Source organism: Paroedura picta, chromosome 6 (assembly GCF_049243985.1).
Source record: "Paroedura picta isolate Pp20150507F chromosome 6, Ppicta_v3.0, whole genome shotgun sequence".
Lineage (NCBI taxonomy): Eukaryota > Metazoa > Chordata > Lepidosauria > Squamata > Gekkonidae > Paroedura > Paroedura picta.
In genome coordinates, this window is record NC_135374.1 from 19,369,097 (window position 1) to 19,439,949 (window position 70,853).

The 70,853-nt window shown below is 44.1% G+C and overlaps 3 protein-coding genes across 5 annotated transcripts in view; 2 read left to right on the plus strand and 1 right to left on the minus strand.

The window, feature by feature from the left end:
• Window positions 1–478: 478 nt before the first annotated feature.
• Window positions 479–38,673, plus strand: CUL5 (cullin 5). Its single transcript, XM_077341589.1, has 19 exons — window positions 479–901; window positions 9,956–10,065; window positions 11,911–12,010; window positions 16,243–16,419; window positions 17,363–17,504; window positions 18,733–18,878; window positions 18,963–19,043; window positions 19,600–19,693; window positions 21,960–22,090; window positions 23,927–24,034; window positions 26,102–26,166; window positions 27,132–27,264; window positions 28,785–28,916; window positions 30,277–30,400; window positions 30,560–30,735; window positions 30,863–31,024; window positions 31,723–31,841; window positions 32,511–32,634; window positions 36,276–38,673. The coding sequence occupies exons 1-19, from the start codon at window positions 878–880 to the stop codon at window positions 36,468–36,470; spliced, it is 2,343 nt and encodes a 780-aa protein (XP_077197704.1). The 5' UTR covers window positions 479–877; the 3' UTR covers window positions 36,471–38,673.
• Window positions 38,674–44,747: 6,074 nt separating this feature from the next.
• On the plus strand, window positions 44,748–57,372 carry ACAT1 (acetyl-CoA acetyltransferase 1). The gene is made up of 12 exons (XM_077341595.1): window positions 44,748–44,956; window positions 46,481–46,528; window positions 47,182–47,299; window positions 47,712–47,807; window positions 48,201–48,301; window positions 49,082–49,225; window positions 50,264–50,414; window positions 51,390–51,485; window positions 52,561–52,674; window positions 53,063–53,127; window positions 55,215–55,372; window positions 57,039–57,372. The coding sequence occupies exons 1-12, from the start codon at window positions 44,921–44,923 to the stop codon at window positions 57,157–57,159; spliced, it is 1,248 nt and encodes a 415-aa protein (XP_077197710.1). The 5' UTR covers window positions 44,748–44,920; the 3' UTR covers window positions 57,160–57,372.
• Window positions 57,373–58,995: 1,623 nt separating this feature from the next.
• NPAT (nuclear protein, coactivator of histone transcription) overlaps window positions 58,996–70,853 on the minus strand; it is a 23,984-nt gene continuing 12,126 nt past the window's right edge. For 2 of the 3 annotated variants that reach the window (XM_077341594.1, XM_077341592.1), the window contains exons 12-18: window positions 70,351–70,479; window positions 66,857–68,476; window positions 65,251–65,366; window positions 65,061–65,163; window positions 64,435–64,498; window positions 62,422–63,544; window positions 58,996–59,673 (exon numbers count right to left, since the gene is read on the minus strand). In XM_077341594.1, the coding sequence (XP_077197709.1) occupies window positions 59,596–59,673; window positions 62,422–63,544; window positions 64,435–64,498; window positions 65,061–65,163; window positions 65,251–65,366; window positions 66,857–68,476; window positions 70,351–70,479 (3,233 nt within the window). In that variant the 3' untranslated portion in view covers window positions 58,996–59,595. The remainder of the gene's footprint in view (window positions 59,674–62,421; window positions 63,545–64,434; window positions 64,499–65,060; window positions 65,164–65,250; window positions 65,367–66,856; window positions 68,477–70,350; window positions 70,480–70,853) is intronic. The other variant, XM_077341593.1, reaches the window with a different exon arrangement.

Here is a 70,853-nt window from a genome sequence, read left to right on the forward strand (position 1 = left end):
ATGGGCAAATTTTGCACCCAGTTGTGAGTTCCCCTCTCTTAGTTCTTTCCTTTGTAGCTTTTGTCCTGTGCTTCGGTCACCCTAATTACATGGGAACATATTCAGATGAGTCCAAATCAAAACGAGCAGGAGAAAAAGTCTTGAGTTCTTCAAAACCAGGCGACAGAGAAAACGGCTGCTTGGGAGGGTGGCCTCCATAGATTATACTCCGCCGAGGTCTCTCCCCACCCCAAATCCCGCCCACTCCCGGCTCCACCCCCCAAACCTCCAGGTATTTCCCAACCCAGAGCTGGCAACCCCCAGGGCTTCCCAAAAGAATCCTGGGAAGCGTAGTTCGCTGACGGGGCTGATCCGAGGCCCCTCCCTTTCTACCGTCGCTCCTTCAAACTACAAATCCCAGACCGCACGAAAGAAGACCGCGTTCTTTGGCTCGCCGCGGCCGACCACTTCTGAGGGAAATCTCCCCGGCGTCGAAAGGCAAGGCGCGACTCGGCGGCCTCCGCTCGGCAGGGGGCGCGGTGGGCCAAGCCAGCGCCGCCGCTTCCCTTCGGCGGCGCATCCGGCTCCTGAGCGCCGCATCATGTGGGCTCGACCAGCCCCCCGCGCGGAGCCGGGCCGCCGCCGCCGCCGCCAGTGCCCGGACTCTCCGCCCGCCCGCCTGCCCGGTCCCGCCATGAGGCGCTGAAAGCGGCGGCAGCCGAGCGGGCCCAAGGCGCTCGAGCGAGCCTCGTCCCTGCGCGCCGCGTCCGGCCGCCCGTCCGTCCCGTGCGGGGACCATGTAAAGCGAGGGCGCCGGAGACCGGCAGACCCGACCCCACCGCCCGCCCGCCGCAAGGCCCCGCCGTGCCCGCCTGCCCGCCCGCACCCGGAGAGGAACATGGCGACGTCGAATCTGTTAAAGGTGAGCGAGGGAGGGGGGGACGGGCCAGGCGGAGGCGGCCTGAGGGACCCGCCGGACGGGGCGGGGGGGGGAGGGCATGTGGGGCGGAGGAGGGGACTGGCTGGCTGGCTGGGGGGCGGGCGCAGTGCGTGCCCTGGACAGGCTGCTGTGGGTCCGGGTTGGAAGAGGCGAGGCGGGCCTCTTCCGAAAAAAGGACCCCCCAACCCCTCAATTCTTCTGCTTTTCCTCTCTGTGTGTTTTCTGTGCGCTTCCTGTTTGCTGCAGCCCCCTTGTCCTCCCCAGGCGCCCAGGCCACGAAGAGGAAGGAGCCGTGGCGGGGGGAAGGAATCGTCGGGGCGGCCTCGGGCCGGTGGAACTGTGGTCTCTTCCCTCCCTCGCCTCCTCCGCAGAGGAGGCCGGTTGCCCCTGAAAGCCCGGCCACGTCCGCACCGTCGTGGGGATTGTGCTCTCGGCGGTTATTCGCAACTGGATTTTTCTAACGTGGGCGAGGAGGTCCAGTTGGGAATGACGGCTGTCCCACAGTGGGAATGCAATGCCCGGCCTGGGGTAGATGCAGTCGCCCCTGATGCTTTGGAAGATGCTCTGCGTGTAGCCTGCCAGGGTGGGGTGGGCAGGTGAGAAAGAATCTCAAAATACAGGAGATCGGAGAGGAGGACTTGAGAGCAGAGCGCTGGCCCAAGGAATCTTGGCTGTGCCTTTGTACCTCTGCGGGGCTGTTTGGTCCTCTCAGTCACTGGTGTTTTGAACCCCCTACTGTTTATGTGGCAGCGACTCTCCAAGGTCTCCGAATCTCAGAAGCAAGGTGTAGAAGAGTTCCACAGGGGGTTCCAAACTTTTCTTTAGTGAGAACTACTGCTGAGTAGCAAAATAAATATTTGGAGCTATTCTGCACCCCCCCCCCCCATGTGTTACCACATTTCATTCCGTCCTACAAACAGAATATCGACTAGGAAGAGCAATACAAATGGAGCTATGAGCTAATTGGGACAGGGAAAAATCCTGTAAAGTGAAAGTTTTTAAAACAAGCCCATAGCAGAGCATGTTAAAGGCTTCCCCAACCCGAGACTTTAGGGGCCACAGAAACCGCAGCAATGCAGCTTACATGCTACCTGTGATGGAACCCTAATAGAGGATGTAGTGGTACAGTACAAGGTTTAAAGGTCTGGAACTGGAGAAGCATTCAGATGACAGTGTTTTTTAGGAAATGATGATCAGAAATATTGTTTCCCGGATGCAAAGTGTGGCAATAAGAGATCAAGAACTGGCAAGGAAAGGTTATTGAAGGGCCGTAACTATTATTTTTTTCATTTATTTATTTTTATAGTCCACTTTTGTCACTGGTACCCAAGGCAGACTATAAGGAGTTTTTAAAAAACTCAGTTAATCAGCAGTAAGATTACAACATTTTGTAATATTGGGCAACCATTTAGTATATTACCAAATAATATTTGAATCTAACAGCAAAGATTCCTAGTAAGACAAAAGAGTGTAGCAGGTCTGAGAATGGGGGACGGGGAATACCAGAACAACTCCTGCAAATATGCTTCTTTAATGCAACAAGGCAATTGGTGTAAAGGAACAATTTTTTCAATTAAGAAGTCATCTCCTGGGCTGAGCCATTAGACTTCCGCTTTGTTCCTTCTACAAGAATGTCCTCCTGAACAGCTAGGAGGAGCTGCCTTCTCCAGGGGTAGATCAGGGGTAGATCAGTGTGTGCGAGAGGAACGGGTGTGTAGAAATGTATTCACAGAAGATAAAACTCGAAAAGTCCCCAGTTGACAAATTTGATGTTTGTGCATGGAAATGCAGGAACCGTTTTTCCAACCTGGTCCTATAATCCAATGCTAGTTTTGAAAAATCTCTAGGGCCAAAATGTAAAAGTATGAAATATTTTATCATCTTACAGAAACATTGTAACATAGCTGCATTTAATTCAGTATACTTGGGTATTAAGTACAGTGGTTTGGCAACTAGTTTTGCTTGCATTACCATCCTTTGGGTTTCCTTTGCTCCAAGTATTTTACCGTTGTGTTATATCAATGTAAATCAGATACACTTTTCATGTCTGGCCTTAACAGTGGAAATCGAAATGTCCAGAACATGCTCCTAAACAGAACAGTGTGTTTTTAGAAAATGTACAACAGCTAGATCTTTTTAAAAATCCTTTGCTGTGAGTACTCCTGTACCCATAAAAGGTATCAATCCCAGATACTGACATTTTACAATTTGTGTTAAGTTGCTTGTTAACTAACTCTTTTGGTTCTAACTATGTTGTGGTCCAGTGATATGCAGGTTGATGACAATGAACATTTTCCATCTCCATAAAACTTGATGTTTTAAAGCAGTTCAGTGTTCCCTTAATAGTAAATATGCTCTTGCCAAAGCTGACCTGTGCCTTTTCTTTGTGCCATGCAGTTGAATTGATTGAAGCATTCATAACATTTCAGTAAATAGGTGCCGTTAACTGAAGATCAAAGCATCTGGATCGAAATCAGATAGTTTAGTGATCCCTATAACCCCAAATGGGATTTCTTTTGTACTTTCCAGTTAGCTTGTTACCTTTTCCTCACTACATTATCTTTGTTTGAAAACTGGGGTGAGATTGACTTGGAGTAGTTAGGGAGGGAAAAGACAAAACTTTAGTTTTCAGTGTTCTGTATTGTTATACTCTGCATATTCCTCACCATTAATGACTTGTTCTGTAGGTGTTCCATTCAAAGCATGACTCTTGTAATTTTTTTGTCAATTGTTCTTTGATAGCATTGTGGCAATTTGCACTACGATTTCATTGAAAAGGGAGCTGCATGCAGGGAAAAATTGAGAAGTATATTTTCTCCTTGGTGTCTCTGCTGCTGTTCAGTTCTTTTAGGGCATAATAAAGAGTTGATTTTTTTTCTTGGCATGTTTTATGCAACCTCCAACATTTCTGTTTCTGCGACTTATCTTGAGGTCTCTTTGACCCCAGTGTGGAATAGTGGTTAAGAGCAGCAGCCTCTAATCTGGAGAACTGGGGTTGATTCTTCGGTCCTCCACATGCAGCCAGCTGACTGACCTTGGGTCAGTCACAGTTGTCTGAGAGCTCTCTCAATCTTACCCACCTCACAGGGGGAAGGAAGAGTAGCCAATCGTAAGCCACTTTGAAATGCCTTCAGATAGTAAAAAGTGAAGTAAAAAACCCCAACTCTTCTAGCCCATTCTGCACATATTGGATAATGCATTTTCAGTGTGCTTTTCCAGCTTGATTTTCCTGTGCAAAACAGGATAATCTGCTTCTGAAGTGCATGAAAAGTACGTTATCCAATGTGTGCAGAATGAGGTGAATTTGGGCACAGTTTCTAAAAATGTAAGTGAAGTTTTACTTTGTGAGGTTTTACTTCATGGTATCAGCTGTAGATGCTTGTAACCAATGTGGTAAATTGTATTCTTTGTGAAATCATAACTTGAAAACATTTCTGACCTTAAAAGCATATGTTGAGCAGGGCCTGTTCTGCACACAATAGATAGTATACTTTCAATGCACTTTAGAAGTAGATTTTCCTGTTCTGCATAGGAAAATCCAGCTGCCAAAGCACATTGAAAGTGCATTATCCTATGTGGTGCGGAATGGGCCCAGGTATCAAGCAGACTGAAATGGATCTGAAGCTTTAAAAAAATAATTAGCACAGTACAAATCATGAAGAGAAAATATGAGATTGGATTGTGAAAAGAAACATCAACTAAAGGAGCATATTGAGAAGTCCTATGTTGAGTTATTCCCATCGAAACCCATCAAAATTGGTGGGCTTGGGTTGGAGTAATTATAAATAGTATTGCTTACTAAGCGTGATCTGATGCAGGTGATTAACTATGTTGGCAAGACTCACTAACATGGTGAATAAGAAACCACCGGAAGATTATGACGAACAGTGGAGCGATTACCTGGACTTTCTTAAGAAAGACAGTAGTAAATGCTAGGCTAGGACTAATATGCAATGGGAACTGACTACATGTTTCTTGAGATAATATCAGACTATACTATGTAAGGTATATCTGTATAGATGATGTATAGACTAGGATATAATAACTACCTATCAGCTGGTCGCTTTCTTTTTTTCTTCTTTTTCTATCTTCTGTATTTTACATTTAATAATAATAAACAACAAAAAATTAAAAAAAAACTATGTTGGTTTGTAGCAATAGAACAAAGTGTGAGTCCAGTGGCACCTTTTGAGACCAACAAAGTTTAATTCTGGGTACAAGCTGGGTGATGAAGCATGCATGTGCTTGGAAGCTTGTACCCAGAATTAAACTTTTGTTGGTCTGAAAGGTGGACTGGACTCAAACTTTTGTTCTAAGCATGAACTGGTAACTAATGCATCCTCTGTAGTATCTTTATCTGGCCCCTGCTGACCTTCACAAACGTCACTCAAAATGTTTTGCTATCCATTGTATATTCCATATATATTTGATTGGTATCTCATGCACATTCATGGGAGGGAAAGGACCAGCTGATCCACCTCATAAGAGAATGTCTCAGGAACCTTATTTGTTCCTTGGTAAGCTCAGTGGTGCAGCAATGGAACACATGCACTGTGTGATGCCAGATTTTTAAAAGGCCTGATTGTGTGTGCAAGGCTTGCACATTTCTGGCTCTCAGGATAATGTTAGAGGCTGGAGCAGTCCGTGAGAATTGGCCATCCCTGCTCAAGAGCATTGCTATTTAGGAAAGGCAGTTGATAACAAAGTAGTTTGAAGGTTTGGGGCTGGAGGAGCTGATAACTAGAATAACTTGATTCCAGATCTGCTAGTGTCCCAATCATGGCCCTTGGAATAGAATTCCCCATGCATGCACACAAGGCATCCATGAGTTTCCTGTTCGGGACAGTGGGCAAAGGGGAAGAGGTATAGCCATAGTTGTGCTGCAGCTCAACGGCTGCCTGTTGAGAAACAGCATTCCAGGGGCTTACCAGAACTTGAGTGTCTGCCTTGATTTGTGTGTAGGCTTTTGATTCCTTGCCTGTCAGCTAGAACAAGGAAATAGTAAAGTGCACCCTTGGTATAAGCACTCAAAGTGTCTGGGATAATTCTAAATTAAATAATACCAAGCAACTTTGAAACAGAATGAGTTATAAAACTAGTTAAGTAGTATAGTAATGATGTTCCACAGGCAGCAAACACCCACAGGCCTAAATGGAACACACCGAATAAAACCTTTGGTTGTCTAAGAGCTATAGCCTGCATAGTTCATGTGCATCTTACACTGTTGCTTGCATCAGTATTATACAGTCAGTCCTGCTGCATTATTCATTTGGTTTTCACATGCTATATGATTGCCTTTTCCTTTTCTGTCTTATTCTCTCTGTAATCCACCTTGAGTCTCAGTGAGAAAGGCGGGCTTTAAATAAGCTACATAAGTGGAAATTGGAAACGTCCTTCTGAGTAAACATGGGTAGGATCATGTTACTACTTTCCTAACCTCTCATTGCTTGTCACTATCAGGGCATATGTTCCTCCACAGCCCACTGCGAATATGTTGTGCACTGTGTCTTCTGTGCATCTCCCAGACATGGTTGAGCAAGCTTAGGCTGATCACTCCTACCTGTCCAATGGGACTTACCAGAAATTGTTTCAGCCAACTGGATCTAGTAGCTGTGATTGACTAGCTTGATTTTGCTATTACTACTATATACCTCTTGTCACCCTGATAGCCAGATAACAGATACTTTCAAGCCACTTCTAGACATTTTTAAAGAATATTCTACTTTTATAAGTTCAGTTCTGTGGTTCGTGCCCTTTTCTTCCTGTTGTATCAGAGAAGACATTCCAGAGTTTACCAGCAAGTTACTCAGAACTGAGGAAAACATTGTATTCATAGAGTTGCTTTATGACTAACACTTATTCTTCCAGTGTTTTTAATTAAAGTCCCACTCTCTGCTTTTTTCCTAGCTGCCATGCAGCTGCATTAGGACCACAGCAGTCAAAGAGCCATTAATGGGCTGTACTGCATAGGATCAGATTTCATAAATGATACGAAGTGCGTGTATATAGCTAGATTCAAGAAGTCTTTGGGCTTGACACTCTTGTTACCTACCTGTGATCCCAGCTCCTAGAATACCATGTTACAGAAATGACGTGAAACTTAACAAGAAGTGTAGCATACACGAGTCAGTGTTTTAATTGACTGCTTCCTGAATACTATGAATGGCTCCTGAAGATAATCAAAGCACAACTGTATTGGGAACACAGCATGATATTTTCAGAATCCTTTAATTCAGGGATTCCCAATTGGGTCCGTGGACCCTGCAGGGGGTGTGGCCAGCTAACACACCCTCTTAGGGGCTCCTCTTAGTTTAAGAAATTATTTCAGGGGCTTCCCCATGGTTTTGTGATGCACCTGGAAGGGTTTCCCACGTGGGTAGGGGTTAATTGATTATATATATTTTTTAATTTGTTAAACATTTATTGAGTGACATGACCATCTGGTAATATTGACCTGTGTGCCCCTCCCCCAATGGCCAATGATGGGCCAGGAGTGAGTGAGAAGGAGAGGGTTTCTGGCTAGGTGTATACACATCTGTGCTTCCCAACCATATTCTGCCACTTCTGGGTTTTCTCAAAGCTGAAGAATGTTTGAAGGGTTTCTCAATGGTAGAAAAAGTTGAGAAAGCCTGATCTATGCTGACATGCCGTAGGAGATGGTCCCAGATCTACCAGTCAGCAGCTAAAATGAGAATATGAAGTTTTAAAATGGTAGCAGGGTCACGAGAAAATGATTTCTCAGAATTTCATGGAGATGATAAGGGGTATAAACGAAACCAGGTCGTATCTCTTTATTTCTTAAAATGCTCCATTCAAATAAGGAATTATGAGAGCTAGATTGAGCAAATCAGTGATGTGTAGAGGGTGCCGTTGGGCTCTGTTGTGGTTATACCTGTGTAAATGAATCAAGGTATAGCTGTGGAGAACCACAAGGTTATTATCAAGCAACGGGGATTGGTGAGAATCCTTAATTTGCATGGGTAAATGATTAGCATGATAAGTAGTCAGAGATCTCCTCATACACTTTTTTCTAGTTCTGAGTCACCTGTGAAGCCCTTGAGCCAATAGCTGTTGCCGAGATGAGCAGCTTTGGGCTGGTGTAAGCTTCTGGCAGCTGCTGTGTCCTTCCTCCCCCGGTTGATGCAATAATTCTGTTCGTTCCAGGAATTTATCTTTACGCTGCCACGTGCAACTCCGGTTGCTTTACCTGGAAAAGCTGCAAATTGTCCTTGAGGCCTTCGGCCTTGGCCAGCTTAGAGGAAGATGTAGCAGGGGTGGGAGTGGTGAGTCGTACTCTGAGGTTCTAAAACATTTCACATGAGTTGCACCAGGCCAGAATTGAGGTAGGAGGCTCACAGGAATTCTTCCTTATTGCCTCTTTGTGAAATGAAGCACTGACTCTGGATAGTTCCTTATGTTATTGAGAGATCCTGGATGGAAGGAGAAGCAGTGGTGGTCAGAAGCTTTACAGCCCGTTCTCTGTCAACAGCCCGCTCTTCAGTGACATGTTTGATGGGGTTTGTATTTCAAAGCATTCTTTAGGTTAGGGGTAGTCAAACTGCGGCCCTCCAGATGTCCATGGACTACAATTCCCAGGAGCCCCTGCCAGCATTCGCTGGCAGGGGCTCCTGGGAATTGTAGTCCATGAACATCTGGAGGGCCACAGTTTGACTACCCCTGCTTTAGGTTGTCTAAGTTTTGCATCTATATTTTTCATTGTTTAAGACTTTCACTAGTATAGCAACGTATTCCAGTATTGGTCAACTGGGATGTTTACCCTTTTCCACCATATATTTGAATCAAGGAATGCCTAGATTGGTGCAGATGTGCAGTTTTCATCTATGTGAGTTGCTCTTCGTGCAAACTGAAAGAATCAGAGGCAGGTCTGGGTCCAATACCTGCCTCAGTCTGCATATACAGCCCCAGTCATATCAGGCTGTGCCTTATCTCATAGCTACTGCCGAAAGGAAAATAAGTATGTGTGTTTCAGCTTCAACTGTTACTTAATTCTTAAAAGCAGGAGTATAAGAGAATGTAAATTGGTGCCTGTGCAGGCATATCTTAGAGACAAGTTTCTTCTGCCCCCACTGTGGCTTTTAGCAAAAGAAAACAGCCGTGTTAGGGCCAACGCAGAACTGCCTCGAGTCATTTTTAAATGTTTCCAGAACATCTTTTGTCAGTAGTCATTGGAGAGGGAACTTAGTGGCCCACATTAATTGCTCAGTGTGCATAATTCACCAGAGCTCTGGTTTATTGCTGCACATATCTGGAGAGGTTTGTACTTAATACTGGTTTCTGAGAATAATACGTACCATAATAAGTGGCCCACAGTGCTGGAGGTTGTAGTGTCTGGTTATGAGGGCTGTAATTGTGCTCAAAAAACAGCAGTGGGGGGTCCCATTCAGCCACCAGAAGGGCTGCGTTGGGACCTGCGTGGCCAAAGGCCATGTGAAACAGGGACTGTTAATAAGGTGTGGAGTTGGATGAGATTGAACAAAAAAGCAGGCCGGATCCAACCCAGACATAATAATTAAATGTCTCATTTGGCTCTTTTATAAACGTTCTACATTATTTGTGTCTTGGTAATGGCATAGTTTTCTTCCTAGTTAAATTCAGGTTCTGGCCCATTATTTAATAATAGCAATTTTCACTAGCTGCTACCAATTGAGCAATTTTTACTGGGGAATGGGGAACTTGACTTATTATTAAGGCCTTTGAAAGGGTTATTGATGCATCATTCTGGACCCCTCCAGCTGGGTAAAAGCCAGGACATGTGTTATGGTACATGCTAATGTATATTCTCCCCAAGACTGCAAATACTGTTCTGTGATCATGAACTTCACAAAGTATCCTTCAGTGAATTAATAGAAGGCAGCAGACATCCAACAGATCTGCTTGACTAAGGCTGCAATTCTTTTCACACTGGGAAGTAAAACCTTGTACAGGGTTTGGTATACTTGTTTTTAGAAAAGTGTGCGGTTTATATTTGACCTGCATTAAAATTATGCTTGTTTCTTTTTCTTTTTTTCTTGGAAGAATAAAGGTGCACTTCAGTTTGAAGACAAATGGGATTTCATGCGACCTATTGTTCTGAAGCTTTTACGCCAGGAATCTGTCACAAAGCAGCAGTGGTTTGATCTATTTTCGTAAGTAATTTTTGCAACTTGCAGTTCTTAAGTGCTGTAATAGAAACACAACTGTGGCATTTTGTTCTAGGAAAGATCCAGTTGGAAACATCTCAGTTACAGTAATAGAAGGTTTTTGTGTGTGTCTGTTTTGTGATTGCTAACATCCATCCTTGAAAATTTAAAAAGCGATTCAGCTTCAGGGATTTATTTGGACTTCCTGTGCGCTTTTTTTTTTAAGGGCCACAAGTGGATGAACTGTTTTCTCATTCAGATAACTTGAGTTAGATGGCAAAATCTTTTATACAGTGCTGACTGTTGCTGCCCCTTAGACCGTACACAAGCAGCAAAACATAACATGGTTTCAAGGGGTATTCTTTTTGATTCCCTAAGGGGAGAGGCTAAGAACATATAAGAACTGGGGGGAGGGGAGGGGAGAAGAGCTGAGTGAATGAAACACAAGACCTTCCCAACCCAAAGCGGCTTTGCTCTTAGAAAAGTTTGCAGTCTTCTCTGTGCTTGCTGATGCCTGTTTGGAGGGCAAGTTGCTTTGTGTTCCTCAGTATTCCACTCTAGTAAGTGTAATGAAAAGGGCATAAGAATATTGAGACGGGTGGGCGAGTTTGGAGTAAGTCTTTCTTGTTTTTTTTTTAATTTGCTTTTCCTTTCCCAAGGCAAAAGGAACCATCTAAATCCAGTTGTGCTGTAAAGTTTGCCCTAAAGGGATTCTGTTACAGTTTTGGTGCCAGGTTGGAAGTTGACAGGTGCCTAAAGCCAGATTTAGGAACCTGATCTGTGTAGTCCAGCCTTTTTGAATCTTTAGCCTGTGAAGGAGCCCCTGAACTAATTTTTCAGGCTTTGAGGAGCCCTGGAAGTGATGCTAGCTGGCCATGCCTCCCCACCACACTCCCTGGAAGTGGCATCTAGCCCATTGTTTCTTGTTCTAAATAAATAAAATGTAGCCATACATAAAATAAGCCATCACCTCCATAATTATTCTTGAAAACTTGTTCCATTTGGATGTGTTTTACAAGCAGGCTATTTATAAATCTCTGTCATATTTGTAGCAAGTTGGTGGGCAAACCAGCCATTGACAGGCGACGTCTGTTCTATGCTAATGGTGAGCAGCTCACTGAGGTCTTATGATCTAGTCCAGCCTTTCTCAACTTTTTGACCATTGAGAAACCGCTGAAACATTCCTCAAGCTCTTAGAAACCCTCTGAGAAACCCCAGATGTGGTGCCAGCATGCGGAATATGGTCGGGAAGCATAGCTGTGTACGTGTCCACCTGGGGCCCCTCCCCACCCCCTCCAGGCCCATCCTGGGAGAGGGGGGGGGCACAGGTTGACATGACCATATATGATATCACCTGATAAATGTTTTACAAATTTAAATGTGTATAAAAATTAATTAACTCCCACCTGTTTGGAAAACCCTTCCAGGGCCGTCAAGAAACCCTGGTTGAGAAAGCCTGATCTAGTCTGTTAGACCAGCTACAAATACTTCTGTACCTGGTGATACTAGGCATAGAATCATAGAGTTGGAAGAGGCCACACAGGCCATCTAAGCTAGGGCATGCTGCAGGTGAAAAATGCATCACAGGCTAGTATCATTGGTTTATTTAAATTTTCTTCAAATAGATTGATTTCCTCAGACTCTGATTTTATTCTGCTTCTTCAGATGTTGCCATTTTGAAGTGATTTATTGGAAATAACTATGTGGCTCTTCCCTCCTCCCCTCCATGGAATTTCATATGATACTTTATTTGGCAGATTGTTCAAGGTGCCCGTTTGTTTCCGGACCTTACTGGTGTTTAAAGGTTCCACATTTTAATTTTTGTACTGACCAAATGTCTGTGTTTTCTAGGGATGTGCATGCAGTTTGTTTATGGGATGATAAAGGCCCTGCGAAAATACACCAGGCTTTAAAAGAAGACATCCTTGATTTTATTAAACAAGCACAAGCAGTAAGTGTTAAGCAAATGCTTTTCTTCCTCTGCTGTATCAAGGTATAAATGGTTTCCTTTAGCAGTTGCTTTGCATAAATTCAGGTAGCTTAATGTGGCATATTAGACTGCATGAAATTTAAGACCTGGAACAGATGCTATGGATCATCTCCCTCAAGCACCTTACTTAATAGAGGCAGTCCTATCCAAGGGCTGTGTGGATTGTATTCTGGAAAGAGTTCAGGATTCTTGATATATCAAGTATACTAACAGGTTTTTTACTATTCTGCGTAGGCTTGATAAGCATAGTAAAGCATGTGCCTACTATGCTTGGGGAAGTAAGTGTCAATGAGTTCAGTAGAATTAATTCCTAGGTAAGTATGTGCAAGAACATAAACTCACCATGCAATCCTATGCAGAGTTACTCCAGTCTAAGCCTGTTGAAATGAATGAGTTTAGACTGGACTAACTCTTTTGAACTCTGGTGCTGGAGAAGACTCTTGCAAGTCCCTTGGACTGCAAGGCGAACAAACCGGTCAGTCCTAGAGGAGATCAGCCTGGTCTGCTCCTTAGAAAGCCAGATTCTGAAGATGAACTGAAATACTTTGGCCACCTCATGAGAAAGAAGGACTCCCTGGAGAAGAGCCTAATGCTGGGAACGATTGAGGGCAAAAGAAGAAGGGGACAACAGAGAATGAGGTGGCTGGATGGAGTCACTGAAGCAGTCGGTGCAAATTTAAATGGTCTTCGATTAATGATAAAGGACAGGAAGGCCTGGAGGATCATTGTCCATGGGGTCGCGATGGGTCGGACACGACTTCGCAACTAACAACAACAAATTCTCCCTGAGATTGGACTGTTAGCTGTTTACTGTAGGTGTCCTGAAAGGGAAATACCTTTTAAATCCCCCCTCCAAGTTCTTCTTCAAAGACTCCAGACATGTTTCCTATAGGAAAGTCCTGGTAAAGTCTGGCATTTCACTAGAAACGTGCAGATATCAAAGCTCCTAACATGCCTGTGGGGAACAGGCTCCTGCAGGAGACCCAGGAGCAGCATTGTGAGGAGGGATATTTGGGGCTGCTGTGGGAAGGGGAATTAGGAAACATCACATTGCACTCATATTCTAGATGGGATCCAGACCATAGTATGTAGATGAGTGAGCTTGCCAAATATGCCACTTTTTTTTTTACTTTAAAGTATTAATAGCAATACCCCCAAAGAGTACCCTGGTGTTAAAGTTTTCAGGCAGGATCGTCAAGAGACTCACAAAGATTTACAGTAAAGCATTGTAACACACAGGTTTCTGTACAGGCTTCTATACAGAATGTGTTTGCAGCCCAATTCCGAGTGTGTTTAGGGCTGACACAGATATAAGTGTGTCACATTTCATCCATGGGGGACTGGCCACCATATGCCAGCTACTGATCCCTGGGAAGAACTTCCTCCCAAAGTGCTGCAGGGCTCTGATTCTGGTCAGGATTGTGGGCTAACTGGAGGAGGGGCTGCTGCCTCTGTGCTGCATTTGCTGACCTGAAACAGTGCCAGGGAGGTGCTGTTTGCCCACAGATGTTTGCACATGCAGCTGCCCAAGGGGACAGATAACACTTTTGAAGATCCAGAGCCAGCTTGGTGTAGTGGTTTAAGAGCGGCATCTCTCAGAACTCTCTCAGCCCCACCTACCTCACAGGGTACCTGTTGTGGAGAGAGGAATGGGAAGGCGACTGTGAGCCACTTTGAGACTCCTTCGGGTAGAGAAAAGCAGCATATAAGAACCAACTCTTCTTCTTCAGTAATATCAAGGCTCTCTCAGCCTCACCTGCCTCACAGGGTGTCTGTTGTGGGGAGAGGAAAGGGAAGGCGACTGTAAGCCACTTTGAGACTCCTTCGGGTAGAGAAAAGTGGCATATAAGAACCAACTCTTCTTCTTCAGTAATATCAAGGCTCTCTCAGCCTCACCTGCCTCACAGGGTGTCTGTTGTGGGGAGAGGAAAGGGAAGGAGACTGTAAGCCACTTTGAGACTCCTTCGGGTAGAGAAAAGTGGCATATAAGAACCAACTCTTCTTTTTCAGTAATATCAGGGCTCTCTCAGCCTCACCTACCTCACAGGGTGTCTGTTGTGGGGAGAGGAAAGGGAAGGAGACTGTAAGCCACTTTGAGACTCCTTCGGGTAGAGAAAAGTGGCATATCAGAACCAGCTCTTCTTCTTCAGTAATATCAAGGCTCTCTCAGCCTCACCCACCTCACAGGGTGTCTGTTGTGGGGAGAGGAAAGGGAAGGAGACTGTAAGCCACTTTGAGACTCCTTCGGGTAGAGAAAAGTGGCATATAAGAACCAACTCTTCTTCAGTAATATCAGGGCTCTCTCAGCCTCACCCACCTCATAGGAATTCTGTTGTGGGAAGGAGAAGGGAAGGTGATTGTAAGCTGCTTTGAGACTCCTTCGGAGAGTGAAAAGCAGGCTATCAAAAAACCTTTTTCTTCTTCTGTTTGTTCCTTAGAGTTTGAAATACGAGGCAATAATGAGATCTACCTATAAAGTCACATCTAATTGTCCTTCCACAAGTGCACACTAAGTATTCAGCTCTTAATTCTTAAGCACTTACCCATCAAACGCATAAACGAGAAGTCAAAATGATAGTTGTTCTGCTGATTTATGTACTTCTCGGAAATCTGTAGCTCATTCTACTCAGAAACGGACTTGTAAGCTGCATTCAGCCAATGCAGAAAAAGAGCGTTTTGTTCTCTTCCTCTCTCTTCCTGAAAGTATCTATAAAGATTGCTTTGATTCTGAACTTTGCCTCGAGTTGCTGTTCCAGCACTATGCTTTCATTTATAAAATAAGAGGCAAGTGCATAATGATTTGTAGATATGCCAGTGACTGATCTGTAAGCCCAGTTTGTTTTTCCCTGCTGCCTGGAAAGGAAGCACCACTGTAACATGTTCTTAGGCCAAGATAAACACTTACAGTAAAAGGAAGTGGTTAGTGGGAATGTACACTGAAATGATGACGACTAAGAACAGAATACGGCCGTACAAATAATTGTGAGCACTTATTGGTACTGGACCAATTTGCTCAGAGGCTCATGAGAGGGGGGGGGGAGGGGGAGAGAGAGAGAGTGTGTCCTTGCATGATCCTAAGGACATCCCCAAACTCCCCCAGGTCTGTTATGTAATTAGAGAATTCCTATGTTTTTAACATAATTATTGTTTTGATGATGTTGTACCCGCCCTGAGCTCTATTGGAAGGGCGGGCTAGAAAAAAAATATATTTTTTAATAAACTGATCTGTCAGAAGCCAAGATAGGAAAAGGGGCAGGTGTGCTTCGCCCAGGGTGGGTTCTCATGCTTGGGAAGGGGCTTAAAAGAGGTGTCAACCTGGGGCTAGTCTGTAGCACAACTTGAAGCACTAGAAAGGTAATGCACACCTACTGCTGGAAGCGAGGTGTGTATCCATGCCCAAGTGGCCAGTCCCAGCAGGGTGGCAGATCTTATCCAGGTCACAGCAACCATAAGTGCAAGATGTGACGCGTGGCTTCTTGGCAATCGCCGCTTGGTTTCATTTTTGGAAAAGCACTTTTTGTCTTTGGCAGCTGTGAAGTTATGCTTGGAAAGTGTGAGTGGAGGATGCCAGGGGAAAGTAGTTGATGCCGGAGGGATTGCTGAGTAAGCGCTCCAGAGGGAAAGGGCTTCTGTGCTGCCCCTTCACCTGACTGTTTTGAATCTCTTGCGTTCAGTGGCTTCCTAATTTTCAGAGTTCATTCATAACGTCTTGATGCTTTCATAGAGTAGGCAGAGGGATCCCTCCTTTAATTCCAGGGTGAACGTCCAACAGTTTTAGTTCTGAAGGTTTCTCACAGAAACTGAGCAATGTTGCAGATTATGTCTGGCCCTAGTTGCCATAGCCTGGACAGCCCAAGCTAGCCTGATCTCATCGGATCTCAGAAGGCAAACAGGGTCGATCCTGGCTCGTATTTGGGTGGGAGGCCAGCCAGGAACCCCCAGGTCACTATGCAGAGGCAGGCAATGGCAAACCACCTCTGAATGTCTCTTGCCTTGACAACCCCACAGAGTTGCCATAAGTTGGCTGTGACTTGATGCCCCCCCCCAAAAAAAAGGAAGAAGAAGTTGCTTTAAAAAATTTCACACTTCCAAAGTTGAGTGGCAAGAGGCGTTATCTCTGAAACAGGAAAGCTGATTTGAAACGGGAAGACTTCAGACGTGTCTTTATATTTGGACCTGCCTCTTCCTTACAGAGAGTGCTGAGCCACCAAGATGACACCGCCTTACTGAAAGCCTATATTGTGGAGTGGCGGAAATTCTTCACGCAATGCGATATCTTGCCCAAGCCCTTTTGCCAGCTGGAGATCACTCTGATGGGCAAACAGGGCAGCAGTAAGAAGTCCAACGTAGAAGACAGTATCGTTCGGAAGGTAGGTGGTGTGTTGGATCAGCTATGGTATTTCCAAATGTATGGAGATAATTCATATTGAGTTCAACCAGCTCAGTATCGTCTGCCCTGACTGTCGGTGGTGCTCCAGCATCTTGGATAGATCATGGTCTTCCCCAGCCCTATGACCTGAGGTCTTTTAGCTAGAGTTGCTAGAGTTGTTAACTGCACAAGTTTTGCATGCAATCCCTGCAGCCCATCTCCCTGGCCTGTTGATACACTAAGGGTCATGCTATCCGCAGAGCTGCTGATTGACACAGTGGAATTGGATTCTCTTGCATCCCAAATGACACAGGCAATGTACATGCAGCATATCTATCTGGGTGCAGAGTATACAGGCACAACATACACAGAGGACAATGAAATCAGAATCCAGTAGCACTAAGACCAACAAAGATTTATTCAAGGTGTGAGCTTTCGAGTGCAAGCACTCTTCCTCAGACCATGAACTCAAAAGCTCATGCCCTGAATAAATCTTTGTTGGTCTTAAAGGTGCTACTGGACTCTGATTTTTATTGTGCTACTTTAGACCAACACAGCTACTCATTTGAATCTATACACAGAGGAGACAGGGATGTAGGAGCGAGCCTACTTTCATGAGTTAAGTTTAGACAGAATAACACTATTTGCTACTTTGTTAGCATATCTGGTCATAGGGGTGAAAATACACCTTCAGTGTAGGCCAAATAGGATTGTGTAAAAAAAAAAATCAGTTCCTATGAAAGATAGTGGTTATCTCAACACCATGCATCATTGGCCCTTGTGTGGATGGTCCATGCTGCTCTAAGAAGGAAGTCTACTGCAGTTCCGAAATTCACATTTGGTCGCCCAATCAAAAGCAAGAGCAATATCTCAATGTTTTGCCTTTTGAAAATCACGATGCAGCTTTTAAACTTTTCCCCTCCTCCCGCTTATTGTATTTGTAGCTCATGTTAGATACATGGAACGAGTCCATATTTTCAAATATAAAGACTCGCCTTCAGGACAGCGCCATGAAGCTGGTTCATGCTGAGCGGCTGGGGGAAGCATTTGACTCTCAACTGGTCATTGGTGTTAGAGAATCTTACGGTATGTCTTGTTTTGTGTGGCATAACTGCAGCCTCCCTTTTAATATGCAAACCCCTACAGGTTGCCTCTAGTTTGAAGGTACTTCGACACAATAGGATGGTAACTGTTCAGAACAGCTGGCCCAGTTTTAAATGGTGTTCGACAGCAATACATTTCCAAAGGAAGTTGTGGTTTTGACAGTGATAGGGGCAAGTTTAGAGCCTCTTGTGGCGCAGAGTGGTAAGGCAGCCGTCTGACAGCTTTGCCCATGAGGCTGGGAGTTCAATCCCAGCAGCCGGCTCAAGGTTGACTCAGCCTTCCATCCTTCCGAGGTCGGTAAAATGAGTACCCAGCTTGCTGGGGGGTAAACGGTAATGACTGGGGAAGGCACTGGCAAACCACCCCGTATTGAGTCTGCCAAGAAAACGCTAGAGGGCGTCACCCCAAGGGTCAGACATGACTCGGTGCTTGCACAGGGGATACCTTTACCTTTACCTTTAGGGGCAAGTTCAGTAAACTGTCCCACCTCCCCCAAACCAGTGGGAAAATTTGTAATCCTAAATTTGATTTAAACTCCTTGTAAATGATGGGATGTTCTTGAAATTGGTCCTTTCACTAGCTAGCTAAAAAGGGGTTGCATTATGTTGTTTAATATTTGTGAGTTAGATTCAAAGTGCTAGAAGCAGAGCTCTGCAGATGGACAAGACATTCCTGCCTTCCATCTCTTGACATAGCCCACTGAACTCCGTAGAATGCTCCTCACAGGGGCTCTTGGGGACAACATGGGGGGCAAAGGGAGAACAGGAGGAGGAGGAGGAGACACCAGGTGACAATACCTGCTGTTTTTTCTGGGTGATATTCCTTCCCTCCCTGGAAATAGTCCTTCAGGTCCAAACCCATGGCAGTAGCAAGCAGATGTCCTGAGATAAGTTTAGGCATGGGAGAACCCTTGGAATTACTCTGCTCAGAATCTTGAGACAAGAATCATATTACACCAGCTGACTTTAAAGAACTTCTGAACTCCCTCTTCCCCCCCCCCCCAGTACATTTATGTTAATTCAGAAATTTCTTGTTAGGCAAATTTCTAAGGACTGGTAACTGATTCTCTGCTCATTCATCTTTCAAGTCAATATAGAAGGCTAGACCATGTCTCTGTGCATGTGCCTGTATTGCTATGTTGATTGGAGATATGTTTCTTCTTTAAATGAAAAAAAGAACAAAATATCTAATTTTGCCTTTCTTTCTGTAGTTAATTTGTGTTCTAATCCTGAAGATAAGCTCCAGATTTATCGGGATAACTTTGAGAAAGCTTATCTGGATTCAACAGAGAGATTTTACAGGACTCAAGCCCCTTCGTATTTGCAGCAGAACGGTGTACAGAACTATATGAAATATGTAAGTGGAAAGGAGTTAACATGACGACTGCTGGTTTGGCTACTGGTAGGACTTTTCAGTGACGGTGGTTCTGTTTCCGCACAGGCAGATGCTAAATTAAAGGAAGAGGAAAAAAGAGCACTACGATACTTAGAAACCAGACGTGAATGTAACTCTGTAGAAGCAGTAAGTACACCTTGAATATTGACAAGGATTCTCATCTTAAAGATTCATTAATTGCAGCCCTTTTCCTACAGTAAGGAATGCTGTATCTTTGTATTGTGTCCAGCTATGTACATTAGAGCCTCTTGTGGCGCAGAGTGGTAAGGCAGCAGTCATGCAGTCTGAAAGATCTGCCCATGAGGCTGGGAGTTCAATCCCAGCAGCCGGCTCAAGGTTGACTCAGCCTTCCATCCTTCCGAGGTTGGTAAAATGAGTACCCAGCTTGCTGGGGGGTAAACGGTAATGACTGGGGAAGGCACTGGCAAACCACCCCGCATTGAGTCTGCCATGAAAACGCTAGAGGGCGTCACCCCAAGGGTCAGACATGACCCAGTGCTTGCACAGGGGATACTTTTACCTTATGTACATTAGGGCTGAGTGCAGTTGAAGTAGATCTAATGCCTGAGCAATTAAAAGCTGAAATACTGTGCATGAAAGTCTCCTATTCACAAAGATTGTGCATCGCAGGATCTACAACAGCACTATCTGAAGTGTACTAATAGTTTTTCCTGCTTTTCAGCTTATGGAGTGTTGTGTGAATGCTCTGGTGACATCTTTCAAAGAGACTATTCTAGCTGAATGCCAGGGCATGATCAAACGGAATGAAACAGAAAGTAAGTGGAACTTAAAATACTTTATTCCATTTAGATTTTGCACAGAGTAGAATACACTTGAAAATACACACTGCTGTTTGGTAACCGCAGCAGACTAGAAAGACTATGTGCTGTAAGCCAGGGGTAGTCAACCTGTGGTCCTCCAGATGTCCATGGACTACAATTCCCATGAGGCCTGCCAGCCCCTGGCAGGGGGTCATGGGAATTGTAGTCCATGGACATTTGGAGGACCACAGGTTGACTACCCCTGCTGTAAGTTACAGCTGAGCAGTTTTATTGCCTTACAAAAAAATTTGTATTCATTCAGTGGAACAGGTTGCCTAAATAGCTTTAATGGACTTGAAGTGATGCTGATCCAGTTACGTTTGGAAAAGTATGTCTCCACTCTTCTTTTGTGCATTTTTGCTTCGTTTTTTTTAATCAGTGCATGGTTTTTGCATCACTTAATCTATCATGAGGGAGTTTCAGAATCACATAGTTATTGTCACATTGAAACTGAGATACACAAGTATACTGTATGCCCTCCCCCCCCCCAATTCAGGATAGAGCATTGTGTATGGCCTCTTCGGGTTCCATCTGCCCCCCTCTTCCCCTCCTCCTTTTATGAGATTGCTAGTGGGGGGGGATGGATTGATTGTTGGAATTGTTTTTTTTCCCCACCGTATCTTATCTTGATTTGTGATTGGATTTCTCTGTTTATGTCCGGGGTTTTAAGGGGAGTTTTTTGGCGGATTTTATTCAGACTATTGTAACCTGCCACAAGCCACTTGCTAGGGGCAGGTAATAAATTGAAATAATAATAATAACAACAACAACAATAATAACAACAACAATAATAATAATACAGTTCTGCTCTGGGAATCCATGAACTTTTACATTTTGTTGGCAAATGTTTCTGTTGAAGATGAGGGATGTTCAGTTATGAGCTCAGTCTGGGACTTGGAAGGAGCCAGTAGGAAGAACCAAAACATTATCTGTCAGTGTTCTGCCTCACTATGTGGAAAAGTTACATAATTATTCCATAAGATTATAGGCGAGAAACTATTAACGATTTGAACAGTTGGCTGTTAAAGAGGTTTCCGGCTTTCAGAGTGGAAAGTTGTGGTCTTGAGCTTGGGAATTCAGAAGGCAATCTGACCTTAAAACTATGCCTGACTCCTTGTTCTGACAGCACTTGCTTGGATCTGGTCCAGTGCTGAATATAGCAAGATACCAAACCACGTGCAAGGATGACTATCATCTCTCAAGGGGAAATTGCTACTATAGAAACATGAATTACTGACCATGGGAAACTGTGGGAAAGTTCGGTGAAATGGACTTTGTACATAAATCCCAGTTTCTCTCCCATTGTTTTATCAACAATTAGCTTATATAATCTAATAAATAGACCAGTGGAGAAAGCTGGGGCATTATATTTTTGTCTTCTGCGGCACATACTGCTCTTTTTCCTCTGCGGCTTTCTCAATGAATGCTTGGTGAGGTAGTTAAGAGCAGTGGCCTCTAATCTGGAGAGCCACAATTGATTCCCCACTCCTCCACGGTTGCACTGTAGAAAATCACTGTTTGTAGAACCCCCCCCTCCCCAGCTTGCAGTATGCACATTTGTGTTGCACATAGAACATTACTGTGAAATAAATATGTACTTTATACAGAGAGTGTTTGCAATGTGACATTTTCTGCCAGATGATGTAGTGATGGTTGTGGGAATTAAACAGCTTTAAAAGGAGATGAGATCCATCGAGGATAAGTCTTTCAATGGCTACTAGCCATGGTGACTTGAGGGGAACCTCCGCATTCAGAGGCACTAAGCCTCTGAATCCCAAAGCCGGGATGCAACATTAGCTTCTATGCCAACGGTTCTGAACCGCTGTAACACTGCGACCCCAACTGCGGCGGTGGTAGCAGCGCACAAGCTCACAACGATCTGGAGGCAGCCAGTGCCATGGCTCCGCTGCCGCCGGCCGCAGCTAGCTGTAGCCGGCCACTGCTGCCGCCACCAACCTGTCCTGGCAGCCCTACGGAAGGGGCCGGGCAACCCCACTTGGTGCCGGGACCCCAAGGTTGAGAACCACTGTTCTATGCCCTCTTGTTAGCCATCCAGAAGAACTGGTTGGTCACTGTGTGAGACAGGATGCTGAATTAGATGGTCTGTTGGTCTGATCCAGCAGGGCTCTTCATATGTAAATGCTGCTGTTCATATAATCCCTCCAGACTGCTTGCACTGTACAGATTGATGTATTGTTTCTTGAACTTTTTGTATCTTCAGAGTTGCATTTAATGTTTTCATTGATGGATAAAGTTCCGAATGGAATAGAGCCTATGTTAAAAGACCTGGAAGAGCATATTGTCAGTGCCGGATTAGCAGATATGGTAGCAGCTGCCGAAACTATTACTACTGTAAGTGGGTGTTTTCTTGTCCTTTTCCCTACCCCTTTTTAGAGGCCAATATCCCAAAATCATCAAATGCTTTGCTAGGCCACTAATTGCTGTAATTAATAATATGTGAATGCAGACTTTTAAAAAAATCAACTTGTTACTAAACATAGAAAGAAAATACCGTGTTCCTTAAAATTAGTGTATTTAGAAATCTATTTCTGTAAAGACCAGCAATGACATGATTGAAACAATTAGGTCTCCTGAGAATCCAGATGTGGTATTATGTCATTTGAGAAGGCTAAAATTTAAGTCAGTTTCCTGGGTCTTGGGAAAGTAAGACTTGCCACTGTGCATGCATTAAACTAGGGGTAGCGAATGCTGGCAGGGGCTCATGGGAATTGTAGTCCATGGACATCTGGAGTGCCGCAGTTTGACTACCCCTGCGTTATAGTCTCCCTTCACCGGTATGCTGCCATGAGAGTTTTCTCACAATAATAGGAATTGCAATTGAAGTTGGTTACTCAGAAAGGAAGGGACTCAACCGTCTGAAGATCTTCTGCAGAATACGTTTCAGTGGGTACATTTCTCTAGTCAGTAAAGAGAGTGGATCAAGATGATAGCAGCCAGGCTATCCGGTTTGATTTGCTAATCACTGCAAAAGGGAGCTCCTCCACCAGGCATTTGCCTGAGACTGACCACAGGTCCCCCCTCAGATAATCCCCTCCATGGCCTGAACCAGTCTGGCCTTAGCCAAGTTCCTGTTCCTGCTATATTGTTGTTTAAGATCACTGAAATTGTATTATTTAGAACCACTGTTAGATTATTGTTGTTTTATTTGTTAGTTTTATATTAATTTGTTCCATGTATCCCCCCAATGATGTTGTATGTAAACCACTCTGAGCCATATGGAAGGGCAACATAGAAATCAATCAAATAATTAGATAGACAGACAGATAAATTAAACAGAAGCATTTATTTATTTAAATGCTTCTGTTTAATTTGGAATTTGAAGCTGTTTGTAAACCCTAGTGTAAGCAGAACTCTAGAAAGAAATAGAAACATAGAGCTGGAAGGGACATCATCATATAGTCTGGCTCCCTGCACAATGTATGAAATTCACAGCCCCACTCTCCTAGGCACCCCTTTTCTATGCCCAAAGGAAGGCAAAAAAACCCTCCAGGATCCCTAGACCATTGTGACTCGGAGGAAAATTCCGTCCTGATCCCAAAGTGGCCATGACATTAAGTCATAGTTATTGCTAGTACAAATGCAGTGAACCAGAATTACAGCTGACAAACGAACGGAGAGAATTTGCTGAAGTGGAAAGAAAGTACACAACACAAGTAAATGTCTCTGAAGCTTATTCCTGTGCAAGTGAAGATTTATGGAGAACCTGTAGCATGTGCACATGCCTGTCCATAGGTAGGGCTCCCAGTGTGTTTGTTTGTTTATTTATTTATTTATAGCTGTATTTATTGACTGCCATTCCCAGACCCCGCAGGCTCATGCTAATTTACAGAACATTAAAACCATATAAAATACAATTCTATTCTACTGTAACAGAATATAAGGGAGACTTGCCCTTTGAGGGGGAAGAGGGGTACATAATTCAGACAAATCTGTAATGAGTAATACAATTTCTACTTGGAATTGATGACATGCTTCAGAACACGTATAGTGAAGTATCAGTTTTTGTGCTATGTATCACAGGTTTGGAGGGAGTAGGTTTAACTTAGAAGTGTGAGGAATAAACAAGTTCACAGTTTTCTCATGGATGTTGAGTAATGATCCCACGTGCTGTTCTTTTTTTCCCCCACCTTCACAGATTTGGCTTTTTGTTTTTTGCTTTATTTTTAGGATTCTGAAAAGTATGTAGAACAATTGCTCACGTTATTTAATCGATTTAGCAAGCTGGTAAAAGAAGCTTTTCAAGATGATCCAAGGTTTCTTACTGCTAGAGATAAGGTATGCTGTTATAAATTCAATTGACCTGCTTAACTTCTTCATAAGGATAGTCAAATCAAGAAACTGTTGCTTCTGTTTTTAAAACATACATTAAATCAAGTGGTTAGGAGTGTGAATTTCTAATCTGGAAGCCAGGTTTGATTCCTTCCTCCTCCCACACATGCAGTCAGCTGGGTGACCTTGGGCTCACCACAACACTGATAAAGGTGTTCTGACCGAGCAGTAATGTCAGGGCTCTCTCAGCCTCAACTGCCTCACAAGGTGTGTGTTGTGGGGAGAGGAAAGGGAAGGCGAGTGTAAGCCACTTTGAGACTCCTTCGGGTAGAGAAAAGCAGCATATAAGAACCAATTCTTCATCTTCAGTAATATCAGGGCTCTCTCAGCCTCACCTGCCTCACAGGGTGCCTGTTGTGGGGAGAAGAAAGGGAAGGCGACTGTAAGCCACTTTGAGACTCCTTCGGGTAGAGAAAAGCAGCATATAAGAACCAACTCTTCTTTTTCTGTATAAGGGTTGGGCCCTGTGGATCTGTTCCATCCCACTGAGAAAAGCACAAGTGATAGCAGAATGGGTCCACAGCGTTCAACCCTGTTATAGTCTACTGCAGCCTTTCTCAACTTTTTCTAACATTGAGAAACTCCTGAAGCATTCTTCAGTACTCAAGAAACCCCGGAAGTGATCTCAGCAGGCCACGCCTCCCTGCCATGCCCCCAAAAGTCATATGTAACCAGAAGTAACATTACCCAGACACTCCCACTGGATGTGACATCACGCTCCACCACCCCCTGCCCCTCCCCAACACCACAAATGATCCAGTGGCCTACTCTGCTGGACCATGACCAGGCCTTTGACAGCCATTCACCGCTACATCAACCCCTGCCACCTTCCCGTGCAGTTATGTTAAAATGAGTCACAACCACAAGCAATGAGCCTCAGTCAGCAAGGACATTACTTACCCCTTCCTTTTGCACCCCCTCCAGGCCCATCATTGGCCATTTGGGGGGGGAGTTGACATACCCATGTATGGTCATATCACCTAATCATTTAAATAAATAAATAAATAAATAAATAAATAAATAAATAAATAAATTATATATATATATAACATTAATTAACTCCCACTCCAGGGTTGCAAGAAACCCCTGTTGAAAAAGCCTGGTCTGCTGGCTTATTAAAGAGTCCTGTTGCATGTGCCAGATTCAGGAGGCTCTTTTTGTTTATTATCAGTCAAGTATTAATAGTTCCTTTATCTTCGTTAGAACCTTTTCAGATAAGAACATAAGAGAAGCCACACTGGAGTGGGATAATGGCCCTTCTAGTCCAGCATTCTGTGTCATACACTGATGACCAGAACCCAGACGCCAGCAAATTTATTGATAGGTGTCCCCCACCTTTATTCAACCTGTAGGTACCTTTGGAGCTATGACACGGGGAGGCAGAGCCAGCCATTCATTGTCAGGAATATTACTAGCTATTGAAAATCATTTATGAACTTGTGAAGATACTTAAATAAGACATGCTGCTGCCAGTTAGAGTTGATTGTGGGCTGATGCTAGTATGGATGACTTCCAGTGCTTTGGGGCAGGGGTAGTCAACCTGTGGGTCCTCCAGATGTTCATGGACTACAATTCCCATGAGCCCCTGCCAGCATTTGCTAGCAGGGGCTCATGGAAATTGTAGTCCATGAACATCTGGAGGACCACAGGTTGACTACCCCTGCTTTGGGGGGTTTCTGAGCTCGTTCCCCTACTCTGTTCCTCGTTAACTTAATTGTTTATCATGTTTTGTGAACTGGCCCGACAGAGTTTGACCTCCAGCTGGACTTAGTCCCAATGGTTAAGCTGATTCAAATGTCAACGGGGGAAAAAATAGTTGCTAAATGGGTAAAGGGAGGACAGGAAACCACAGAGCCAGATGTGGGGAGAGGCATATAATCCAAGTTGCTAAATCATGGTCCAATTTGATACCTAAACCAGGCGACTGAGAATGGTGAGATATGTGAAATGACTGGTTGAGGTTACTCTTGTGATAACAGAGCTGAGTGAATGCTTTCATTTTGGTTTTGCTAGGCATATAAAGCTGTGGTGAACGATGCAACGATATTTAAACTTGAATTGCCATTGAAACAAAAAGGGTAAGTAACTTTGATTCTGCTTGGAATCTGGTAGCCTTCAGTCTGCCGTTGTTAACGTGGTGCTTTTCTTACTTCCTAAATACTTGCTTTTGCAAGTCTTTTGCTTTCAAATCTCAGCAGTGCCTAGTTGACCTAAGCCTGAATCAGGATTTAAAATGGGTTTAGATTTTGATCTCCTCCAAAAACACCTGCAATTGCATGGCTACCACATGCTCAAATGCCTTGCCCAGGTAGTAGTTATTCATGTCACTGGGCTCTAAGGATGTCTTCTTCAGGAGCGGTCACATGGTTGACTACCCCTGCTCCATACAACTAGGGCAAGCCTGTACTTCAGTGGCATACTGAGAGTGAACTGCATCAGCTGTGGCATCTCAAGTCATAGCAGATGCAAATGGTTTTATCTGCAGAATGCATGCAAAATCACCATAATAGGCACAGGGTCTACATTTTCAGGAGCTTGGGCCAAGAGCTTCCTCACAACCCATTGAAGCTCTACTGGATGACACTGCAGGGGCAGCGGAGGTGTGAGCTCATTTTGTGCTATCACTGCTCCAGAGTATGCACGGTAATGTACTGTCACCTAGAATCATAGAATAATAGAGTTGGAAGGTACCTCATGGGTCATCTAGTCCTAAATGGGATATGGTTTGTGTTGATTGGACTGTTGGAAAAACCAGTTGTCTTGCTCATTCTTGCAGACCTTTCCCTGTCCTGCAAGCACTCATCTTTCATACATAGTACAATTTATCCTGCTAACTAGTTTGGTCTTATTTGCATTAATGAATTAGGAAAATGTGGATCCTTCAGAGGAGAAGCAGCAAGTTAAATTTCTGAAAACGTTGGCACTGTTTTTGCCCTTCAAGACAATCAAATTGTTCTTAATTTGTTAGCAATAACCTGTATTTGTATAATGCAGGAATCTAGCATGGACAGTCTTGTGACCACTGCTCCTCATGTTCTATTAGGGTCGGGTTGAAAACTCAGCCAGAGTCCAAGTGCCCGGAGCTGCTCGCTAACTACTGTGACATGTTGTTAAGAAAAACGCCGCTAAGCAAAAAACTGACCTCTGAAGAAATTGAAGCGAAGCTTAAAGAAGTGGTAGGTTCTCGTGGGTATTTTATGGCTTTTCATCTGAGAGAAATATGTCTTATGGCTTTGATTCTGCCCCCTTTAAGCATCTCATCACTGTGCAAGTATTTGCAGAGTTGAGAATTGAATATGTTCACCTAGAATTGAGTTGCTAACCAAGGAATTACACTGTGTTTGCCAGCAGGCTAGCAAGCTGTTATGCATGTCTTTCGGGGAAGAGGCTTTCTGGCTTCCCCTTGTCAGGTTGATGGCAACTACTGTTGTGTATTATCAGTGTTTAGCCCTTACTCATTCTTAGGAAGTAGACCTAAAGAGCCCCATATATCCTGGTCTAAGGGGGGGAAAGTCACATTTCAATTTTAAACCTTAGCGCACCCAGCTTTTAGATAATTTTCTTCAGGCTTTCCATATCCCGTTCTCAAACAAGCTGTTTGAGGGTGTGATGGCAGCAGTCCCGAATTAATGATTATTTCAGTTCATTCCATTTTGGTTGTTGTCGTTGTTTCATAACAGAGTCTGCTGTTTTAAAATGTTTACGTAAAGCACCTCTAGGGATCATATGGGAAAGAAGGGTGGAAAATGTCTTTAAATACCTACTGTCAAATTTAATCTCTCTACATTTTAATTGTTCTTGCTCTGTGCCATTTTTTAAGTTATAAGTAGAGTAAATATTCAGCAGCATGTTATGTGCTAGCTTCCGCTTGTCACTGTGTGTGCTTTACTGTATTTAAAAAAAGGCTGACCAAAAGGAGGAGAGCAGAAAGGTCGCATTTGGATTATTATTATTATTATTATTATTATTATTATTATTATTATTATTATTATTATTATTAAACTTTTATACCGCCATTCCCTTAGGCTCACGGCGGTTTACAAGATAAAAATTACAATAAAACCCATAGTTAAAACCATTAAAATCAATCCACACTATCAATGTTAGGCAACAGGTGAGCACTAACTCAGGGGTAGTCATCCTGTGGTCCTCCAGATGTTCATGGACTACAATTATCATGGACTACAATTATCATAAGGGGCTCATGGGAGTTGTAGTCCATGAACATCTGGAGGACCACAGGTTGACTACCCCTGCACTAACTAACCCCCACTAACCCCCCCCCCCCCAAAACCGCCCTACGTTAGCTGAGGGACATCAGGTTGCTGATATGGGAGTGAGGCAATCAGATTACTCAGATGAACCCAGGGAGCCCAGATCCAATGTCGGGACCGCCTGCCCTGGCCTCAACCATATGCCTGGCGGAAGAGCTCCATCTTGCAGGCCCTGCAGAAAGCTGTTAACTCCGGCAGGGCCCTTAGCTCTTCCGGGAGCTCATTCCACCAAGTTGTGCTGTGTTGTTCCTTAGTGATCCCTAGGCAAGAGAGTTTTGATGATGTATGTATTGTATGGGTAGATTGTGCCTAATGACAACAAGAGAGATTTGGAAGTAAAGCATCAATGTCTCATGGTAGTCTGAAGTGACAGTTGTGCTACCTGTGTAGTGAAATTTGTTTAATGCTTCTTTAAAAAACAGCTGTTGGTGCTGAAATATGTACAGAACAAAGATGTTTTCATGAGATATCACAAAGCTCATTTAACGAGGCGCCTGATCTTGGATATATCAGCCGATAGCGAAATAGAAGAGAATATGGTGGAGTGGCTGAGAGTAAGTATTATCAAAACCCATTGGCTCTTTTTCTTTCCTCCCTCAAAAAGAATTCTTGGGTTAAAATAGTAATATCTGCAGTTTTTCTTTTAGCAGGTTGTCCATGCTGTTTCTCTAAAACTATTTGCACACTCAGCAAGTGAGAATTGTGGCAAACCGATTGGAAAAACATACCCTGCCTGTCTAATTTTTGGATTTGGGCAATGAAAGTTAATAATGGCTGTGTTTCACAAAACGCTTGCGTGGCCATTAAACTGCTTACCAAATAAAGCATTGGATGCACATTTGACTTGGATTATGATCCTCCTGATGATGTGACAGCCCCATATACTCGAGATGGCTAGCTGGTTAACTGTGGGTCAGACTCTGTCTACATCTCACCATGCTACACTATCTATTTATTAATTATTTTATTTATTTATTATATTTATATATCTCCCTCCCCGAAGGCTCAGGGCGGTTTGCATAGAACATATGAACAATACATGAAACAATCTATACTAATAACCATACAATAATATTATTAACAATGGCTGTAACAGTATAACAATATAACAATATAATAGTACAAACAATGCAACAGTGCAACAGGTCCAGAGCGCTCCGGTGAAGTTCTGGGAGTGAGGAGGTGGAGCAGGAGCCAGGATGGCTGCTTACTTTGCGAATTGACTACTTGAGGTAGTCAGGTGGCCCCAGACTTTTTCTAGCTAGCAGAAAGGATACGCTATGCTAGACTGAGATTTCAAAATCACGCCACATCCTCCAGGAACAGTTAGAACACAGTGATGGGCTGTAGGGTCAGGAGGGATAAGGGGAAATTGGTCATTTTGAAAAGGGAATGAGATGGATTCATGGAGGATGAGTCCATCAGTCTCTTATATCTCCGCCAGGTGCTGGGGGAGGGGGTGGGCATCATTATCGGGAGGCTTTGCACTCTGTGCCCCTGCTGTGTGGCCCTTACGGGGCATCTAGTTTGCCCCTTTTGGATATCGGGTGCTCGACTAGATGGACCTTATGTCTGCTCCAGACGAGATTTTGTCACGTTCTTAAACTGCTGGAAGGAAGATGACAGTGTATAAAAGCCATGATGAAGTGGTGTGGAGATCTGACTTTGAGTAGCTTTCCCAGTTCCTAGCTTTAAAAAGTTGGCTGTCACTTGTGCCGAGTGACGTAGCTGGCAGCATTGAAGTTGTCAGATCTTCGGACAACCCCCGGGGCTCTTTCACAAAAATTAAGAGGAACAATGGATATGGATATAAAATTGGCAGTTATATAAATATAAAAGCTGGAGTCTTCCATGTGATAACGGCTCTTTTAGGAACTTGATAAGCATAGACTTTCTGTCTTTCTCTTTATACAGGAAGTGGGAATGCCAGCAGACTATGTAAATAAACTGGCAAGAATGTTCCAAGATATCAAAGTATCTGAAGATTTGAACCAGGCCTTCAAAGAAATGCACAAGAATAATAAGTTGGCCTTACCAGGTACCTGTTTCCCTTCTACGTATAATGTGCAAAATTGTTCCCATAACTAAACTGCATGAAATTAGGCTTGCATCTGTTTATCAAAGTTCCATTTTCCTACTGGTTATGTGTTGCCTTCCAATTCTGAGACTTTCAATATTTTTATTTATTTTTTTGCAGCTGATTCTGTGAATATAAAAATTTTGAATGCTGGGGCTTGGTCTAGAAGTTCTGAGAAAGTGTTTGTTTCACTGCCAACGGAACTGGAAGATCTCATCCCCGAGGTGGAAGAGTTCTATAAAAAGAACCACAGTGGCAGGAAGCTTCACTGGCACCACCTGATGTCCAACGGAATTGTATGTTAAGCCGGCAGCAGCCGTTTCTCCTTTGCACCCATTTAAGAACACCCATTTGCTCTTGGCACACCGGAAGTGCTTGTACATTTCAGTGCCGCTGATGCTCTTTGTTTGCACCCATGAACAGATCACATTTAAGAATGAAGTTGGCCAGTATGACTTGGAGGTGACGACATTTCAGCTGGCTGTGCTTTTTGCGTGGAACCAAAGACCCCGAGAGAAGATCAGCTTTGAAAATCTTAAACTGGCAACGGAGCTCCCAGATGCGGAGCTTAGGAGGACTTTATGGGTACGGCCCCGCTTCTTAAAGCCAATTCATTGGTTACGGGATCCTGGGAGCATCATGCAAGTGTTGGGTGAAGGTTTGGTGGTTAAGGTGTTGGATCAGGATCTGAGAGACTCTGGAGCGACTCAACAGAAAGTAAACAGGTGTCCTTCCGCCAGTCAGCCCCCCTCTCCCCCTCTGTCCTCCTCACTCCCCTCTCCCTCCCTCTCCCCTCCCCCTTCAAGAAATGGTGTTGTGAGAATAAAGTGTAGGAGTGGAGAACACAGATGCAATCTGCTTTGTGTCCCTGTTGGAGAGAAGAGCAAGGTATAAATTTTGCCACTTTCTTAATGGTCTTTTGGTGGGGGGAGAGCAATTTGCTTAATGGAGACTCTTTCAGCCAGTTCCCTGTTAACTTAAGTAAGCTATTGAGATCAGATAGCTTGCAGCAGGCAAACTCTTCTGACTTTTACAATTAATTATGAATTGATTTATGCTGTTTGTGTGCATTTTATTGTTTAAATTTTATTTATGCACCTTGTTGTTATTAAAAGATTCCTGAGTTAAAGCCTTTTACTCTATTTCATCATCTTCTTGAGTCACCGAGTAATTTTTTTTAAACAAAAAAGCTTAATGATGCCCACTTTAGGATCATTTCTTAAATGTTTGAAATATTTTGTAATTAAAAATAAATTGTCGCTCTTTTTTCCTCTCCTCCACAGTCTCTTGTAGCATTTCCAAAGTTGAAACGTCAGGTTTTGTTATATGAACCTCAAGTCAATTCGCCCAAAGACTTCACAGAAGGAACTCTCTTCTCTGTGAACCAGGAATTCAGCTTAATGTAAGATATTTTTATTTTATTTATTTACATTATAGTATTGAGAGCCAGCTTGGTGTAGTGGTTAGGAGTGCAGACTTCTAATCTGGCAAGCCGGGTTTCATTCTCCGCTCCCCCACATGCAACCAGTTGGGTGACCTTGGGCTCGCCACAGCACTGATAAAGCTGTTCTGACCTAGCAGTAATATCAGGGCTGTCTCAGCCTCACCTACCTCACAGGGTGTCTGTTGTGGGGAGAAGAAAGGGAAGGCGATTGGAAGCCACTTTTAGCCTCCCTCGGGTAAAGAAAAGCGGCATATAAGAACCAACTCTTCTTCTTCTAGCTGAGATTGCACAGTATAAGTCGATGTAGTCAATAGGATGAGATGTAAGACGTTTCTGTCGGCTTTTGGCCTGAATATTTCTTCAAAAGCAAGTTTTAATATTTAATGGCCCAGCTATTCCTAACATTTATCTCTTAGGTTCATCCCGTTGTGGCAAAATTCAAAATGCTGTCTGGGAGTAGCTTTCCATTAAAGCTGGGACTGAAAGTTTAGTTAAAATCTCTGGAGTGTGAGGGCTGGAGAGTAGCTTCATCTAAGTTCCTGCTGGATGGGATGAGGGAGCCCCTTAAAACTGAGTTGCAGGGGTCTTGTCTTCTTTCGCCCTCATCTCCTGTTTCGATTCTTTCAGAAAAAACGCTAAGGTTCAAAAAAGAGGTAAGATAAACCTAATTGGTAGACTGCAACTAACGACAGAGAGAATGCGAGAAGAGGAAAATGAAGGGATAGTTCAGCTAAGAATATTACGAACCCAGGTATGTTAACGCCACAATATAACTTGCTTTCCAGTGTTCTAACTGCTGCATCCATTTTATTATTATTATTATTATTATTATTATTATTATTATTATTATTATTATTATTATTATTATTATTATTATTATTATTATTATTATTATTTTCAATTTATTTCCCGTCACTCCCTTGCGGCTCGTGGCGGGTTACAGTGTCTTAAAACCCCATTATTAAAAGACATAAAACATTACCAACATGGCGGAAGATTAGTAAAAACCTGACTCCCCCCCACCCCCCTTCCACACTACTAGCGGGGTGGAGAAGGAGGTCCCAATGATGTTCACTTCAGATCCCAGGGGGATTTGTGATGTGTTCTTCAGTGGGCAGGACATGATAACTGTAATCTGGTATGCTCTTCAAAAGCCTGGGAACACCTCAGTGGTTGTCAGTTGGGCTTCCTCCCCCACCATTTGCAGCATATCTGGTTAAGGAAAGACTTGGAAGTGGTCCCTGACCTAGTGCCTGTGGGTGCCTTGGTGCTCATGAAGTTCTTTCCGAAAGCACATGGGGCTTTTGGCCAGCACGGCTTCTGATTGCCTGCGCAGATGAAAAGCCATCCTTTTAAAGATAGCTTCTGCTCGAAAGGCTGAAGGCTTTCTCTTTGAGCAATACACAGTTTCACTGCCTAACGGTTTGCGGTTGGCTCAGTCTCCCATAGCAGCTGTTTTGTGGTTGCGCCGGAGTCAGAATTCCAAGGGAGCCCACAAGCTAAAAAAGGCCAGGGGAACAGGACAACAGACAGCATAGGATGTGGCAAGGCATATTTAAACATCTCTCTTGGTGGCCAAAAGAGCTTGACAATGCAGACATTTGAAAATAAGCTTACTCTAGAGCAGGGGTAGTCAAACTGCGGCCCTCCAGATGTCCATGGACTACAATTCCCAGGAGCCCCCTGCCAGCATTCGCTGGCAGGGGGCTTCTGGGAATTGTAGTCCATGGATATCTGGAGGGCCGCAGTTTGACTACCCCTGCTCTAGAGTGATGCAAAGCCTTAGGTGGGCAGTTTCACTCGAGAGTCATGCATATTCCAGTACGTAAAGAGCAGAAAGGGGCTAGTGGTGCAGTTCTAAATGGAGTTACAGCCTTTGTGTAGTAGGGTGTAACTCTTAAGTATGATCTCTGAGTTGTACTTCTGTAATAAAGTTATTATAACTAGGACCATTTCTGCAAGAGCACCAAAGCAGGCATGCTCTCAGACTTCAGATTCCTAAGAATCTCTGCTTGTATTTTAGCAAGTCCTCAAATATTTTAGCCCTCATGTCTGAACATGTGACTCTGTGTCTCTGTGTTGGCTGAATAAGATGTATCGGTGATTTATGCTTCAGTGTTCCTAGTTCTCCTAGAGTGAGTTATGGGAAGTAGCCAAAACTTCAAAACAAGAACTTTCGCTACTTACATAATTTATGCAGTGCAAGTAATAGAATGTTGATAGTCTGGGTGCAGCCTCTTTTTTAGCATACTATAGCCCCAACCCCAGTACTCCTGGCAGTCTTCTATCTCAAACCTTTGAGAGTCATTGCCTGCTGGAATAAAGAGGACTAGGATAGGGGACCCTTTAGTTTCGCCTGGGATAAAGGAGCATGACATGATGTAGCAGAGTAAAACAAACAGCAGACTACTAAAGTGGGTGCAATTGCAGGGAAATTAAACGGACAGGTAATCTATCAGCCCTTCTCAGTTGCCTACAAAAAGAACAGCCAGTCGCATTGGAGATCAAGCGTTCCTCATACACCTGTCTTGTTTTAGCTTTTTGGCAAGTAAAGAAAGAATGACAAAGGCTGCAAATAGATGTCCGTAAATAGACATTTGCGTGGCTTGGCCTGTCTGGCACTGGCCAAGCCCTGAGCTTTCTCCATCATGGCTCTGTTCTGCGGAAGAGGCAAAGGATCTTCTTTGTAGAAGATCTTCAGGTGTTAACTGGAAATGGCTTTTAATTACTCTTTTAAGCTGCCGTGAACCACAAGGAAACCACAAGGAGAGTATAAATATTTAAAATAAATAAATATGACAGTAATAGCATTTAATCTTGGGGTGCCACACAAACACCAAACCTCATGAGCCAATTCATATGTTCACCTTCTTAGTATTAAAAAATGATGTGCATTGCCAGCCTTAGGCATATGTGCCTGCATACCACCCTGAAAACGACAAATACCTGTGTAGGTGTGATTTGCTTGGTTTTATATGCTCCTTTTCAGACTTGGCCTCCACGGAAAGGGCATCTCCAGTTGTCTCCTTTTTAATCTGAGGTTCCTGATTTGCCATTCATACAAGAAATGTACATGTTCTGTGCACAATAGGAGCTTACAGCCAGTGTGAAATGTATGAGCCAGTGCTATGGTCATAATGGGTCCCCATTATGTGTGTGTGTCTTTGTGTGAGAAAGCCAGATTTATACATGTTTTGCATCAATATAAATGAGCTTATTCCCATTATCTTTTAGCAGAAAGTGATTAGTAACGTGTGCTGACCTGTGTACTCAGGCTACATACATCGATACTATATAAGGTTAGGCTAGCTGTTTACATTTAAAAAGAATTATCATTTTAAAAGTTATATGTGTGCAGCTTTCTAAAATAAACAGTTTTCCTGGTAAAAGAATTCACGTTCAGAGTTCTTTTCATTTTGCAAAGCAGTTTCCCCCTCCGGTTCTTTCATGCCGGTGGTAATAGCAGGTCTAGGGGCTCCGTATAGGTTTGGACTTCTGGCCCACCTGTGTGTGAGCGAATGATATTGTTAAAACAGGCAGTGTGGGTATAACCCTGCTAAAGATGGCTGACCTGAGCGTGGCTATCCTTGAGAGGCATTATCCACAAGCTCCAGGTTAGATCCTGAATACCCCCACCGTAATGAAGTCTGCAAGGTGGGACTTCCTGGTCTTTCTCGTCCTGCTGCAGCTGACTGACTGAAATTCTGATCTAGGTGTATTGTGACCCTTAGGAACCATGAGGGAAACAAGGGGGTAGAAAGGGGTGATTTGAGAAAATGCCCCCCCAACATACCAATAGAGGTGCCATTCTGGTGATGTAATAACACCTTAGGACAGGGTAGTCAACCTGTGAGCCTCCAGATGTCCGTGGACTACAATTCCCATGAGCCCCTGCCAGCAAATTCTGGCAGGGGCTCATGGTAATTGTAGTCCATGAACATCTGGAGGACCACAGGTTGACTACCCCTGCCTTAGGGTGCACTCTGTCCTTCAAGTCTTTGGTTGAGGCCGGGACAAGGAACAACTAGGGCCCTTCCTCCGGCCAACGTGATACCATTCTGTGAACCTCTACCCTGTGATGATGGACTGTGGGGTGGGGGAGGAATGGGGGTTATGCCACTCTGGTGTGTTTATGATATTAGGGGTCGTGACTGTTTTACTGGGGTCTTTACTTGGTTTTATGTAACCCGCCACGAATCCATGGAGAGTGGCGGGATACAAATTGAAATAAATAAATAAATAACGTGCCCCTGCCCCTGTCGGAAATGTACTTTGGTGCTTGTGAAGCTGACCTTATGTTTTCTCTGCCGCCCAGCTAACTGGGCGTAGCTTTGCTAGACTTGACCCACCTGTAACCACCGTACTTTTTTCCTTTCCCTTGTCGCCATTTAGGAGGCTATCATCCAAATAATGAAGATGAGGAAGAAAATCACTAACGCTCAGCTTCAGACTGAACTGGTAGAGATATTAAAAAACATGTTCTTGCCGCAGAAGAAAATGATAAAAGAGCAAATTGAATGGCTTATAGAACACAAATATATCAGGAGAGATGAATCGGATATCAACACTTTTATATACATGGCGTAGCGTGGAGGCTCGCTGGCAGACGCCAAGAGAAATGCACGTTGAAAGGTGGCGCGGGCGGACAACTTCCGGAAAAGGGACTGAGTGGGAGAAGGACTCGTTTTGACTTGCATTACATATTCAGATCCCTGCCTTGCCTTACCAGAGAGGACTTTTGTTTTGCCAACGTTTGTTTTTTTTCCAGCTAGCATGATGGCATTCCCTTCACGTTGCACAGGTTTTTTAACAGCATGCTGGGGAGGGGGGGGGGGATTTTATATTCATGGAGAGCCTGTTTGTGAGTTGTTTTTTTAAAAAGAAGGTTTGATTTACACCCACTTGGGAAAAAAAACAACAGATTCGGGAAGGGGGGTGGGCTAGACGAACCATACTTGCACAAGGTGAAGATTTTCAAACAATTCATGCACTGAGGGACCGCTATTAGTTTTCACGTTTTTAAGAATACGAGCAAATAGGACTAGATTGTAGCACTTCACAGACGGTGTTTTGAATCGACTGCTTAAATAGACTGTTCTCCTTGGATCCCTACGATGTGCACATCATAGCTGAAGGTTTGTGTTTGCCTGTTGGCTCGATCAAGGGCTTCAGGAGAGCACCTGGATTTGGATATGGAGACACCTGGGTGTTAAATAGGATGTTTCCAGTTGGTCAGTCTTCTTTACAAAACTGTGGGCGACCGCCGATTTGCTTATCCGGACAGATTGGTTTCCATCCCCTTCTTAAAAAGGAGTTACTTTCTATTAAATATTATTTCACCTTTTTAAAAAAAAAAACTGTGTTTCCTGGATCGGTCTGTTTATAGTGAAACAGAAATGAAATATTAAGTGTATTTCTTTGTACATTTAATATTTGTATTCACTGTGTTAATACCTTGTATAAATCTGAATGCATTAAAAATAGCCAATGCACAAAATACCCCCTCCATAGGAATTAACATTTTGACAATCCCTCTGTTTCTTCCTTGATTATTTATTTGAAGATACCTTAAATGTTACTTTTAAAAATACAACTATTCTGAAAAATGGCTGTGTGGAAAAAGACCATTCTTTCGCCTGGTGGGTAGATCTGATTTTGTATTCTTATATATATATATATATATATATATATATTTTAACCCCCACCATCACTTTCTTGCTTTTTATGCTTATGCTGACTGTAAAACCATTTAAGTCATGCAGCGGCTGTGTTGAACCTGCTGCTGCCAACTTCTGTTTATTACAGGTAAACCTCTAGGAGCCCCACTTGCGGATTCCTGTCCCATCCCCCCCACTCCATTACAAAAAAGCACCCAACTTAGAAAAGCAAAGCAACTGGGAAATGTACATAACACCTTACGAGGAAAGTTTGCTTTACTAAGAGCAAGGAAATAGCTGCATTATGAATTAAAACAGAATGTGAATGTCTCCTTCACCCGGTCCTAAATGATTGCTCGCTATCTTCAGCTGCTTTGAAATGTCTGTCATTTCTTTGGATTTTTGTTTGTGGCCTCTACACTGAAAAAAAAAAAAGCAACATGGTGTGATTCTACCCTGCAGTTTAGAAAGCTGCTTTGCAAAACTAGCTTGGAGACTGTGTATGTCCGGGTGCCCATTCCCCACCTCCAGTCAGTTTTTCTTGACTTCTTGTCTGAAGATTAGCAGAGATGTTTAACAAGCCTGACTAGTGTGGACCCTGCCTATTGGGTAAAGAGAGACCATCACACAGGTTTGTGGGCAGAGGTAACTTTATAAGGGCTGTTATATTCCATGACTGTAGACTTCAACTATATGTCTTCATATAGGGAGCATTTGTATCTGACTCTCCAAAGGACAAAAAGGGGCAGAGGGAATTTTATTTGTAAACCATCTATGTAAAGGCAGGTGAATGAAGTAGGGGACTGAGTTGTAATCCCTTGCCTTCAACTTCAGAGTTAACATAGCGTTGTTGGCGGGGGGGGGGAGGAATTACAGAGGAGTAAATGATTTCATGTATCTGTCGATCACAGGCTGAACACATTAAAGAAATCTGTTGTTAGTTCTTTGAGGGTGTGCTTTGAATATACGTCAGGATTCCTAGAACTCTGCATTTGATCTGGAAGGTTACTGAGCGGCAGTGATATGGAGAAAGATATAAATGTTTATCCTATACCTTTTTGACTGGATATTTTTATACGATTCTGCTTTGGTGGAAGGCACGTCACATGTTATCAATAAAACCTGCAAAAATCCTCATTTTTACTTGATGCTCTCCTTCCATTGAGGTGGGGAAGGGAACATTGACAATATGTCCTATGAAATTATTCCCCTTTCAGTTCCTGGAAGTGCAAATAAGTATGAAGTTTAGATTCTGTAATTACAAGCTGGGGTTTAAATGGTCCACGGTGCTTACACTTCCAGTTATGTCCTGGGACTACTTAAAATTCCCACTGCATAACTTTGTTTCTCCATTTTCACCCCAAAAAAGCAACCCTGAAGATTGGGGTGCGGGGGCTGTCTCCAAAGCAGATATCTATTGCTACCCAAGTGGCTGTCCTTGGGAGTGAAAATTGCCATTCACTCCCTCCCTCCCCAGGTACGTGCGCAGAAGCATGTCAGGCGTGTGCATTGAGGGCTTGTCAATGAGAACTATTGAGGGTTTGTCAATGAGAAATTTTGGGAAAGAATATTCTGTCTTGTGCATTCACACTGAGCATCGAGCGCTTGATGTGTCCATATTTTAATGTATGAGATAACTTTAACCTGACTATGTGTAAGGCAAGGGGGGATTGGAATGGACTGTGTGCCTATAATGGTACCATTTTCACCCTCTTTTTTTGTGTGTATGTTAGAACAAGATGTCATGTTGAACACAATCTGAAGAAAAAAATCACACCAGCAATTTTTTTTAACCGCTGCAGAATCACATTTAGCATTCTTCAACCGGACAATTGTTCGCCAAGATGCCCTTAAGGCTAAAGTTGTCAGGAATAGAACAGTGTAGTATTCCCCCCTCCCCTTTCCTTTTGCAGGAAGATGAAAACATTCAGATCTTAAAACATGGACTTACCCTTCATCGCAATATGGAAAAGTGGCACTTTTAAGTATGACTCCTAGCTTTGGATCTCTTTCTCCGAAGACTTAGCATCAGTAGGGGGCTGCTTTCGAACAAACATTAAATAGGTTACCGCAAAACACTGCTATTGTGGTTGGTATTAAATAAAGCAAAATCTAGATGTGAATAATAATGTAAGTTTTGTTGATTTTAAGCAGCATTCTAAAAATGCTTTTGTCCCAACAAATGAGATTCAGATTTAATAATTTTGAAGTCTTCCACGTTTTCTCGTCACCCCACTGGTGTCCTTGGTTTTCTGTCTACGCATTTGTTTCAATTTGTTGTTCTTGTTGGAGCAGAATGTACTTAAATTACGTTTTAGTGGTGGTTCTCCTCCCCAACAAGGTCATATGGCCTAATAAGTCAGTCATTTTGGATTTATTTGCATTGTGGTATCTGTTGTAGAAGATAAACAATTTAACAAATACAGCTGAATAAAACTATTTGATAATTTCATGGAAAGATTTGGTATCTTAAGTGCAAAATAATTTTCTATTTTCATGGAACTGGCTGGGATGCTATCTTTGTAAATTTGGGGTCCTATTTGTGAAGTAAACACACAAGAGCTTTCCTGTTAATGGACTATATGTAGCCTGGAGTGCAGTGCATACTTGAGTTTTCTAGGTCGTAATATCTATCTACATATGGTTATTTACATTTTTTTTGGAATGTGTGCCACTACAAACTGAGATAAAATGCTGTACGATTTTGACTGGTAGCAGTTTTTTCCTGTATGGCAGTCTGGCTGAACTATTTTGATGTACTGCTTAATTTTTGGATTTTATTTTTTAAGTTGTATAATTTATTTTCTTGCAAAATGTAATATAAAATATTATAAAAAAAATCAAAACACCTTCGTGTCCTCTCCAGAGCCTTTCCTAAAGAAGCACAGAGTGCATCTGCTAAATACCATTCATTCAAGTAAGAATTCTCGATGAAAGTTTCCAGGTCTAGTATGCTGGTTTGGGTTCTAGTTGCTTAAGGGGTCTTTAATGTCAATTTGGTGTAGTGGTTAGGAGTGCGGACTTCTAATCTGGCATGCCAGGTTCGATTCTGCACTCCCCCACATGCAGCCAGCTGGGTGACCTTGGGCTCGCCACGGCACTGATAAAACTGTTCTAACCGAGCAGTGATTTCAGGGCTCTCTCAGCCTCGCCCACCTCACAGGGTGTCTGTTGTGGGGAGAGGAATGGGAAGGTGATGGTAAGCCGCTTTGAGCCTCCTTCGGGTAGGGAAAAGCGGCGTATAAGAACCAACTCTTCTTCTTCTTCTTCTTCTTCTTCAATTTGAAAAGATCTAGATAAGTGATGTAATGGAGAGGCAAATTCAGATGTATGTTGGCATCGTCATCAGTTCCATATATAGTCTGTGCTTGGCTTATAGCCATAAGTGACATAAAACAGTGGTAGTCAACCTGTAGGTCCTCCAGATGTCCATGGACTACACTTCCCATGAGCCCCTGCCAGCAAATGCTGGCAGGGGCTCATGGGAATTGTAGTCCATGGACATCTGGAGGACCACAGATTGACTATCCCTGATATAAAGCATAAAATGCAATGGCATCCTGGCAGCCACAAAAGATTGTCATAATGTAAATTGAGGAGGTACTGTGAAAAGAACATTTGTGCCAAACACTTAAGTTCACATCAGGTTTTTCAGATGTTCCAGAAATATGTAATGACAGCAAAACCCACTGAGACGTCTGCAGGAACCAATCACTTATCCATTTTCCTATCCATTTCTTTCCCCAGTTCCAACTTAAAGCAGTATCCATCCCAAAAGCAGGCCAGAAGCTTGACTAGAACCAAACTGGAAAGTCCACTTGATCCAAAGTTCTTGGAATTGCAAAAAACCCCTTCCTGTAATACATCCCCCCCAAAAATAATCTTGATTGTTAAAAATTTTAATACTTGGTTGGATTTACATAAAAACGAAAGATAATGCGCAAGCTTTTAAAATAGTTGCCACACAATAGGGTACCCTTGGAGCTGCAGCGAAGCCACACTTCCTGTTCTTTTAAATGTTCAAAAAGCCCGGGGGGGGGGGGAAGCCGTTGGCGAGGTGCCCCGACGGCTCCCCCCACCCCCAGGCTTTTTGAACGTCGCTGACCTCCTTCTTCTCCGCCCCCCCCCCTTAGCAATGGGGGTAGGAAGGGGATTTTTTGCTTTTGCCATGTTGTGATGGATTTTAAGTTTTCTAATAGGAGTTTGAATGGGGTTTTAAGACACTGTGACCCGCCACGAGCGAGAAGTAATAATAGCTGAGTATCTCCGGAAATGACCATTATTCTGGTGCCTTGCTGTGTTCTTCTAGAGATGCATGAGGAGAGCACACTGGGAGGAGCTAACAGACTTTTTGTTTGACTCCACTAGGAATTTAACTGACAAATTAAGTAGCAGCAATTCCTGCCTAAGAGGTGGCATGTTTCTGCCAAGTTGAGTAGGGGGCTTTTTGGATTCTGTAGCATGCAAACAGAAATACGTCTTGGTTACCTGCTGTTCCATGGTCTACTCCGGCTGCTGCACCTACTTGCTATGGGTAAACATTTGGCATGTAAGTGAAAGGAACTGTACGCTGCAGGGTGGAGACAGAGTCTACATCTCTCCTTCCTCTAGTAGGCAGCATGTTTGCAAGGGAGAAAGGGGAAGATTTTGCTTCTATCCTCAGGGCTTGCAGGCACTGGGGCAGTGAACTGAGGGCCTGTTAAGACATGCTGAACTGTATCTCCCTGCAAGGAAATACATGAACATGTTGCTTGTATCCTCTGGCAGGCAGATTGGTTCCTGCAGGGCAGACTGGTACACGCTCCCACCTTCCTAACGAAAGGCAACACATGGACAGTATGAGACATGGAAGATCACATTTCAGGATATAATGAAAGGCATGCACAGTTTACAGCCAAGGCTTAGGGAGTGACTAAAGGAGTGTGTAAGAGCCTCTTGTGGCACAGTGTTGTAAGGCAGCAGACATGCAGTCTGAAGCTCTGCCCATGAGGCTGGGAGTTCGATCGCAGCAGCCGGCTCAAGGTTGACTCAGCCTTCCATCCTTCCGAGGTCGGTAAAATGAGTACCCAGTTTGCTGGGGGGTAAACGGTAATGACTGGGGAAGGCACTGGCAAACCACCCCGTATTGAGTCTGCCATGAAAATGCTGGAGGGCATCACCCCAAGGGTCAGACATGACTCGGTGCTTGCAAAGGGGGGATACCTTTACCTTTTTAAAGGAGTGTGTGTCTGTGGTGCAGGCCCATACGGTGGTTTCATGCACATTTCTACAACGGAATGTTCCCATGTAGAAATTCACAAACCTCTCATATGGCCGTTCTGCCCCCACCCCAGACTACTGTGATCTTGAAAGTTTGTTCAAATAACATTTACATAGCTCAAAGCCAGTTGTGAGCTAATCTTGTGCAAAGAACTTTGGTTTTATTGCCTAATCCTTTACAGCACATAGCATATTCATTGGGCTTCACAGTGTTATCTTCTAAGCAATAAAACTCCTAGGAATTAGACAGAAAATGGGGATAAACAACCTGATAGCTTAACTGCTTACAAATAAAAACTTTAGGTCAGGTCCAAAGGCTTCGTTCTGTTACTTTTTTAAATCCAGAAATCTGATAGTGGCTGAACACCACAGAACCATAATACATGGCTGTTGCTTCCTGTGTAGGGATTGTCCATCCACACTAGAAATACTTTTAATGTTGTGGGTTTCTTCTTCAGTAAGTTTCTGTGGGACATTTGCTATCTGGGAAACTTAACTACGATGTCATTTGGTTTGAAAATTAAACTTCTTGACACATGGATTGCATTCAGGATTGTTAAAATGAGTGGAGCGTATGTTTCAACAGGCGCAAACACCAACTCATATTAGGATAGATTCAAGTGGGCAGTTGTATTGGTCTGAAGTAGCACAACAAAAATAGAGTCCAATGGCACCTTTAAGACCAACAAAGATTTATTCGAGGCGTGAGCTTTTGAGTGCAAGCACTCGCAAGTTCACGCCTTGAATAAATCTTCGTTGGTCTTAAAGGTGCTATTGGACTCTATTTTTGTTCAAATATATTAGTAGGTCTGTTCTCACCAAAGAACATTGCATGGGCCCCATTCTTCCCCTTCCCTGAATATGTACATACTGGTTAGGGTTGTGCATGGCGGCATCCAAATTAGCCGTTCCAGGTCGATGCAGTCAGTGCCTTGATGCGGGGGAGGGGAGGCATGGGCACCAGTGCATAACTCAGCGTGCACAAACCTGCGCGGATGCTGAGTTATGCACCGGTGCCCATGCCTCCTCCCCGCCCCCGCAGCACAGTGCTGGCTGCATTGGCCTAGTCGATTCTGACACCGCCGCACACAACCCTAGTACTGGTCCTTGTTTGCAGAGGCTCAAGCCTGAACGTTCCCTGGAAGTTGAAACGACCAACGGGAAACTAATGTACTTAGGTCAAATTATGAAAAGATAATTGTCTCCGGAAAAGACAATAATGCTAGGAGAAGTTGAAGGCAGCAGGAAAACAAGAGAGACCAGGCATGATAGGTTTTATATAAAGGAAGCCAAGGCCCTCGGTCGGCAAGACATAAGCATGGCTGTTAATGACAGGATGTTATTAATGTATAATGTAACCATACATTGGAAGCAACGTTATGGCACTTAACGTACAAAAGGACTTTTCTTTTCCTGCTTGGTATTATGTTAATTTTACTCTTCAGCAGCCAAACAAAATCAGAGTCCAGTAGCACCTGTAAGACCAACAAAGATTTATTCAAGGTGTGAGCTCCCGAGTGCAAGCATTCTTCCTCAGACAGCACTCGAAAGCTCACGCCTTGAAGACATTTGGTTGGTCTTAAAGGTGCTACGGGACTCTGATTTGGTTGTGCTACTTCAGACCAACACGGCAACCCACCTGAATCTATCCGCATCACACACGGAGACTCTGCTTTACCTTTGCCCATTTGTGAGAAGGAGAACGGAGGTTCTCTTTCCTCCCAGACTGGAGGCTTGCATGGGACCCTGATTCCTGCCGCCTCCCGCCAGCCAGCCAGCCAGCCAGCCAGCCTCCTTCCCGCGCCAGTCACTCCCCTGATCCCCGCCAGCGGCCGCTCTCCCGTGGCCCCGCCTCCATTCCACGCAGCCACCCAATCCGAGGCTTCTCTCCCTGCCGCGCCCCCTCCCGTCCCTCCGTCTCGGCGTGGTTAGAGACGGAGCGGCGCGTGCGTCGCTCCTAAGGCCCCATTGGCTGGAGGAGGGGGCGGGGCTCCAAGGGGTGCTCGCGCGGCTGAAGGTGACGAGGGCGCGGGCGCTGAGGGGCGGCCAGTCAGTCAGTCAGTCTGCCTGAGGGGTCTCTTGGCGTCCGTCTGGCAGCGTCGAGGCCGGCGAAGAGCGACGATGATGGGCGGGCGGCAAGTGCCGAAGGCGCTTCGGGTGAGGGCAAACGAGGCTCCCGCGCCTGGTCCGGTCGTGGCGGCTCCGGGGCTGCTGCGGTCATGCGAGACACGCCCCGCTTTGGCGGTCTTCCCCTTGGGCCTGGTCTGCGCCCCGGGAGGGGGAGCGGGAGGGCTGGACCACTTCGAGCGGGAGGGGCGAGGGGGCTCCCCAGAGAAGTTTATTTTTGTAGTTCATCAGGAATTCTTTTGCTGTAACGTCTTTGGAGTTTCTTGGTCTACTGCAGAGATTCCCTGGAGTTTCTTGGTCTACTGCAGGGATTCTGAGGATTCTTTCCCAGAAGTTCAGGTGACCACAGACATCACTGGACCCCACTTCTCCTGTTCCTGCACAGGCCTAGTCTCTTTTTGCACAATAGAAACGGGAAATGATCAATTGATTGGTGGGCTCCCGCATTTACTTCCATGCCCACCTCTCTGAAGGGGTATGTCACCATTTCTGGGGTTCCTGGAAGCCTGAAAAATATTTCAAGGGCTCCTCCATGGTCAAAAGGTTGGAAAAGGCCGGTCTACTGCATCATCCTGTTGCATATGTAGGCCAAGGCTTAGGTCCTGCTTCAGTAGAATGCATAGGATTCTTTGAGGCTCTTGTAAAGGTAGAAGTCAGGTAGAGGGGTACAGCTTAAACTTTAGCCTGTTTCAGATGCGATAACCTTTTTATCCCCTAAATGGATTGTATCATGTATTGTTCTTTGGTAATAACATGTTGCAAAGAAGTTCTGGTGGCTCAACAAAAATAGAGTCCAATAACACCTTTAAGACCAACGAAGACTTATTCAAGGCGTGAGCTTTCGAGTGCATGCACTCTTCCTCTGGTGGCTGTGACTTTGTAGGACAAATCTGTTATTTAATTGGTGTGGACAATGAGTAGCCTGAGGTACTGCTTCACCTTTCTTCCTAATTCCTTGCCTGTCTGGGTTGGCTCATAAAGTCTGTCTTGTATACAGGAGCAACAACCTTCCCTTGAATGGCACACCTGTTCAGTGGTTGGAGTACAAGAGCTGGAAAAAAGGAAATTGGATGAGCTGATTTAGAATGCCTTGCTGGAGTGTCGTAATGGTGTCCTGCTGTGGGAAAGCTAACCAAACAGACTAATACACAGAGACTGATTGCCCAGCCTTTGGCTAAATGGGCCAAAGTTTGTAAGATCAAAAGGTTAAATAAGCAAGCTAGACAACTCAGCAGTGCTGACTTGTTCATGATGAAATACTGCATCATTAACTGACACAAAGAGGTATTTTAGGTATCAGATTTTTGTGGTCATACTATCCAGAACTATTCACAAATTATTCCTTTTTGCTTCTGAGTGCATTTAATAGGCACTGTTGTAAAAAAGAAACTTTCTTGGCCTTGTGGTGTTAATAAGCATATTGTAGTGAATATAACTAATGCATTAAAGTATTTAAAGTGAAAAAATGCCTAATCCCCCATGTTTTGCAGTCAGATTGAATATATTGTACCAATATCCATTAACAATACAATGAAAAACAAATTCTGTTTTCAGGCAATGATATATGCAAGCCGGGGCTATTCGTCACAACGTGGTCTAAATGTAAGTATGAAACTCAGTGATATGTCAAATATCGAATTGTGAAATGAATTCTACAAAATTAAGATCTGAACTTTTTGCTTGCCAACCTGCTATATCCCAGCTAAGAAGAAATAGTGGGGGCGAGTTCTTTCATAGTCATTTTGCAGAGCCCTCAATAAGATTTGAAGCTACAATCTCCCTATTTGGGGAGGGTGAGTAAGATATGATCATTCTTTTGGAGGAGGATTAAAGGAGATCCATGGATCTTTCCTATCAATCCTCTCCAAGATCCTATTTATATCCCGAAAAATGCATCCATTCCTTGTTCTTATATCAATTTGGATAGATTCACTATCTGGTTTGGGGCCTGCATAATTTAAAATATTATTGGATTGCTCATCCCTATTGTGGGCAGCCAATGGAACCAATTTGGAAGTCTCCATATTAAAGGATCTGGAAGGTATAGTTGGGTCCTTGCCAGAGATAGTTTCCTTTTACTTTGGAGTAATTATAGCCAAATGTTCTTTTAATTCTAAAGAAAGAGGGTTTCTGAGATCCTTCGTGCATTGTGTTAAATTTGCTGACTTTAGCATTCACCTTGTCTCAACTTAATGATGAAAGTGCAACCCATGTGAATTCAACACTGAACCAATGGCAGTATTTTTGCTTGTTAGGATGTGGTCATTGTAAGTGCTGCCCGGACGCCCATCGGCTCTTTTCAAGGCTCTCTTTTCTCACTACCAGCCACCGCTCTTGGCTCTGTTGCCATTAAAGGAGCAATTGAAAGAGCAGGTAAGTAAAAAGATTATCCAGTGATCTAGACTATGAAGCTGAAGTAGGGTGGTTAGAAAATGTCCAGCATCTTTCCTAACAGCAAACTTACATTAAATATGAAATCGAAACTATGAGATATTCAAGTCCTCCTCTGTCACAGCTGTCTTTGCTCTCCATGACGTAATTATTGAACAATTCCTGGCAAATCCACCAGTTGGAGAGGGCGAAACCATGATGACCTACAGTCTGTGTAGTATGAATTGGGCTTTGAATTTGATTTTTAGAAGTCCTTGCTTTTTCTTTTCTTTTTTGCACAGGAGTTCTGAATGAAGCCTTTTAAAAACGTAGCGATTCTTTTGTACCATGACTCAGAACGTATTATGTTATAAGCCTTTTAAAGCTTCATGTTGAAATGCCTTTTCTGTCACAGGAATCCCTAAAGAAGAAGTCAAGGAAGTATACATGGGTAATGTTATCCAGGCTGGGCAAGGGCAGGCTCCTGCAAGACAAGCAACACTTGGTTCAGGTATTAAAATTATATTTTCAAAGTGGCTATGACTGTTTAGGGCAGTGGTCCCCAATCTCGCTGAGCCTGTGGGCATTGCTGGAATTTTGAGTACAGGGATTGGTCACCCCCCCCCCCCCAAATCTGAACATCACACAATGTTGTTGTGAGCTCACATGCCTTCTACAGTGGAGGGAGCCGTACTTGAATAGGTGATCCCTGTCTTCCTGGTGGTGACATCTCCTGGTTTTCCCTCCCCTTTTGCAATTGTGAGATGAAACTAGTTGTCTGTAACAGGAATCCGAGAGGGTATATTGCAATAAGTTTTTAATTGATTAAAGAGTCCAGTTATTTGCATTTGCTTGTCAGTTGCTGTCATTGGTCTCCATAGTAGCTTGTCTTAATTTGGCCCAGGTTTACCCGTTTCTACTCCTTGCACAACTGTCAACAAAGTTTGCGCTTCTGGAATGAAATCTATTATGATGGCAGCACAGAGCCTAATGTGTGGGAATCAGGTAGGATCATCGCAGACTTCTGAATATGTGATTTCTGAAAGGAGGTGTTTGCCTGTAATAATAATTGTTATGGGTCAGTGGAATCTTTGGATATGCCTCTTTGCAGAGATGTCGTCCTCCCGCAGCTACTGTTCATTTAAATGGGATGTGTGCAGGAGATATTCTACTCACTGGCAATGCTTGGATTTCTATACTAATATACTGTTCAGTGATAAGAGCTTCTTGTGGCACAGAGTGGTAAGGCAGCCAACATGCTGTCTGAAGCTCTGCCCATGAGACTGGGAGTTCAATCCCAGCAGCCGGCTCAAGGTTGACTCAGCCTTCCATCCTTCCGAGGTTGGTAAAATGAGTACCCAGCTTGCTGGGGGGTAAAACGGTAATGACTGGGGAAGGGAATGGAAAACCACCCTGTATTGAGTCTGCCAAGAAAACGCTAGAGGGCATCACCCCAAGGGTCAGACGTGACTCAGTGCTTGCACAGGGGATACGTTTACCTTTACCTTTTACTATTCAGTGGTAGACTGCACATCTGCATTCTGATATTTTAATATCAACATATTCCTTGAAATGACATTGAAAGCGGTACATAAAACTTACAGAAAACTCTTGGATATTCAAAGAATCATAAATAAGCAACTTTTTGTAATGTACAGGAAAACAACTTGTAACCTTTTGCCTTTTGACAGAATCGAAGCACCATTATTTTGCTATCCTGTACTCTTGTTCTCCTTCTGGAAAGGTAAAAATTTCATAAGACATTGTAAAAATATTTCTGAACAGGATGTGATGGTGGCCGGTGGGATGGAGAGCATGTCTAATGTGCCCTATACAATGAGCAGAGGAACAACACCTTACGGAGGAGTAAAGCTGGAAGATCTGATTGTGAAAGATGGCTTAACAGACGTCTACAATAAAATCCACATGGTAAATACTCTTGAGGTCTTTAACAAACCTTAAAGTCCTGAGCTGTTAACAGGACTGATGTCTTGTGAACTTAGGAGGCACAATGTCATCCTGGAACTTGTCTTCCTGTCCGTTGAACTTCAGCACGGTTGGTAGTATACTCTTCTTAGAAAGAACAGCAAATGAAAATGGCGACTCTAGGTAGAGCTATCAATCCAAGTGATATCTACTTCAATTTACCCCATGTTTTGATTACAAATGGAAATGGGGAAATGGGGAAATGGAACAATCCACCAGGCTTGTCTCTAGCTAATGGAAGCCTCCTTTGTCACTGAGGTAGAATGTTCTTGTCCCATGGCTGCCTGCTACCCGCTGCCGCACAATAAGCTTCTTGAAGTGCTGCACTTAGAGGGCTGGGAACCATTAGGAACTGCACAGGCATGAATTTGGGGCCTGTAGTCAGAGGGAGGAATGAGTAAAAATGTCATATGAATCTACTCCATAGGATAAACAGAACTCAAATTGGCATTAGAGATAGGAAAGGCTGGGGGATTGGTACTGAGGCCCTTCAGACTAATTAAAACAGGGGCTTACATCACTGTTGGCTGATTCATTTGAAATGTAGTGTTGGAGGAGAGTTTTACAGATACTGTGGACTGCCAAGGAGACAAATAAGTTGGTCCTAGATCAAATCAAGCCTGAATTCTCTCTAGAAGCTAAAATGACCAAACTGAGGCCATTGTACTTTGGTCACATTATGAAATGACAAGACTGACTAGAAAAGACAATGCTAAGAAAAGTGGAAGGCAGCTGGAAAAGAAGAAAACGTAGCACGGTTGACTCAGTAAAGGAGGCCACAGCCTGCCCTTTGCAAGACCTGATCAAGGCTGTGATGATAGGAACATTTGGAGGTCATTCATAGGGTCATTGCCATAAATTGGAAACAGTTGATAGCACTTAACTTACATGCACAGACATTATCAGAGCAGATCTGTTCAAAAAACCTGTGCTATTCTTTAAAAGACTTTGTCTTTTGCTCCCTTCTCTCCTCCTCTGTAGGGTAACTGCGCAGAGAATACGGCTAAAAAGTTTACCATCTCACGAGAAGATCAAGATGCCTACGCCATCAGGTCTTATACAAAGAGCAAGGGAGCCTGGGAATCTGGAGTTCTTGCAAAGGAGATTATACCTGTTACTATTTCTCAGAAAGGTATTATGACTTGAACACGTGATGTGACAAATTAAATATACAAAGTGCTGAAAAGTAAAATTGGAAGGGAAATGGTATTTGCATTCTGACAAACGTGTCATGGATGCAAACGGTGATTTGTGATTTTATTTTCTGTGCTTGTTTTGCTGGGCTGTGTTCTGCCACTGAATCCATGTCAGACCTTATTCACTCAGCATGCTGCTGATAGCTTTTTGGTCAACCTTGAAGTTAGGACCAATTTGAAATAGTGCTGCTTGATAATAAAATGTTCTCTGTGATTGGTGGTGAACTCATGGTAGTAGCTCCATAGTTCTTTGCCTCTTGGCCACTCTTTCCCTGTGATAGATACTCCCATAACTAAACATGTTGCCTGGGAAATGCTATTATTTCCATACTTTTTGTTTACTGTTCTAGAGCTAAACAATTGGTTGTAACCCAGAGTGCTCTTGAGTCTGCGTTACAGCCCTGGCTTTCAGCCTCTATGTTCCCCCCCCCCCCTCCGTGGCCCAGTGGACTTTTCTGTTGAGATGATATGCATTACCCCAGGTTTTTAACATCATAAGCCTCAGTGGAGATTATAGTAGAACATGAGCACCGTTTTGAACAGCAATTATTTTTAGAGAAGCAGGATGGAGAACTTTCACCCCTCTCCTTCCTTTTCTAAACTTTGTGGCTTGCCGTCAAAGAATAGTTGCAGTTTTCTGTTTTCAGAAAAGGGTCGTGGAGGGGTGGGGCGGCACAGCAGGAAGACCGAGGCAGTGGGGTAGAGAGCAGAGCATGAAGAGTGAGAGAAGAGCAATGTGATGTGGGGCATTCTGGGTCGCATCCTCCATGGCTGCTTGTGAAGGGTGTGGGTTTGTGCCGAGCGAAGTGTGCAGCAAGCTTCAAAGATTCTCAGGCTGACGGATCCTGAGACTGAATTCAACTATGAGTTATAAACTGAACACTTTTTACTGAACAAGTTCTGCGTTTTAGGGAAACCGGACGTGGAGTTTAAAGAAGACGAAGAGTACAAGCGTGTTGATTTTAGTAAAGTCCCAAAGCTGAAGGCCGTTTTTCAGAAGGAAAATGGTAAGCTTTGAGAGGGTAGCTGCTGATTTCTTCTTCATGCTAATACTTTCCTCACAGGCTAGTTGAATTGCATTAATTGCTTTAATCCAAACTGTTTGCGGGTTTTTTGACTACACCTGGTACTTGAGGGTAACACCAGTACTGTGTTGGAATCTGCAAGATCAGTAGTGTGCGTGACTCAAGATGATATGAATACAGGCATCATCAGGGGAGATTGTATAGTTAACATATTTAAATCCAGGAATAATGATTTCCAAATATTCTCCCCTCCTGTGTCCTGACTGGCTCAATTGGAAACTTCCTGTTCTTTTGAACACACTTCCTCCCTGCTTGCCTCCAGAACAGAGAGAACTGACTGAAGATAGTAGACTAGTTAGACTGCTAGGTGTCTCTCTCTCTGTCTCCCTATTCCCAAAGTTATTTCTTTAAGCAGCCTGCTCTATGCTCTCTCACATATTCAAACTCTGCCCACACACTGTTGGTACTGACCCTTGCCTGTATTGTGCTTGACAATGCTTTGCACACCAACGCTTTTCTGTTAAAATTAGTTAACTCTTTCAGGAACAAAACTCAAAACTATGACATACCCAGGACTCAATAGAGACAAAGGCTTTTTTTATTCATGCTAACCTTGTTCAACTTGTGTATCCATATTCCTCACTATGTATTTTATTTGTGATAATATGATTGTAAGATATGGCATTGTAATGGAATTTTGAGTTTGACTCCCTGTCCTTGGGAAGTGACCAGCAATTCCCTGGGAGGAATGTCTCACAGTTGTATGGAGCAAGCAACAAAGGTGATAGCCTTTGATCTCTCTACCAGCAACATTTTGGTTTCTCTTTGTAAAGTACACTGAATTCTAGGGGATTCATTGGCTGTTTTGACAAAGGATTATCATTGGCTGTATCTGGTTGTGACACAGATGTAACAGAACTGATTTTTGCTATATATTCTCTGTCATGTAAGAAGATCATAGTCTGATGAAGAGTGCTTGCACTCGAAAGATCACGCCCTGAATAAATCTTTGTTGGTCTTAAAGGTGCTACTGAACTCTGATTTTATTGTCTTTCAGGAACAGTAACGGCTGCCAACGCCAGCACCCTCAATGACGGAGCAGCTGCTTTGGTGCTGATGACTTCAGAAGCAGCCAAGAGACTAAATGTTAAACCATTGGCTAGGATAGCAGGTACGAATCTTTGAAAAATCAATGTTCAGAAATACTTTTTGCTCTAACTATAGATGGCAGAGTGGCCTGGTTTCATTGTATTTTTTTTTAAATTTTGGCATTAAGTTGTAAGGACAGAAAGATGTTATATAATTGGAAACTTTTGAAATGCAAGTTTAAAAAAGTGCTGGGGACGTTCGCTCATTTAGCAGGGTCTCTAAATGCATCAGTTATAATCTTTCCAAAGACTAATGAGCATCACTATATCAGAAGGACTTTGAACGTGTCTAGGACAGGCTCTTTGGGGAATCAAAGCTCTAAGCCATCTTGTTTTAAACGAGGACCATAGGTCTGATTCTAATGCAATAACCAAACATTGCCTTTCTGACGACCATTTCTGATCTTGTAGCTTTTGCAGATGCCGCTGTTGATCCTATCGACTTCCCCATTGCCCCAGCACATGCTGTTCCCAAGGTAGGAATCAAAGTTATAACTCCTTCTATTGTTTCTACATTTAAAAAGCTGTCTTTAAGCAGCACTGAGGATATTTGTCATCTCTCTCATCATAGTGATAAAACCCTCTCCGTACTTTGATTACTTTAGGGTGCTTTGTAAGTTGGCATTCCATCAGGATAACAACCGTTCTTCCAGTGGAACGCCACTTCTGTTTGCAGAGGAGGGGAAGAGAACTTTTGCCAGATATAAGTGGCTTGTCTGTAATCTTTAAATGGTACCATTTAATGGCATGAAGTCTTTGTGGTATTGTATGTGTTGAAAGTTTTCACACAAAGTATTGCTTGAAACCTATATTAATCCTACTAATCCCAGGAGAGCTGGAGAAATCCCAACTAATGCCAGTCGATTGATATTTAATTACACTAATTCTCAGTTCAATCCTAAATCCTGGACATAGACACCGGTGCATCTGGTATCCTATACAATCCCAGTAGATTCAGGTGGGTAGTCATGTTGGTCTGAAGTAGCAGAACAAAATTTGAGTCCAAATACATTTTTAAGACCAACAAAGCTCGTAAAGGTGCCTTTTGTTCATTCTCAGTAGAGAAAATAGATGGCAAAAAGACTCAACTCGAAGTAACTGTTGGGGGACATAGTGTAGCCATTGGGCTAGTGCTCATCCCTAGTAGCCAGCTGTTTGGATCTTTGTCTACAGTTTGTTTGGGCTGCTCTGTGGACCTTCAGTCCTGCAGGTCAAAAGGTATACTGGGTGTTTGTCCAGCTGTAGCAATGGTTGAATAAATGGTTTTGAATGGTTGAACAGCTCTGCTGTGTTCTTTCCACTAGCTTGTGGGATCACACCAACATTTTGGTGATCAATTAGCCTATCTCCAAGGGGGCAGATCTGGTCATCTGTCTGATTATTTGTCTCTATGCTTGGCAGTTTATACATTATTGCCAGTCAGTGTATGTGTGTGAGGTGTGCTTGCCATGAAGTAAGACAGAGCACCGTGCTGCACACTTCGTATGGATATCCTGGTCAGGGGTTATGTCATGCTTAGATGCGCTGTGATTGGCTACCATCTTAGTTGGCATCCTAAGCTGCGTGGTAGGTGTGTTGACAGACAGATAGACCAGGGGCCTTTTTTACTCACATTGAGCCTTGATCCTGAAAACATTATTTTCATTGGCAGAACTTTACACCCACAGCAGGGGCACGGTGAGGGGCCTGACAAACCAAATGAAGCTCTTCTCCTCTCCAGCATGCCACAGCGTTTTTTATTTCAGCCACCTACCCTGATGCAACTGCTCTGGATTGACTCTCATATGGGTGACAGGATGCCACACTGGGATTCCTCTAGTATGCATGTGGGGTTTAGTTGTTATCCAGAGCCATTTACGTAACCTTAAGGATTGCACTCAGCCTTCCATCTTTCCGAGGTCAGTAAAATGAGTACCCAGCTTGCTGGAGGGTAAACGGTAATGACTGGGGAAGGCACTGGCAAACCACCCTGTATTGAGTCTGCCATGAAAATGCTGGAGGGTGTCACCCCAAGTGTCAGACATGACCCAGTGCTTGCACAGAGGATACCTTTACCTTTTTTAAGGATTGCACATACAGGATATCTCTATGTTTAATTAGCAGAGGAAAGTAAAAATATGAGTTTGGCAGCATTGCATTGTCTATAGAAATCTGTACTTGCATTCTGTTCATTGCGGTTATTTAAAATTTGCTCTGGTTTTAATAATTTAAATAGAAATATATCTGCATTCAGTTATTAATGATAAGGGAATGGAATATTTTTGGGAATGGGAATATTTAAATAGGACGTAGGACCTGAGCTGGACACAGGTGCCTGGTCATAACTTTCAGGTCCTTCTGTGATGATTTAATGTCCAATGTGATGTTTCTGTCATTTTACTTGTAACAAAGCACTGGGGAAGGGAATGGCAAACCATCCCATATTGAGTCTGCCATGAAAACGCTAGAGGGCGTCACCCCAAGGGTCAGGCATGACCCGGTGCTTGCACAGGGGATACCTGTACCTTTAGCGCTTCAAATGTCTGCTGAACACTTGGCTCCAACGGCAGCGTTTCTTTTTCAGATTCTGAGTCAAGCAGGGCTCAAAAAGGAAGATATTGCCATGTGGGAAATTAATGAAGCATTCAGCGTTGTGGTCCTAGCCAATATCAAGATGCTGGGCATTGATCCGGAGAAGGTGAACATTAACGGAGGAGCAGTCTCCTTAGGACATCCCATTGGGTATGTGACGGATGATTGGTCTCTACAGCAGGGGGGGAATCTCAGGCAGACCCACTGAACAACAAATGGGTTTTAGGGTCATGGTAGTTCTAACAGATGAGAGAGAAGGGGGAAAATACTGGTGGTTCTTTTGTGTGTCATGCTTTAAGTCCAAGATTAATGGTGCTCCTTTGGATTTAAACCAGGGGTAGTCAAACTGCGGCCCTCCAGATGTCCATGGACTACAATTCCAATAGGGAATTGTAGTCCATGGACATCTGGAGGGCCGCAGTTTGACTACCCCTGATTTAAACAGTAGTTTAATTCAGGCCTTTCCTGTTTCTCATTCTTGAACTTTGGGTGTTTTGTTTTTTTAAGTTCAGTTTTTTTGTCACTGTGTAAAACCAAAAGCCATTCAATGAGGTCTCTAGTGTCTACAAGCACTTTGCTCATATTTAAAGTTTATTACTGGCTAATGATTTTGAATTGTGCCAGAAATTCGGCCTTTACAGTTCATTGGCTAGATCCAGGTGGGTAACCATGTTGGTCAAACTTACTAGTAGTATGGTATAGAAATTCTGCTTTGCCCATGAGGCTTGGCACTTTATCCATACAGCCAAGTAATGGGAACTTGTTATAAAAGGCTGCAATCTTGTATTTGCATGCTAACTTGCTGCTATTCACAGATGTTACCAACTGCTTCAATCCAATTTTAGCTATATTTATTGGCCAGTTATGTATGCGTCTTACTCTTAGCCCTTCCTGGCAACTATTCTCCCCCCACAAACATATATGAAAAAGTTGTGGAAGTCTATTTCAATTTATCTGAAGATGTGTGCATGCACTTGAAAGTCTATACCCAGAATTAAACTTTGTTGGACTTAAAAGATGCCACTGGAATCAAACTTTGTTCACTGGCTAGTAACTATTATGTTTAGGGAACTCCTGTTAATCTTTTGCTAATTATAACACAACCAGACTCAGAGCACTGCCCATTTGATGGAAATGTTCACTCAGTCTCATGGTTTATTCACAAGGGGGTGGTCAGTCTGAAATAATGAGTCTCTGGCACATTAACATCTTTATAGATACCAAGAGACAGTAAATAGGTTAAGACCTGCGTATGAGAAAAGAAGAGTCTCTTGTGGCGCAGGGTGGTAAGGCAGCCGACATGCAGTCTGAAGCTCTGACCATGAGGTTGGGAGTTCGATCCCAGCAGCCGGCTCAAGGTTGACTCAGCCTTCCATCCTTCCAAGGTCGGTGAAATGAGTACCCAGCTTGCTGGGGGGTAAATGGTAATGACTGGGGAAGGCACAGACAAACCACCCTGTATTGAGTCTGCCATGAAAATGCTGGGGGGCGTCACCCCAAGGGTCAGACATGACCCAGTGCTTGCACAGGGGATACCTTTACCTTTATGAGAAAAGAACATATGCCAAGAAAATTCAAGTAGATGACAGGGTCTTTGGTGCTTTGTAGGTGAGAAGTTAAAATTTTGGCTTGGACCAGCTTAACTAAAGTAGATCTCATACTTCAGCAGAGGGCACCAGAAAGACTGGCTGTAGGAAGAAAGCCAGAGGTACAGCCTAATCCATTTTTGTTTCCTTCTTGAGGGAGAGGGGAAAGTACTCACTGGCTGGAGAACCAACAGCATTAAAACTGACTGGCTGTGCTTTTCCTGTCTTAGGATGTCCGGTGCAAGAATTGTTGTCCACATGACGCATGCACTGAAGCAAGGAGAGTACGGCCTTGCTGGGATTTGCAACGGAGGCGGCGGGGCATCTGCAATTCTGATCCAAAAGCTGTAGGTACATCAGGAGGCTTCACCTGAAATGTCTGTTACAAATATTTATGGAACTGACACCTGGATCTGAAAACTAAGTTCATCATTGGTTTTTGAAAGGAAATTTCATAATGTTTTTTACTATAGCATGCTTCAAAGCAAATGTGGTTTCGTACCATAGAATTACAAAACATGTTAGACCTCTAATCAAGACAATAAAGATGCTATACAATCATGATTTACTAGATGTATTAAAATAAATGAACTCAGACCACAAGATCTTCACATTCATCATTCTGGCCATAACGTTCCAGTATTTTTCATGATGTAGACAGTTACCTGCTGCATTTCTCAGGTCAGGAAAGAATGATGGTATACAGTCTCCATTCACAGCAGAAAAGGATACACAGCAACTATACTGAGTTTGGGTCTTTTGGTTAGATATCTACAGCTGTGGCATAGTGTCTTTTGGCCACTGCATCAACTGGGGAAAAAGACCAGAGAATCCTGCCTACAGCTTGAATATGTACTGACCTATACATAATTTTTTAAAATTGCTATAGGTTTGTAATTAAAGGCTTAAAGTAATAATTAGTAAAATGGTCTGGATGCTTTCCAGGTCACCTGTTCTGTAAGACCCTGGAGCACTGTTGTCTGAATAGACCACAGGTCTTCTCCCCCCCCCCTTCCTTTTTTTTTTTTGACCCTGTTGTCACTTTTGGAATACTGTGTAAGATGCCAGGGAGTGAAGTGCATAACTCTTCACCATTAAAGGTGAAGTCCTTGTGCTATGGTGGCATTTGTTGAAGCCGCTTAAAAAAAAACAAACACCCAAGAAGCCCTTTCGGGCAAAAGTGACATCCACTTTCTAAAACCATTTGGCAGGCAGTGTTTTGAAAACCCCTGCAGTGAGTAAGCAACACTGACTCTGATAGGGGCAATGGTCTGAGTCTGTAAGCTGGCTAGGCATGTTCATGCTTCTTCAGAGGCAGCATTTTAATGTTATCTACATCTAATAGTACAGTGGAGATAATCTTCCAGCTACCTTTTGTTTAGAACCAGACCCTTGAATAGATTTGAAATTCAGGACAGCCAGGTGATTCATCACTGCTCTGGACTGAGCCCTAACAGCCTGGCAAGTGGCTTCTGGCTAGACATTCATATTTCTCCAGTGGTAATTTGCCATTAGACAATTGGTCATCAATCTGCAGTTGTCCTACCCATGTAACCCAACCCCCAGGACTCTATAGATTTCAACCTGCAACCCCCTCTTCTTCAAAGCATTGCAGACTGGGCTATATATAGTTTCTGTTGTGACCCATCCAGCCCAGCTGTGTTTCAAGAGTTTAAGTAGACAAATGTAATGATGAACCTTAGTCAAGAGCTTGTTCTAAGCATCTCCTCCCTGGCCTGTTTATTATGGAGGCTTGGTAATGCACAGGTGCATTAGATAGCATTTGGGGCTGTTACTTGCGTTTTCAAACTGGCCCTCACAATCCAGTTCAAGAGTAGTTGTTGGTGCTGAAAGGTGTACGTCTAAAGAGAATAAGAGGTACAAAGCAGCACTAATTTACTTTAAGCAAAGCTCTAGAAGAGTCAAGTCAAAACCTCAGTACAAAACACCAAGAACGGGTATAGCGAAGGTACCAGAACGAACTTTGGTGGTGAAGAACTTAAGACAAAAGAGAAGCAGACATTCCCAGTGCCTGCCTCCACATAGCAGCCCTGGTTCTCTTTAGTGGTCTCCCATCAAAATAACTAACCGAAACCAACCCTACAACATTCCCTTCCAGTATTAAGGAAGATAAAAGTTACATTTTTACATGTTTTAAGCAGAATATAATGAAGAAGATTCAAAGCGTTACCAGAAAGTTGAAAAGCTTTTATTGTAACATTTGTAACCAGAGGGAAAGATATGTTGAACAGGAAAAAATAGATTTCCCCCATAAAAAAGTAGTTGAACTTCTTATTTTTGTAATTTAGCTATCGAAGACTTGAGACATCGTCTACCCTTTCCCCCAACTAAATCCACAGTCTGAAGCTTAGCTGCAGATTTTGTGACCTCAAGTGTATATACCTGTGTGTCTTGGAAGCAAGTTCCATTGATTTCAATAGCACCAACTTTTAAGGGTGTTTAGGAGCAGGGATACTCACCACTGTGGAACCAGTTTGGACCGATAATATATAGATTTAGCAGAACACCGTGTCTGCGGTTAATAAAATATTTTGTTTCAAAACATCAACACCTGTACAATATTTACAGCGGCCGAGAACATCTGTGCAAAGATGGGATCTGTATTAAGTGCTGACTCCAAAGAATGTTCACCGCATGGAAATTCTACTGATAAATAGCGTCCTTCAGAACCAGGGTGATTTTCTTTTATCAAGTGAAAAGTCCAGTTTTCCAAGTGTGCAGCGTGCAGCATTCAGGAGGGAGCAACATGATCGGACAGGAAGACGATTATTCATCATAATGCAGCGATAACAAGAACTTGTCCACATCCATCCCTGCAGGAAAGGAAATGGGTAGCTTCTTCTGCTGAAAGAAAATAAAATAGGGCGCTTAAAGAGCCATCGTTCATGAAAATACTACATCACTGTGTAAAAGCCAATATTGTAACTGACCAAAGAAGAAGAAGAGTTGAAGAAGAGTTGGTTCTTATATGACGCTTTTCCCTACCCGAAGGAGGCTCAAAGCGGCTTACAGTCGCCTTCCCATTCCTCTCCCCACAACAGACACCCTGTGGGGTGGGTGAGGCTGAGAGAGCCCTGATATCACTGCTCGGTCGGAACAGCTTTATCAGTGCCGTGGAGAGCCCAAGGTCACCCAGCTGGTTGCATGTGGGGGAGCACAGAATCGAACCTGGCATGCCAGATTAGAAGTCCACACTCCTAACCACTACAGCAAACTGGTTCACTACACCAAACTGGCCCAAAGGTGTCTATAGTGTTCAGGTTATCTCTAAAGCAGGGGTAGTCAAAACTGCAGCCCTCCAGATGTCCATGGACTACAATTCTCATGAGCCCCTGCCAGCGAATGCTGGCAGGGGCTCATGGGAATTGTAGTCCATGGACATCTGGAGGGCTGCAGTTTGGCTACCCCTGCTCTAAAGCCACCTGTAAGCACTGAGAGCCAGTGGGGGTCAATATGCTAGACTAGGATCTGAAATTGTACCCATTTGTTACTATCTGGAATCCTGAGCCAGTGACTCACCCTCAGAAGAGCTACTTGGAAAAAGAGGAAGAATAAAAGTGTATACACAGAATAAAAGGCTGGATATGCCCGAAAGTTAAAAACTAAACACTACAGGTTGAATCCAATGAAGAAAAGGGTCATGGATATGGACCCCATCCAATATTCTTCCAGAAGGTACAACATGATGGATCTCATGACACATGAATGGGAAAGGTAGCTGGAGCAACAGCTGCAGATATATTATTTTTGGTAAAGTAATGAGCACATGGAACAATAGGATGTGCAAAAGGTGCTTCATATGATCCCATTAAGTTCTAGGAAAATAAATATCCTGGCCTAACTACAGTAAGGATTTGCATCTAAAAAGCCTGGTATTTTGTAGATTTGGATTTTAGGAAGTCATAAATACTAAACATCTTAACACAGCCCGCGGCGCCACAGGCGCCGTGGACTAAATAAAAGGATAAGGGCTTGGGAGGCGGGATGTGTCCGTGATGAGGAAGGGTGCCGATTGGCCCCTTCCTCTGGACAGACTACTGGAGGGTCCCTCCGAGTCCCCGCCGGAGCAATTGCGAGCCGCACACATCGCAGTTGCTCCTTTGCCGGCGGCCTGACGCAGTGAGAGGCGCGAAGTGCCTCTCGCCGCATCAGGCCGCTGCCCAAGGGAGCCCCGGCAGCCGCGCTCCGCACGACTGCCGGGGGCTCCCATGCCTAGCACCCGCTGTATTTTACGTACAGCGGGCTTGATTACTAGTTAAGTATATATTTAAACAGTAGGCTGGAGTGGCTGTTTTTCAGCCAAAATTGCAGAGGACTCAGTGCTGTCTATCTACTAAAAAATCTCTCAAGGAAATTGGTCTGGGTGGTCCCATTCTATGAGCCCCCAAACAAGGTGCTCCCACTCATCCTTGTTTCCACAGTTTCTTGTGAGGAAAAAAAATTCAAAGAAGCTAATAGCCAAACACCTAGGCCACATCCCTACTGTCTTGTCCAGGAAGAAAAGATGTGCTTTCATTTGGACAAGCAGGCATCAAGGAGTAATTTTAACATTTTGTTTTGCACAAGTACTAGAGTGCAAGTGGACATCTATGGGATCCAAACCAGTATTTGGAATTATCTGTCAAATTCCTAATGACATATTTGATACAGTCAGGATTCTGGGCTTAAATGGTCTGTTGGCAAAAATATCAAATTTCCAAAGTGAACACTCTCACCCACAATTAAGAAAAACCATCCAGGACAAAGCAAAACTCTACCTTGTATACTGGCAACAACCCGCATAGGGTACAGGAATGTTTCTCCAAGTGCTAACATGAGTTATAGGGAAGAGATTTGCTTGGCCACATGTATGAACATGCTGAGAAAATATTTGGTTATGGAGCTGCCTAGCTAGAAGCCAGAACAGATGGCTGATTCTATTCTACATATCATCACTAAACTGGTACACAATCTACGTCACATTATTACACTAAAAGCGTTGTCATTTGGCATTCATGAGGACTGGGTGTTGCTGGTTAATCAATCTTATACTTGCACCCCACCTGCTAAGCAGAAGAGACCACAGCAACCAGCACCATATTATTGAGGGTGCCACCTTATGCTTGCCCTGAGATCACAGAGCTGACCTACGCAGCATGAAGAAGAATTGGTTCTTATATGCTGCTTTTCTCTACCCGAAGGAGTCTCAAAGCGGCTTACAGTCACCTTCCCTTTCCTCTCCCCACAACAGACACCCTGTGGGGTGGGTGAGGCTGAGAGAGCCCTGATATCACTGCTCAGTCAGAACAGTTTTATCAGCGCCGTGCGAGCCCAAGGTCACCCAGCTGGCTGCATGTGGGGGAGTGCAGAATCGAACCTGGCTCGCAAGATTAGAAGTCTGCACTCCTAACCACTACACCAAACTGGCTCTCAGCAGCTCTGAAGCCACCTGAGGAACTCAACTGGCTTCAACTGCAGCCAGAAGCATCAAGTTAGACAACTGGAGAGGAAGCTATGCAAAGATGTGGGGGCAAAACTGGTTAACAGATTTCCCGATGCTCAAGCCTCGGCTAACAAAGCGTTTACCATGCATGTAAAATGGGAACTCATTACCTTTACTTTCTTCTTCTTTATTGGCACTGTGAAGTTCGTAAGGTCCTTTTTGCTGGCGGGCCGGGAATTTCTTTCACACTCCAGCACCTCTTCCTGTTTCCTTTTTTTTGCTGCGCTCCTTAAAGACCTGAACTGTTGGGTATTGTCTTTGAGAGGCGTATTTGTACTTGTCCTTGCGATAGCTGCTCGGGAAAGTATCATTAAAGTGTGGGCAGCCATGCTCACGCTGTTTTCACTGCCGGTTTCGCTTGCTGGGCTACAAGCTGGCAAGTCAGGGGTAGCTGGAGGGACCATGATCCTGGGAGTTGCACTGTCTTCACTGAACCGTTTACATGTCGGTGTCCTTATTATATCAAAGGTGTCTTCTGAGTGTCTCTCCCCAGAACCAGGAGTGCGGGGAACTGGCAAGTCCCCGTTTTCAGGCAGTTTAGCGGCAGGACTATGCTTCTGAATGTCATGCAGCAGCTCTACGGCTTGTTTGGTTAAGGGACTGGTCAAGCAGTGGGCCTGGCTAGGAGATTTTGCTGAGTCCTTCTTAGGCTCCTTTGAAGTCAAGACTCCAGAATTCTTGCTATTGGCATTCACCTGCAGCCCCTGTTTCTTGGTCGGTTCTTGCGCTGGCGAGCCGTTCTTCTCCACGTGAAGGTTAATACTTTGTTGACCGTTTGACAGGGAAGCCACTTCATGGTTCGGGCTTTTTTTCTCCACAGATCTTTCTAGCTCATTCTCTTTATTTGCGGTCTGCTTTCTTAGCATGTCCGATGCCAGTCCTAGCCCTGAAGCCTTCCTCTCGGACTGGGCTTCTTTCACAGCCGTGGTCCTGTTAGTAATATCCGGCTTACATAAAATCCTAGGCAATGTCCTCTCTCGCTCTCTTTTGCTGGGCTGAGTTTTGGCAGATGAAGGCGCCCCACTGTGAGAGTTCCCAGAGAGTACAGGGCTTTCATTCCGTTCTTTCTGTGAAGCTGGAGGGTTTCCCCCAGTTTCAGCCAGAGCGCTGTCAAAGTAGAGGACTCTTCTGTGGGTCTCATTTTGCTTGGGGCTGGAGCTTGTGACATCAACAGCTACAGCCTCGAGTTTCTTCCTCAAGTTGGCACAGGCATTCCTCTCTGAGTTTCCACCTCTGGAAGAAAGCAAAGTTTGGGATATTTGCAAGACCGTGCAACTTTCACTAGCATGATTCACCTTCAGGGGTTTTCTTTTTCCTCCGTCATTTTTAAAATGCTATTGCTGAGTCAAAGAAGACATGATCTTTTCATCTTCAGGATCTCTGAAGCCTTTTTCTGCCAGAGGTCAAATCAGCCACTAAAGGAAGAGGACGACCCTTTCTGCCCCTATACAGTTTTTCAAATGAAAATTCTGCCCCTTCGAAGCTACTATTTGCCTCACAGCGAGAGTACTTGTAATTACCCCCTATTATTATGCAAATAAAGAGCTTTGAGTAGGTGGCAAAGGGATTAAATTGGAAAACTAGGATTAACATTCCTCTCCTCCCCCGATTCTTAACAGGAACCCATTGGTTCAGCTTCCCTCAAAACTAAAATAAATGTGCCTAATTAGTCCACATTACAGATCTTCTGATAAATCAGTGGTTCTCCACCTTCCTAATGCTGTGACACTTTAATACAGTTCCTCGTGTTGCAGACCCATATTGGAGGACTCCTGCTGTGGCAGGGCTTAAACTGCGCCACAGCAGAAGCTCTCCCCAGGATCTGCATGAAGCAAGGAGAGCTCTCTCTGCTGCACAGACCTGAAAGGATCAGCAGGGGCAGTGTGGAGCTGAGAAACCCCTACAGCCTTAGTTGACCAGTATAGCTGACTAAAAGTGTGTGTGTGTGTGTGGGGGGGGGGAATCTCCTTTTATTTGGGCCCAGCTACATCAGGATCATCTTAAATTGTTTTAGCTGAATGCACACCCCTAGTTAGTTCATATGTTTGAGGACTGCTTCCTTGGAGATTCTGGGAGTCAAGAAAAGTTTTGTTTCTTGTTGAAAAGAAAAATCAGCTGCTGACCTTTGCATACGAGAACCGGGACGATTTACAGAATCCGATCCACTCTGATCCATTTTTAGCTTCCCTTTAAAAAGCAAAAGACAGAATGAGATAACATTTTTTTGGGGGGGGGGGGGGAAGTATCAGCTCTTTCCTGTGTTGGTACCCAACTGTGTAGTCCAAGTCAAGTGTTTTATCTGTGGTCTCATAACCATACAATGTCCTAACTTGGACAGCCCGGGCTAACCCAGTCTTGTCGGATCTTGGAAGTTACACACTCAGCAGAAAATTAAGCTTGTCCCTTACAATAAAGGAACAATATCAATATTTTACAGAATATGTCTTTGCAATAAATAAAGCTATGCACATTGAAAAACTTGTATCTTTGTTTTTCTTTTCATTTAATGGAAGCTTAGCAGGGTCAGCCCTGGCTAGTACCGCTAAGGGTGACCAGGGTCATGATGTTGAGGCAGGCAATGGTAAGCCACATCTGAACATCTCTCTGTCTTGAAAACCACACAGAATCACCAAAAATCAGCTGTGATGTGACAACAAAAACACAATAAAGTAGCCTTAACTTCCAGAATTAGAGCATCTCGGGGGGGGGGGGGAGTCAGTTAAGCCCAGAACTTTGCTCAGCATCTTACCGGCATTTGACTTGCTTCTTGGCAATTTCTGAGATTTGGGAGGGAGAGGTAATTTCGGAACTCCTCCACTGCCTAGCGACGTCTGTATAGGCATGTGCAGGACCTTGGGGAAAAATGAAAGCAGCACCGTGAAAACCTCTTGCCATTTTGAGCTGGAAAGTCTTGCAATACGCGGGCGGAAGCGTTTTACCTGACGGGAAGGATCCGAGAAGGCATTTCCGCTCTGTCCCATTATAGACACTGGAATCATCCCCACCATTCCTTGCAACACAGGCTGCACGGGAGACGCGATTATAATGGCAGAACCTAAACATTAATTGCAGGTCAGTAACGGCTTTTAGTGTTTTGTTCCAGAGAGGACACAGAGAAAGTCTTCCACCCCACTAATTAAGGAAAGCCGAAGAACAGTCTGAGGCCACACTACATCCTCCTCCGGAAACAGCATAAATTTGGTCTAGTAAGCTGCCCCAATGAAAGATGACCCAGGAACCACATGAATATACAGAGAGCCACACATTTAGTTACCTGCCTGACAGAAGCAATAGAAATAGGCAATACCCTCAATGTACAGAGCATGAATGACAAAGTCAAAGGAGTGGCTCAGACACGGATAAGCTCTTCTGTGTGGACTAGCACAGGCTATCCAACAGCACCAGTTCCAGGATTCGGTGGGTCATGGGTAGACAGTCCAGGGACCCCTTTTTTCCCCACTACCAGGCCCCCCATGTATGCAGAACTGCCAGAGACACTGAAGACAGAAGACTTGATTGTGAAGGACTGTCCTGTTTGCACTGGAGCTCCTGAGTAAGGAAGCCTGACTGCTTAGTGCATTTCTAGGCAGAGTTCCTTTGTTTTTCTTCTCTCTGCCTATCTGACCAACCATCTATTGCTGAAGTCTGCAGCGTCAAGGAGAAGTCCTACTAGGGTAAAATCTCTCCCGAGAAAGAGGACAGAGGCCGCCTGGCAAACAGTGGGCCTATTACCAATTTCTTCTAATTATCTAGAAGCAATTGGTGGCACAAGGCACTATAGCCATCCCACCCTCAGAACAATCCCTGTTAAGATGGTGTGTCTCGGCTGAGAGCACCTAGAAGGCTTCCAGGGAGGAGATTCTTAAAGAAAGCCTCCAGCCTGCAATGTTCCCTGGATGGATTTCCACTTCTGTGTAGAGGGCCAATACACTGATTACTGTGTCTGATCTTAAGTTTAGTCCACAAATCTTGCCTATCACCAAGCTCAGGAGATACAATCAGGTGAACACTGCTTCCAGAGCACTGGGATGAAACCAAGCATCCAAAAATAGCACATTAAAAACAGCCAGACAACCGTGACAAGAGTCCAGTAATGGAGTCCATCGCTACACCCTCTCTGTTATTAATCCCTTCCTGGAACACGTCTAGAATTGATGGAGGGCTGATCTATCTGTCCAAATCAGTTGCTATCACTTCCCATTTGGCCATCACCCCTCGATCACCTGAACTGGGCCCAGACCGGCCTGGATCGTCTCAGATCTCAGATGCTAAGCAGGGTCAGCCTTAGCTACAACCTGGATGGGAGACTTCCAAGGAATACCTCAACCATGGCAGGCAACAGCAAGCCACCCCTGGATGTCTTTTGCCTTGGAAACCCCACTGAGACACCATCAGTCAGCTGTGACTTGATGGCAGAAAAACCCAACACCACAGAGCTTTCTTCAAATATAAAGCACACTAACCAGTGCACCAGCCTGCTTTAAGACTAAAACAAACCATTCTTAACTAAGAGCAGTAAAAATCTTAGCGATAACCACTACTTACCCTGTGAAAAGTTTGGAGACATTGGCGGGTTCATGGCGAACAAGCCGCTTGTTCTGGGAGGGGTCCGTAACTGCTGTGCCGCCGGGACCTGCGGTGTGAGGGACGTGGAACTGCCCGGCAACATGACCAAATTGGATGGGGTCACCCCTGTACCCAAAGCGGCTGGCTCAGTCATGCAGGTGGCGATATAAACGCTGTTGGAGCCGTTGAAGGAAGTGCTTGCGCCTGGCACCAGCTGTATAAATCCCCCGTCCTTGGCAGCACTGGAAGCCCCGGAAACGGAAAAGACGGCGCACTCTTCATTCTGCACGCTGAGCGTGCTCACAACGGAATCCTGAGACCTGACGATGAGAAGATTCTGTTCTACCAAAGTGGACTCCCCGGTCCTTTCTGCCTCTTCTGGAGTTACTATGCACCTGGCTGGTCCCATCATCCGGGTTGGTGACTTTGCTGGAGAAGACAATATGATGGTTGGCAAATTGTCTCCAGTGATGCTGGAAACGGCGTTGTTCAGCTCGGTCTCTGAAGAAACAAAGGGGTCGTCGCTGATGATGATTTTGAGGGAGACAATGCTGGAAGGATCGTCTTCGGCAGCTTGGCCGCTGGAGGAAACACTGCCTGCCGCTTTGGCCCCTGGACTCGATTCCCCTGTTGGCTCTGGTGGAGGCACAGAGCAAGCAGTGGGTGTGGTGGGCTGGCTTTCCACGGGCATTTCTGTATGCCTCTCGTTGTCGGAAGGAAGAAATAAGCTATCGGCGTCTGGTTTTGTGGAAGACGACGGCTCCTGCATTTCTACCAGCATCACTTCAGAATCTGCCGATTTCTGGTTAGGGGGTTCTGAACAAGATTCTGCAAGCACAATCTGGTCCTCAGAAGGTAAACTGCTGGAAGTATCAACCACTTCGAGCTGGAGCTCAGTTGGAGTTGGATTCGATGCACTGGCTACAGGCGCTGTAATAGAATCTGCCAATTTATTTTGCTCCTGGAAGTTAGAGAGGGTAGGACTGTTAGGATTTGGGGGGCTGGGGGCAGGAAAGAAAGCAGATCCTTGAGGTGCCTGCTCTACCCTTTTAGTTGCATCTTCCAAATGGTCAGAGTCAACAACATTTGTTTTTTCCAGCATCTCACTGTGACCAGCATGTAGAGGAGCGAGAAATTTTGCATCTGTGTTTTCAGATAACATGTTATCAGGCAACGAACAACACTCAGCTCTTTCCGAGAGGGACTTCTGTTGATTATCCAACTGATCATAGTGCAATTCAGGCAAATTTTGGACACCTTGATGCAACAGGCCTGTTTCCATTTCTGCATCTATTCTACTTGCCGCTGTTTCTTGCTTTTGATAAGAATCTTCTTGGTTTTCATTGAACTCAAGAGCAGAAACCTGGTCTGGGTCAGATTCAAAGGTAGTTTTATGCTGGAGATGTTGGCTATCCAGTCTAGTTTGATTTGAATCCGTTTCAATCCTTGTTTCAGAGACCACTTGAAATTCTCCATCTATTATACTTTGCATCTTCAGATGTTCTTCCAAGATTACATCATTGTCCCCAGACTTCAGGATGCAAACGGCCTCTTCGGAATGGTCTCCTGTGTAGGACAATCTGTCTTGGGAACCATCACCTGCAACAGAGTCCCAGTACATCCGTTATTAAGTTGAGCTGACTGCCTGCTTGCGCCCCTCAGATGAAGCATGCACGGCAAGGCCTTAACACGATGGCCTAGTAGTATAACCTAGGTAAGCCTAATCGGGTGAGATTGCCAATTAGTGTCTGGCATTCTACAGTTATATCAGATCCAATTAGCAAGCTCCTATGAATCCTTGTGTTCCCAAAATTGAATGTGTAGGACCACTTAGACCATTTACGCACTGGGAACTGCACTGCCCCAGCTCCCACGCAGGAGCACAAATCCGGGTCGGATGAGGTGCACCAGGCCAAATGCTCTCCCGTGTGGGTGCAGGAAGAGGTGGGGCAACCTGCCACGACTAAAACTCCAGCCTGCAGCCCAGCATGAAACCTCCAGTGCAGAAACGGTCTTAGAGTGGCCTTGAAACAGTCAGGCTGGTGAAATATACCTGCACCTGCGATTACCACCCAGCTTTCCCTATCTCTCTTGCACAGTCAGCTCGGCCTTGGTGCTCAGAAACAGAAATTTCCCATGTTCTGTAGGCCTTATGCCTGAACCAAAGTTTTGAGTTTGAACAAGATATTATGAAGCCTATTCTTGACAACCCCCTTTCTTCCCCCTTCCCTTCTTGTCAGAATTCCCTATCGCTCCCCCCCCCCCATTACATTACTGATCATGGCTGATACTCTGTCTGGAAGCTGCTCCGGGCCCGGAGAGCCTCCCAGATGCTGGCACCATGAGCTGTGAAGCAAAAGGCCAGTGCTTTGTCTGCCTTTGTATAGGCCATGATTTTTTATTTGAGGGGAACTTAAACACGATGTATTTTTTGAAGACAATCACATTTTTTCCTGCAAACTGTTCTCCCAGGCTGGATGTTTTAAAACAGGGGTAGTCAAGCTGTGGTCCTCCAGATGTTCATGGACTACAATTCCCATGAGCCCCTGCTGGCAAGGGCTCATGGGAATTGTAGTCCATGAACATCTGGATGACCACAGCTTGACTACCCCTGCTATAAAAGAGAGAAGGGTAATGGCTTACTCAGGCTTTCTGGCCTTGGCACACAAGAGAAGACCGGCTTGACCCTGCTCAAAACATTCCCTCCTACAATTCATGGGAAGCTACATCCCAGAGAGGAATATACTGCTCTCTTGATAAGAACCAAGGGTCAAAAACAGTCAGACCAATATGCAGAACTATAGTCAATTTCTAATAACCATATGATCAATCAGAAGGTTGCAATCATTTTCTTTACCACCAGGCCATCAGGTAGGCTGACAGAGAAGGGGACAAGACTGATGTCGAAGGAGTTGGGGGAGAAAGAGATGAGGGAAGGTTGACAGATAAGGGGAAGGGGGAAAGGAAGGATTGACAGAAGGGTAAGTGGAAGAAAGTGGGGGTGGGAAATAGATGACTGAGGGAGAGGGGAAAAGGCACAGGGTAAATTGACAGATTAGGGGAGGGCGAATGGTCAGAGGAGGGGAGGCCAAAGTAATAGAAAGGAGGTAGGTTGACAGAGAAGGGGTGGGAGGATTAACGTAGGAGATGGAGGCCAAAGAGCTGGGAGAATGGTCAGAAAAAAGAGAAGGGGAGAAATGGGGGATTGTCAGGGGAGGAGGAGAAAGAGGGGTGAGGAAGATTCACAGAAAGGCAGGGGGAGGAAAAAGGAGAAAAATTATTAATGAAGAGAGGGGAGGAAAGGAAGCAAAGTTTCTGGCGCAGGTAAAAAAATAATATGCAAGTATTCAGAAGACTGGGTCCTACAAATCTGCCGAGAGCACCATTGCCACCGGAAAAAGACTTTGGTGTTAAAGGAGAGGACCACAGGGTCCACCCAGGTACCAGAAGACATTTTGGAAGCAAGTTCTTACTCATTTCTTTTGTTCCAATATAGCTTTCAAGTGCTTTCAGGTTTTCTTCATCCACCAACATAGCATTCTCTTCCCCTCCACTCTGAGCAAGGATGCCTTGAGGAGCACTTTTGCTACCCTTGGTTTTACCTATTTCAAAAAGAAAAATGTAGAAAAATGTAGCTTTGTTGTGTGGGGGGGAACGCTGGATAAGGTTCAAGGTTTATATGCTAAACCAAAAGAAAGGCCAAAAAGTTACTCAATAAATCTTACTGAAATGTAGGGACATTTTTCTGCTTTCATTACCATCCACTTTAAAGCCCTTCTGGCCAGTGACAGGAGGGCAAAAATGATCAATGATCCATTCCCTCCACAAATTCTAAGTTAAATAGGAATTTTGCCCTTCGGCTGTTGGTCTGCCCTTCCTGGGCTTTGGAAGGATTTCTGCTACAAATCAGCACAAATATTTCAGGGTTACCAGACAGAGATTCATGAACTTATTGGAATAGAGCAAAGCAGTTTCC

Excerpts from the sequence above, each read along its gene's own strand:
- CUL5 (XM_077341589.1), top strand. The coding sequence starts at position 878 with ATGGCGACGTCGAATCTGTTAAAG. Across the intron at positions 30,736-30,862 it reads ACCTGATGTCCAACGGAATT|ATCACATTTAAGAATGAAGT; the intron begins GTATGTTAAGCC and ends ACCCATGAACAG. Across the intron at positions 31,025-31,722 it reads AGCTTAGGAGGACTTTATGG|TCTCTTGTAGCATTTCCAAA; the intron begins GTACGGCCCCGC and ends TCTCCTCCACAG.
- ACAT1 (XM_077341595.1), top strand. The coding sequence starts at position 44,921 with ATGATGGGCGGGCGGCAAGTGCCGAAGGCGCTTCGG. Across the intron at positions 47,808-48,200 it reads ACAAGCAACACTTGGTTCAG|GTTTACCCGTTTCTACTCCT; the intron begins GTATTAAAATTA and ends AATTTGGCCCAG. Across the intron at positions 53,128-55,214 it reads CAGCACATGCTGTTCCCAAG|ATTCTGAGTCAAGCAGGGCT; the intron begins GTAGGAATCAAA and ends TTTCTTTTTCAG.